Here is a 72,089-nt window from a genome sequence, read left to right on the forward strand (position 1 = left end):
TCCATTTCAATTTAAAAAAAAATAATGGGCACTACAGAAAACCTGCCAAGAGAGGGCCGTCCATCAAAACTAACGAACCAGGCAAGGATTGACATTATCAAACAACAAAGAGACCAAAGATACCCCGAAGGAGCTGCAAAGCTCCACAGCGGAGATTGAGTATCTGTCCATAGGACCACTTTATGCCATACACCACAGAGCTGGCTTTAAGGAAGAGTGTCCAGAAAAAATCATGCTTAAAACCTCTTGAGAATACAGGGGGTGCTGTTTTCGCATTAGCATAATTTGCTCTACAGATTAAACTGCCTCTTATTCAATTATTGCTCTTACTATATGCATATAATTAATACCATTGATAGAGAAACAACCTCTAGTTCTAAAACCGTTTCAATTTTGTCTCTGAGTGATACACAAGTCATTTGACAGCACTTTCCCTGACCAAGAAAGTAGAATGCAAGAAGTCTATGCTCGCTTCAACGCTCTGCCTATTATGGTCATGACCCCTATGACCAAGAAACACACTTCATTCGCCTTCCTCTGGGTGTCAAGAGGACGTCAGAGGAGAAATTCTTTGTTTATCTGGTACGACGTGAAATAAGACCTATTTCTTTGGGTGACCGACAACTTCCTGTTTCTTGATTCGCACGAGTTGGAGCTGCGATGTTTGTACTGTTTTGCTGCGTTATGGATTAAAACTATCTCCGTGTCGAATTTGTTTGATACCTGTGACCATATCATCGTAAGTATGTTTTTCCAATATAGTTTAATCAGATTATTTTTAATTTTTTCGGGATTCGCGTTCCGTTGTCTGATTTTATCTACGTTTAGAGATCCGTGCCACTCACCAGTACCTGTGCTAAATGGAGTGGGAAAGGAACAATTCTAACGGAACCAACGACTCATCTTGACAAAGGACACTTTGATCACATTCTGATGAAAGATCAGCCATAGTAAGACCCAATTTACGATGTTTATATCATATCTGTTGTGCATGTGAACTGGCCGTGGGCGCCCAGCCGAATTGCCTGTATACTATGCTAATTTAGCGCTACATTTTGTTTTCGTTATTAAAACATTAATAAATCTGAATATGTTTGGATTCACCAGATGTTGGGCTTTCAATATCTGTACGCTGTTTATTTTTTCTAAATGTTTTAAGATGAGTAATTAGTTATATGACGTTGGTCTCTGTAATTGTTCTGGCTGGGTAAGCACTATTTCAGATTGCAGCTGCAATGTTAGAACTGTGATTATACCTGAAAATGCAAATTTTTCAAAAAAAAACTATGCTATACCATAAAATAATTGTTATCAGAAACTGTCATCTTATAGAAGATTGTTTCTTGGTTAGTGCTATATATATTTTTATTTAGTCGAATTAGTGATAGCTACTGACGCAGGAAAAAAACTGTTGGGAGTAAAAAAATCTTGTCCTTTGCTAACGTGGTTAGCTAAATAGATTTACATATTGTTGTCTTCCCTGTAAAACATTTTAAAAATCTGAAATGGTGGCTTTATTCACAAGACTGTATCTTTCATCTGGTGTCTTGGACTTGTGATTTAATGATATTTAATGCTACAAGTTACTTGTGACGCTATGCTAGCTATGCTACTCAGTGGGGGGGGGGGTGCTTACGGATCAGGTTGTGACCGTGAGAATTAATGAAAAAAATTAAACAAACATGTTTGGTGTTCGCCAAAGGCATGTGGGAGACTCCCCAAACATATGGAAGAAGGTACTCTGGTCAGATGAGACTAAAATTAAGCTTTTTGGCCACCAAGGAAAACGCTATGTCTGACACAAACCCAACACCTCTCATCACCCCGAGCACCCCATCCCCACAGTGAAGCATGGTGGTGGCAGCATCATGCTGTGGGGATGTTTTTCATTGTCAGGGACTGGGAAACTAGTCAGAATTGAAGGAATGATGGATGCCGCTAAATACAGGGAAATTATTGAGGGAAACCGATTTCAGTCTTCCAGAGATTTGAGACTGGGACGGAGGTTCACCTTCTAGCAGGACAATGATCCTAGGCATACTGCTAAAGCAACACACGAGTGGTTAAGGGGAAACATTGAAATGTCTTGGAATGGCCTAGTCAAAGCCCAGACCTCAATCCAATTGAGAATCTGTGGTATGACTTAAAATTGCTGTACACCAGCGGAACCCATCCAACTTGAATGAGCTGGAACAGTTTTGCCTTGAAGAATGGGTAAAATCCCAGTGGCTAGATGTGCCAAGCTTATAGAGACATATCCCAAAAGACTTGCAGCTATAATTGCTGCAAAAGGTGGCTCTACAACGTATTGACTTTGGGGGGTTGAATAGTTATGCATGCTCAAGTTCTGTTTTTTTGTCTTATTGCTTGTTTGTTTCACAATAAAACATATTTAGCATCTTCAAAGTGCTAGGCATGTTGTGTAAATCAAATTAAACAAACCCCCATMAAATCTATTTTAATTCCAGGTTGTAAGACATCAAAATAGGAAAAATGCAAAGGGGGTGAATACTTTCGCAATCCACTGTATATGGCAGATCATTCTGAACTCCTCTCTCGGCATGTCCAGCCAACTCATTATCTAATTTTGAGTTTTTTTTAAAGTTCACGTTCAAATGGCTCTCCTGTGGAGTAGTGACCCGCGACATACGCCTTGTTTCCTGAAAAAAAGTCATAAATGTCTTGAGTCAATAAGTATGAAACCCCTCTGTCATTGCAAGCCTAAATAAATTCAGGAGTAAAAACTCTCTTAAAACCTCTACGGACCCCCCGTCCCGGATCCGGGATCATCCTCATCAGAAAAGCTGACTAGCATAGCCTAGCGCCACAGGGATATCATATAATATAATTTCATGAAATCACAAGTCCAATACAGCAAATGAAAGATAAACATCTTGTGAATCCAGCCAACATTTCAGATTTTTAAAATGTTTTACAGCGAAAACACAATATATATTTATGTTAGCGCACCACAATAGCCAAACACACAACGCCATTTTTTCACTGCAAAGATAGCTTTCACAAAACCCACAAATAGAGATAAAATTAATCACTAACCTTTGAACAACTTAACCAGATGACAGTCTTATGACATCATGTTATACAATACATTTATGTTTTGTTCGAAAATGTGCATATTTATAGCTACAAATCTGGGTTTTACAACGCAGCCATCGTCACAAATAGCACCAAAATGTCCGGAGAAATTTTGGAGAGTCACGTAATCTAACAGAAAAACTCATCATAAACTTTGCTGAAAAATACATGTTGGACAAATAATTAAAGATACACTGGTTCTTAATGCAACCGCTGTGTTAGATTAAAAAAAATAACTTTAGTAAAAAGCACAGCATACAATAGTCTGAGACAGCGCTCAGCCATTCTCCGTCATGTTGGAGTCCACATATTCAACAAAAATATGAAATAACATCATAAATATTCTCTTACCTTTGATGAACTATCATCAGAATGCAGTGCCAGGAGTCCTAGTTCCACAATAAATCGTTGTTTTGTTTTAGAATGTCCATTTCTTCTGTCGAATTAGAAACTTTGGCTAGCATAATGGTGCTCACGTGTCCATGAACGTTTGGCGCAGGGAACGAAAAATTCCAAAAGTCATAATAAAAGTCGAATAAACTGGTCAAACTCAGTTGAAAATCCATCTTTATGATGTTTTTCTCATATGTATCCAATAACGTCCCAGACGGAGCATTTCTTCGTGTCTACCTAACGCATTGCAGAAAATGATATGGTGCTCCCAGGTGCGCAGCAAAATACTGCCAATATGGCTGACCTGTCACTCCAAAAGCTCTCATTCGGTCCCACATCAGGCCAGACACCTCATTCAACATTCTACTGCCTGTTGACATCTAGTGGAAGGCGTATGAAGTGCATACATATCCATAAATACAAGGCAATTGAATAGGCGAGGCCTGTCAGAGAGACCCATTTCAGAATTTTCGCTTCCTGTTTGGAACTTTGCCTGCCAAATGAGTTCTGTTTTACTCACAGATATGATTCAAACAGTTTTACAAACTTCAGAGTGTTTTCTATCCAATAGTAATAATAATATGCATATCATATGATCTAGAACAGAGTATGAGGCCATTTAATTTGGGCACTATTTTTTCCCAAAGTGGAAATGGAGCCCCCTATTTCCAAGAGGTTTTAACAACCCACATAATACATTTCATGGACCACAGATTCAACCACAAAGAACAGGGAGGTTTTCCAATGCCTCACAAAGAAGGGCACTAATTGGTAGATGTGTAAAAAAAGCAGACATTGAATATCCCATGACGTTATTAGTTACACTTTGGATGGTGTATCAATACACCCAGTCATTACGAAGATACAGGCATCCTTCTTAACTTCTTGCGACTACAGGGGGTGCTGTTCCGAATTAGCATTTTGTCGTCTCCAAATTAAACTGCCTAGTACTCAATTCTTGCTCGTACAATATGCATATTATTAATTCTATTGGATAGAAAAAACTTTCTAGTTTCATACAAKGTTGYAATMATGTCTGTGGGTGACCCAGAACTCTTTCTACAGCGAAATCCATGACAGACAGTGAAAGGTCTGAGAGCGAAGCTCTGGTTTCAGATCAGTTTTTAAGGTCTCTGTCTATCCTATGGAACGACACGAACTGCACCCGCCTTCCCCTGGATGTCAGTAACCAATGAGAAGTGGAATGGGCCTTCTAGGTAGCTCTCAGAGGTTATAAAAGACCAAGGAGTGAGAGTAGCCCCCCTTTCGACGCTCGCCCTTACGCAGGAAGGGACCTCCGGACGCCATTTTCACAGGCTCGGTTATCAACTTGAATGTATCCGTCTGTAATTAATTCGATATAGGACTTAGAAACATCATAAGGTAGTTAATTTAAACCGTTTTAATAGCAATTTATATCCGTTTAGTGCGATTTTGAGGAATTTCTTTGTTGTGCACTCTGAAACTTTGGACACGTTTCGTGGTCCCGTTGATCGTTAGTGGATATTTCGAAAGGACAGAGACATCTATCGACCAAAAGAAGATTCGACCCAAGAAAGGATTCTTTGCCCAAGATTCTGATGGAAGAACAGCTCAAAGTAAGCAATATTTAATATGATAAATCGTGTTTCTGTCGAAATATTTTAAACGCATATTTCGCCATTTTGTTTGGTATAGCTTCACTTGGCCAACCCTGTATTGAAAAGTAAGGATAATTTTAAAAATGTAAATCAGCGGTTGCATTAGAACTAATTTGTCTTTCGATTGCTGTCAACCCTGTATTTTTTAGTCAAGTATATGATTAGCTTTCAATTAAACTAGATCACTCTGATAGATGACGTCAGACATATTGAGGCTTGATTTCCTAGTATTTTTATTGTGTAACCACGGTTTTGTATGGCTAAATATGCACCTTTTCGAACAAACTGTATATGTATATTGTAAAATGATGTTACAGGATGTCATCGGAAGAATTCTGAGAAGGTTAGTGAAAAAATTAATATATTTTGGCGGTGATTACGTTATAGGCTCTTTGGCTGGAATCGATGCTTTTGTAACGTTTTCACATGTCGTATGCTAACTTATCGATTTATTGTGTTTTCGCTGTAAAACGCTTAGAAAATCTGAAATATGGTCTGAAATCACAAGAACTGGGTCTTTCATTGCTTGCTTGTCTATTCTTGAAATGTTTTCAGATGAGTAAATTGGTCTATACACGTTGCTCTATTCTAGTAATCTAGTCAATTTGTGATGGTCGGTGCAATTGTAAACTGTGATTTCTACCTGAAATATGCACTTTTTTCTAACAAAAACTATCCTATACCATGAATATGTTATCAGACTGTCATCTGATGGGTTTTTTTATAGGTTATTGGCTATCAATATCTTAGTTGAGCCGAATTGGTGATAGCACCTGAAGGAGTAAGAAACTGATGGAGTTAGAAATAGTGGTGTATTTTGCTAACGTGGTTAGCTAATAGATTTACATATTGTCTTCCCTGTAAAACATTTTAAAAATCTGAAATGGTGGCTTTATTCACAAGATTTGTATCTTTCATTAGGTGTCTTGGACTTGTGATTTAATGATATTTAGATGCTACTATCTACTTGTGAAGCTATGCTAGCTATGCTAATCAGTGTGTGGGGGGTGGGGGGTGCTCCCGGATCCGGGATTGATACTCGTGAAAGGTTAACTCAGTTGCCGCAGACGAAGGAAACCACTCAGTGATTTCACCATGAGGCCAATGGTGACTTTAAAACCGTTAAAGAGTTTAATGGCTGTGAAACAAGATAACTGAGGATGGATCAACAACATTGTAGTTTTCCACATTACTAACCTAATTGACAGAGTGAAAAGAAGGAAGCCTGTACAGAATAAAAATATTCCAAAACATGCATCCTGATTGCAACAAGGCACTAAAGTAAAACTGCAAGAAATGTGGCAAAGGAATTAACTTTTTTTGTCCTGAATACAAAGTGTTGTTTGTGGCAAATCCAATACAACACATTACTGAGTACCCCTCTCCATATTTTCAAGAATAGTGGTGGCTGCATCATGTTTTGAGTATGCTTGTAATCGTTAAGGACTGTGGAGTTTTTCAGGATAAAAAAGAAACGGCATGGAGCGAAGCACATGCATAATCCTAGAGGAAAATCTGGTTCAGTCTGCTTTCCACCAGACACTGGGAGGTGAGTTCACCTTTTCAGCAGGACAATAACGAAAACACAAAGCCACATCTACACTGGAGTTGCTTACCAAGAAGACAGTGAATGTTCCGGAGTGGCTGAATTAGTTTTGACTTAAATTTACTTGAAAATCTAAGGCAAGATCTGAAAATGGTTGTCTAGCAATGATCAACAACAAATTTGACAGAGCTTGAAGAAATTTGAAAAGAATAATGGGCAACTGTTACACAATCCAGTTGTGGAAAACTCTTACAGACTCACAGCTGTAATCGCTGCCAATGGTGCTTCTGCAAAGTATTGACTCAGGAGTGTGAATACTTATGTAAATGAGATATTTCTGTATTTCATTTTCAATACATTTGCAAACATTTCTATAAACATGTTTCCACTTTGTCATTATGGGGTGTGCAGGCATTGTTCAGGTTGTAAAACAACAACATGTGGAATAAGTCAAGGTGTATGAATGCTTTCTGAAAGCACTGTAAATCTGCTGCCCAGATTACACGTGACGCATGAGTGATCTATTTTAGAGCTTTGTCATATCCACTGTTACTGAGATATGGTGAGGGAATGTAGAGTCAGTACATGGGAGGTGAGTTTCTTTGTTTTGATATGTTTGTGTTTATTTGTGTCCATAGGAAGTAGCAGAGGTGGGACCAAGTCATTGTTTTACAAGTCACAAGTAAGTCTCAGCACCCAATTCAAGTCCCAAGTCAAGACAGGTAAGTCCGAGTCAAGTCAAGACCGTCAAGTATCAAGTCAAGTCTCAAGTCCTAAACTTTGAGTTTCGAGTCCTAAACAAGTAATAATGTGCTCTTCACCAAATGTAATATGTCACGGCCCCTCTGCATTGCAGGGGCGGTTCCTCCTGCAGGCAGAGGAGGGTCGTTAGTGATTGGAGCCACCTGGGCTCAGGGTATAAACTGTTTCACTAATCACTTCTCTCTCTCTCTCTGCTCCTCCAGGTATGATCCTGTTTTGTTTGTTCCTTAGGTACAAGTAAAACTACAAGTTTTACATAGTTTTCACTCAGTCATATTCACACACACAGATTCACACATCCCTGCACTTTACATACACCCTACATTATGATACTTCCACACCTCATTCCTTTTTCTTTGTTTAAAGTTAATAGTTTTGGTTTAGAATAAAGAACCTTTTTGATTGGCCTATACCTGTTGTTCGTGTCCCCTCATTTGTGTCACAGGCTATGAGCCGGCCTGTGACAAGTGGGGGCTCATCCGTAAGTTAAAGTTAACTTTAGTCTTACTTTAGTATTTTAGTTTACCCTAACATTTTGTCATAGTTGGTTAAGGTTTTGTCGAGATTGTCTTTGTCTTATTATCGATATGTTTGTTTATTTGTAATTTGGCTTATTTGATTATTGTTTTGTAGTTAACTTGGGTTAGTTTAGTTCAGATTGCCCCCCAAAAAATTGTTTGAGGGGATGTTTTGGTTGGGCCAATATTGTTGAAGAGAGCGTTGAGAGCCATGTGTTCTTTTGGTTCAGTTAGCTTGGTAGCTAAGCAATTCACTCTGTGTTTTTCTGTGTTTTGTTCAGGTGGGAGTCCTCTCCTGTTCAGGCTTATCAGCGAGTGTCAATAGGAGGCTTGTGTTTTTTTTGTTTTAGCTGGCAGTGAACGTGGGTAGAGCATCCCTTTCCCTTTTCCCCTACATCGGCTCGGGAGCACCTCCGTTGTTATGGGGGGACCGCCAGTTTCTGGTTGTCTTTTCCACTCCACTGGTTTTGTGTGCATAAACCCCCACCACATGTGACTGCACGAAGACCAGGGCCAGTTAGTTAGTTGTTTTTGGAGGATAGTGGGGTGTTGCTCCTGTCCTTGAACCCAGACTGACAGCAGGTGAGTTGGGTGTTTTTTGGAGCATTTGTAATAGTTGTATTGGTTGAGGAAAATGTTTTCCATTTTGAGTAGTTTTGTTCAAGATCGTTCACAGGTAGCCTTAGAGTTTTGTACTAAGGAGCAGTTAATTGAAATTGCTGAACATTATCAGATTGAGATTGTTGAATTTTTTTTTTAAGAGACTGTTAAAACTAGATTAAAGCAGGGTCTTAGGGAAATGGGTGTTTTTGGGGGTCAGTCTGCTAGTAGTGAGGGTGCAAGTTTTCAGTCTAGCCCTTCATTAACTTTTGAGCAGCAGAGGGAGCTGTTGCAAATGCAGTTAGAGAGAGCGCAATTGAGAAATGCTAATAGACCAGAAGGACTACCACAGTTTGATGTTTCACAGAATCTTAGTTTGTTGCCTAAATTTGATGAGTCAGATCCAGACACATACTTCACTTTATTTGAGCGTATTGCGGAAGCTAGAGCTTGGTCAGATTTGGACATGACTATGTTGTTGCAACGTGTACTTACAGGTAAAGCACGTGAGGCTTTTGCAGCACTGAGTGTAGCTGACAGTAAAGTTTTTGCTAAAGTTAAATCAGCAGTTCTGAAGGTCTACGAGCTTGTGCCAGAGGCATATCGTCAACGTTTTCGTTACAGGAAAAAGTTAGATCCACAAACCTATTCTGAGTTTGTTCGTGATTTGACTTCTGCATTTAATCGTTGGTGTACAGCTTCTGAAGTTAGTACTTTTGAGTGTCTGTCTAATTTGATTGTGTTAGAACAGTTAAAAAATTCTGTGTCTGACCAGGTTGCAACATACATGAATGAACGTAAAGTTAAGTCTCCAAGTGATGCAGCAATCCTTGCAGATGAGTACAGGCTAACACATAAAATCCATTTTGAGTCAAACAGTGACATGTACCATAAAAATACTCCTAGGAATAGTAGGTCACCTTTTTTTGGAGCTTCTTTCCAAAGGCCTCAGCAGAAGTTTGGGTCTGGAGGACTTAAAGCGCCGGTTAATGCTAATACCTGTCGCTACTGTTTAGTTGAAGGACATTGGAAGAAAGATTGTCCTCTGCTTAAATCAAAAAAGTCAGGTCAAGTTAAACCTGCTATGATGGCAGCTCCTGTTACAGCCTCTGACCACCAGGGTGAGCTGTTTCAGCCACTAGTTGAGTTTGATTCTCAGTCTTCCCGCTGTGATTTTTCAGCCTTTATTTCAGATGGTGTAGTGTCCCTGGTAGATGACAACCAAAATGTTTCAATCAAGATCTTAATAGACACTGGAGCTTTAGATTATTTTATTCTGGAATCTGTTTTGCCGTTCTCTAAAGAGTCTGATACTGGCAGTTATGTAATGGTATGTGGTATGGGTTTAGTTCCATTCTCTTGTCCTTTACATTAAGTTAAATGTGGTCTGGTAGAGGGTGATGTAGATGTTGGGGTTAGAACCCGGTTGCCAGTAGAGGGAGTCCACATGATTTTGGGGAATGACTTGGCAGGTAGTAAGGCGTGGGCAGATGGCAAACTAAACATCTGTAAGAAGCAACCTTCAGTGTCCCCTGCAAGGGAATTTCCGGATCAAAACTGTGTCTCCTGAGGTATTTCCAGTTTGTGCGGTTACCCGCGCGGCCTCTCGTAAGGAGATTGAGAGTAAGCCAGAAAGTCTTGAGTTGCCAGTCAAACTCCAGACAGAACAGTTGACTAGTTCTAGAGATTCATTGATGGCTGAGCAAAAGGCCCATACTACTTTGGCTGATCTCTTTGATAAAGTTGTTCCTGATTCAGTGGTGAGGAATAGTGCTCAGTGTTATTTTCTTCTTGATGGGCTGTTGGTCAGGAAATGGGTTCCACACTATGATCAGAGTCTAGGAGAACCAGTCTTTCAAATAGTTGTACCTACTACTTTGCGAAATAAAGTGTTGCAAACTTCACATGGTGATGTGGCAGGTCATATGGGTGTTCGTAAAACTTATGATCGCATACTTCGTTATTTTTTCTGGCCACGTTTAAAGCGGGATGTATCTCAGTTTATTAAAACTTGTCATACGTGTCAGCGCACAAGTAAGCCAAACCAGGTCTTACAAGGTCAGTTGAAAAACTCCCAGACTTTGCAAAACCTTGGGGTTTTGGTAGATCATTTAGACTCTGAGAAACGTGATGAATTGGTAGCTCTTATTAGAAACTACCCTGACTTGTTTTCTGACACTCCATCGCAAACCCACTTAATTGAGCATGATATAGACATCGGAGATGCTAAGCCTATCAAACAGAGATTTTATCGTGTATCTGAGGAGAAGAGACTGCAATTGGAAAGAGGTGCAGTATATGTTGGACAATGGTATTGCGAAGCCATGTTGTTCAAATTGGGCTTCACCCTGTCTTTTGGTCAAAAAGTCTGATTCCACTTTCAGACCTTGCACTGATTATAGAAAAGTTAACATTTCATATTTTTAACGAGTAATAGTTAGAATATAAAATTTACGCAAATCATGAATGATTTAAAAAATATCTCTATTTATTACTTTCCAAATAAACGTTATATTTCCATGGAAATACATGGGTAGCCATGAAAAAGACCCCCCCAATAGTGATCGACTATTGAGGATCGCTATGGGGCGCAATCGGGCGATGTAGGCTTGTACACAATCACCCAACATTACACACACACACACACACACACACACACTCAATCTCTGTGTGGTTACAGTAGGCTAATGTATGTCAATGGTTTTAGGAACAGCAGTAACATCAGGCAGGATTTAGGCTACCAACTGCCTAGCCAGTTGTAGCTCAATCTTGGGTGCAATGATCACATTCCCACACTGACTGACTGTGTGGAGGCTCATTGATTTAACGTTACATTAGCCTACATGCTACAATAGTAAAGTTATAAATTATATAGCTGTCGGCTATGTTAGCCACAACTTACCGTTCTTTGTGCAGCTTCAAATGTCAAACAAAGTTAGAAATTGTTGCGCCTCTGTCTGTAATTTTCTTCCCGCATGTTTTGCAAGTTGCAGTCCATTTTTTGTTGATACAGCGTTGTCTTTATATATGAAAATAATACTTTTGGGTATCATCTTTCCAAGGGCTCCATCTGAATTCACTCGCCGACGTTCCTCTTCACTGCCACGCACAACTTTTTATCAGCTGGCACAATTTGATTGGCTGCTGTCCGATTCAAACTGTAATCCATTAAATGAAGAGTTGATGTGCTGCACACTTTTTTTAATAGCATCAGTTTTTATATTTGGGCTTGTGGAGGGTATCAAGTCAGGTCGAGTCAAAGGGCTCAAGTCCAAGTCAAGTCACGAGTCATTGGTGTTAAAGTCAAAGTCGAGTTGCAAGTCATCATATTTGTGACTCGAGTCCACACCTCTGGGAAGTAGTGTTCTGTAAGAAGTCTACGTCTTGAGTGAATCTTTGCTGATCAAAATGTAAAACACCATAAGTATGAAGAAGTTATCCAAATCATCCAAAACATGAATCTTTGAATCTGAGGAAAGTGAAACCTAACAGCCCTGCTTTACATTATATCATGCATTGACCTCTAAGAGGGCTCAAAGTACAGTTAACCGTTCTTTTCTCTTTCTGTCCTACTGCCATTTGACCATCATCCACATTAACATTCCCCAGTCCTTCATCTGCCTTTTAAAGGCAAATAAGACGATTATAAATTATATTTGACTGGATTAATAGGGAACTCATTATCTCCAGCATCAATTAAATACTTATTTTCTTATCCTCAAGTCAGCCTTGTCCAACTGAAAGGTTTGTCTGTTCTTTCTTCCTTTCAGACTTAAATGTCTCTCTAGTGCTCTTTTTCAACATCCATTTTCTGAAGCCCATGTCCGTGGCCACTTCTTAGACAACCTTCAATTATACTGTATAGCCAGACTTTGATCATAAAAAGAAAGTAGCACTAACCTGAAATTTGAGTTACATCTAAAAGTATTCTTCATTTAGCTATCTGTATGTTAATGGTTGGGATCTGTAACCTGTTCTCTCACATTCACTTCTACTGAACACAACCCAGCATGTCCTTAGAAATACGAAGGAAAAGGAGCGTAACCAAAACCTTGGATGTAAACAGGTTGTTATGAACGGTGTTGTGGCAGGCGTCTCCTCTCCCTCCGCTGAGCTTGTCGAGGTGTGGGTCATTAGTTTGTGAAACATATGCCGTTCAACATGCAAGGTCTGGTACCCAATTAAAAGATTGAACTACTCGTCTGTAGCCAAGCATGGAGAACCAGCAAAACATACGCAACCATACAGTACAGACTACTTTGTCTTATACAGTGCCTTCAGAAAGTATTCAGACCCCTTGACTTTTTCCACATTTTGTTAGGTTACAGCCTTTTTTCCTTCATCAATCTACAAACAATACACAACAATGACAAAGCAAAAACAGGTTTGTAGACTTTTTTTTTTTTCATTGCATAAATATCACATTTACGTACGTTTTATACATTTATTTAACCTTTATTTAACCAGGAAGGCGAGTTGAGAACAAGTTCTCATTTAAAACTGCGACCTGGCCAAGATAAAGCAAAGCAGTGCGACATAAACAACAACACAGAGTTACACATGGAATAAACAAACGTACAGTCAATAACACAATAGAAAAATCTATATACAGTGTGTGCAAATGTAGTAAGATTAGAGAGGTAAGGCAATAAATAGGCCATAGTGGTGAAATAATTACAATTTAGTATTAACTCTGGAGTGATAGATGTGCAGATGATGATGTGCAAGTAGAGATACCGGGGTGCAAAACAATAACAATGTGGGGATGAGGTAGTTGGGTGGGCTATTTACAGATGGGCTGTGTACAGGTGCAGTGATCGGTAAGCTGCTCTGACAGCTGATGCTTATAGTTAGTGAGGGAGATATAAGTCTCCAGCTTCAGTGACTTTTGCAATTCGTTCCAGTCAATGGCAGCAGAGAACTGGAAGGAAAGGTGGCCAAAGCAGGTGTTGGCTTTGGGGATGACCAGTATTCAGACGCTTTACTACGTACTTTGTTGATGCAACTTTGGCAGAGATTATTGCCTCTAATATTTTTGGATATGATGCTACAAGCTTGACACACCTGTATTTGGGGAGTTTCTCCCATTCTTCTTTGCAGATCCTCTCAAGCACTGTTGGGCTGGTTGGGGAGCGTTGCTGCACAGCAATTTTCAGGTCTCTTCAGAGATGGTGAACCTTTGCCCAAGTCTGAGGTCCTGAGCGCTCTGGAGCAGGTTTTAATCAAGGATCTCTGTGTACTTTGCTCTGTTCATCTTTCCCTCGATCCTGACTAAAGCCAACATCAACTGGCAGGTGTCTTCATTTTCAACATGTCCCTGATTAAGTCTGTAATACCAACATGTTTCAAGCAGACCACCATAGTCCCTGTGCCCAAGAACACAAAGGCAACCTGCCTAAATGACTACAGACCGGTGCACTCACGTCCGTAGCCATGAAGTGCTTTGAAAGGTTGGAAATGGCTCACATCAACACCATTATCCCAGAAACCCTAGACCCACTCCAATTTGCATACCGCCCAAACAGATCCAAAGATGATGCCATCTCTATTGCACCCCACCTTGCCCTTATCCACCTGGACAAAAGGAACACTTATGTGAGAATGCTATTCATTGACTACAGGTCAGCGTTCAACACCATAGTACCCTCAAAACTCATCACTAAGCTAAGGATCATGGGACTAAACCACTCCCTCTGCAACTGGATCCTGGACTTCCTGATGGGCCACCCCCAGGTGGTGAGGGTAGGTAGCAACACATCTGCCACGCTGATCCTCAACACTGGAGCTCCCCAGGGGTGCGTGCTCAGTCCCCTCCTGTACTCCCTGTTCACCCACGACTGCATGGCCAGGCATGACTCCAACAACATAATTAAGTTTGCAGACGACACAAGAGTGGTAGGCCTGATCCCAGACAATGACAATACAGCTTATAGGGAGGAAGTCATAGACCTGGCCGGGTGGTGCCAGAATAATAACCTCTCCCTCAGCGTAACCAAGACTAAGGAGATTATTGTGGACTACAGGAAAAGGAGGACCGAGCACGCCCCCATTCTCATCGACGGGGCTGTAGTGGAGCAGGTTGAGCGCTTCAAGTTCCTTGGTGTCCACATCACCAACAAACTAGAAGGTTCCAAACACACCAAGACAGTCGTGAAGAGGGCACGACAAAGCATATTCCCCAGCAGGAAATTAAAAAGATTTGGAATGGGTCCTGAGATCCTCAAAAGGTTCTACAGCTGCAACATCGAGAGCATCCTGACTGGTTCCATCACTGCCTGGTACGGCAATTGCTCGGCCTCCGACCGCAAGGCACTACAGAGGGTAGTGCGTACAACCCAGTACATCACTGGGGCTAAGCTGCCTGCCATCCAGGACCTCTACACCAGGCGGTGTCAGAGGATAGCCCTAAAAATTGTCAAAGACCCCAGCCACCCCAGTCATAGACTGTTCTCTCTACTACCGCATGGCAAGGGGTACCAGAGTGCCAAGTCTAGGACAAAAAGGCTTCTCAACAGTTTTTACCCCAAGCCATAAAGACTCCTGAACAGGTAATCAAATGGCTACCCGGACTGTTTGCATTGTGTACCCCCCAACCCCTCTTTTTACGCTGCTGCTACTCTCTGTTTATCATACATGCATAGTCACTTTAACTATACATTTATGTACATGCTACCTCAATTGGCCAGACCAGCCAGTGCAACCCGCACATTGGCTAACCAGGCTATCTGCATTGTGTCCCACCCACCACCCACCAACCCCTCTTTAAGCTACTGCTACTCTGTTCATCATATATATTTATATTCACTTTAACCATACCTACATGTACATACTACCTCAATCAGCCTGACTAACCGGTGTCTGTATGCTGCCTCGCTACTTTTATAGCCTCGCTACTGTATTAAAGCATGTCTTTTTATTGTTGCTTTATTTCTTTACCAACCTATTGTTCACCTAATACCTTTTTTGCCCTATTGGTTAGAGCCTGTAAGTAAGCATTTCACTGTAAGGTCTACACCTGCTGTATTCAGCGCACTTGACAAATAAACTTTGATTTGATTTAACTAGTCTTCCAGTCCTTGACGCTGATAAACCTCCCCAAAACATGATGCTGCCACCACCATGCATCACCCCGATTGCTCAGTTTGGCCGGGCGAAAAACCTGTATTCAGTTTGTCATTATGGGGTATTGTGTGTAGATGGCTGAGGTTTTTTATTATTATTTCATCCATTTTAGAATAAGGCTGTAACGCAAGAAAATGTGACCGACCGCCTTGATTCGGTCTTATGTAGCAAAATTTGAAATGGTGTTTTTTTTTACGATGGATAAGATCAGAGACACAGAGCCACAAAATGGTATATCATATACTGCATTTGAGGAACAATGGGAAAGCAATTCTGCTTTGAAAGTTGATAAACTTCTTACCTCACTTTGAGAAAATGGCTTTTGAATATTTTGGTACCTACTGGAGAGCTTTTCTTTGTCTACACTCATTCAGAATCGTTCACAGCCTCTTAAAACCTCTTATGGCTCAAATATCAGCAGTGAGTATCAGCAGTGGAAAGAGGTGGCCATTTCAAACGGCCTCGTACTCAATTATTGTTCTTACAATATGCATATTATTATTAKTTTTGGATAGAAAACACTGTCTAGTTTCTAAAACAGGTMTAATTATTTCTCTAAGTGAAACATAACTCTTTTTACAGSCCATTTTCTGTAAAAAGTGAKATTTCCAAGAAGCTATGTCTCTCTTCAAGATACTCTCTATAAAAGGCCTTGGCACTTATGACTGTAGAAACACGTCACACGCCTTCCCCTGGATGTCATGCGGAAGTGAGAGAAGAAATGGCTTGATTATCTCTGTCAGGGACTGAAAYCAACATCTTGGAGTGATAAGTGCGCACTTAATTTTTTTTTCTGGGCGCGAAGTAGGAACTGGACTGCGCTCCTGGAAAACACTCGTTATAGGTGAATATGACCTCCGGCTTCGATTTTTTTTGATACATGTCACAATATCATCCTAAAGTATGTTTTTTCAATATACTTTAATTATATTATTGAAATTTATTCTGGACTTTAGACGTGATGCGACGCAAGAATTTTGTCAAGACGGAGAGGTTAGCACGGCATGGCCAGTGTGCCATGCTAATTCAACAGGGACATCGTTCGTTCTAGGTCCAAATGAACACGGTTCTGAACAAAGGACCCTTTGGAGAACATTCTGATGGAAAATCAACAAAGATAAGGACCCAATTTGGGATGCTTTTTATAATCTGTCGAACTGTGCTATCGCTAGCGTTTGACTAGAATCAATGCTGCTGTGTGTTAGCTATTGTAGTAAGCTAATATAACGATATATTGTTTTCGCTGTAAAACACTTCAGAAATCGGAAATATTGTCTGTATTCACAAGATCTTTCTCTTTCATTAGCTATCCACCATATATTTTTCTGAAATCTTTTCTGATGTGAAATTAGTAGTTGACGTGGTGTCTGTTTTCTCTGGCTACTGCCGTGCGATTTCTGACTGTAGCTATGATGGTGGGCTAAGATGGTAGCAGTAATGTAAAACTGATTTATAGCTAAAATATTCAACTTTTTCGAACAAAACATAGATTTATTGTGTAACATGTTAAGGACTGTCATCTGAGGTAGTTTTTTTAGTTATTTAGGTTGGTTCTAGGTTATTTAGGTTGGTTCTAGGTTAGTTTGGTTAGCTTTGTGCATGCTAATTGCATGCTACCGTTGCTGTGAAAAATGTCTGTCTGTCTTTTGTATTTGGTGGTGAGCTAACATAAATATATGTGGTGTTTTCGCTGTAAAACACTTCAGAAATCGGAAATATTGTCTGTATTCACAAGATCTTTGTCTTTCATTAGCTATCCACCATATATTTCTCTGAAATGTTTTTCTGATGTGTAATAAGGTAGTTGACGTTGGTGTCTGTATTTTCTCTGGCTACTCCCGTGCGATTTCTTACTGTAGCTATGATGGTAGCAGTAATGTAAAACTGATTTATAGCTAAATATGCATTTTTTTTGAACAAAACATAGATTTATTGTGTAACATGTTATAGGACTGTCATCTGAGGTAGTTTTTTCTGGTTATTTAGGTTGGTTTTAGGTTAGTTAGGTTGGCTTGTGCATGCTACTTCATCCTACTTGTGCTGTGAAAAATGTCTGTCCTCTTTTTTATTTGGTGGTGAGCTAACATAAATATATGTGGTGTTTTCTCTGTAAAACATTTAAAAAATCGGACATGTTGGCTGGATTGACAAGATGTTTATCTTTCAAATGCTGTATTGGACTTGTTAATGTGTGAAAGTTAAATATTTAAAAAAAATAGATTTTGAATTTCGCGCCCTGCACTTGAAGTGGCTGTTGTCATATTGTGTCCGGTGCCGGGCTTGCAGCCTGAAGAAGTTAAGCTTTAGCCCCACTCATCTGTTTTAACCTCTCTTGGGTACATGAGACGTTAGCGTCCCACCTCTTCAACAGCCAGTGAAACTGCTGGGCGCCATATTCAAATACAGAAATTTAATTTTGGCTGGTTACTGTTTGTAATGATTTGTCTGCTGGGCTATGTTCTCAAATAATCGTAAGGTATGCTTTTGCCGTAAAGCATTTTTTAAATCTGACACCGTGGTTGGATTCACAAGAAGTTAATCTTTAAACCTATGTAAAATATGTTTAGTTTTCTGAATTTTTATAATGAGAATTTCTGTATTTGAATTTGGCGCCCAGCAGTTTCACTGGCTGTTGAAGAGGTGGGACGCTAACGTCTCACGTACCCAAGAGAGGTTAACAGTTGAGCTAACTCTCAGTTTAGCTATTATTTTATTCATTTTTTATCAAGGGAGGCCAAACGCTCACTGGCTTCCCATACCCTTCCCTTACTCTTTGACCAGACAGCATAAAATAGATGGGCTACGCATACAGAGATATTGGGACGCTGTTTCGCTCGCTCGGATGCTTTTTCCGGTGAGATACATTCAGCCCCTTGTGAATTGAAGGAAGATTATGAAACACAGAGAGACGAAAGTTACATTATGTATATATTTTTGCTTGGTACATTTTTGGGCGAAGCCTGGCTTCCCTTGGCAACCATCAAAACACACCACTGTCCAAAAGTTGTTCCTGATTACAATTTTGTACAGGTGACTAGTAACTGTAACAGATTACATTTAGAAAGTAACATACACAACCCTGCATGCACACACACACATCAGTCACTCACACATAATCCATGTCTCTCCATGCATGCCTCATGAATCTTTAAAGTCCCGTCAAGACCAGCCGATAATCCTTCACAAAAGGAAATATACTGCCTCTCTGAGATGCAAAAATAAAATAAAATCCTATTGATCTCAAAAATCCTATTGATTTACTCTCCTTTCGCCCACCCTCATATTCCCGTATGTTTCATCTTTTTTTTTATGGTTGATGATATCGAAGATCTCAGGATGCGTCACTTTGTTTTATTTGCTGTCAGAAGTAGTGATGGACTGAGAGGAGTGGAGAGGGTGAGAATACACACTGCTGTCCCATGAATCTCAGGCTATCCCACTTTGTTGTATTTAGATACATACTATGTTGTTCTACTTCAACTAATACACTATGACACCAAGTGGAGTACATGCTGTAGATCATGATGAAGTTTATCTGAAGGTAAAAGTGATTGATAGAGTAAAAGAGCATGGGTGGAAGAAAACCCCCAGAACCATGCTGTGGGGGACAGTTAGGAGAAGAAAAACGTTGTTCTCTCTCAGAGAAAGGTACATGGACACTACCATTGACCCGTTGCTATTAAATCCACTCAATTAAAACAGTCCATCCTTGTACACCTTTAGTGTCTCAAGGTGAACACAAACAGTAACAAAACAAACTCAAAACAAAAAGAAGCTTTGCCGCCGTCGAGCCTCAGTTCACTTGACAAGACAATGACCTCGCCGACGCCAAGGACTGCGGTGGCCCGTCCACACTATGACCAGATGGATTCCGCCGCCTGGAATGGCTCCCAGGATTATCTCTGCAGCGCAGGAGCCGGAAGAAAGGAAGCAGCCGACCAGACGGCCATCTCCTGGCCCGATGAAAAATGAGGGAGCAAGATACTATTTATCCTTTAATTCACAAGGGGTGGTCTGGCTCAGTCCGCGATAAGACGCAAGTGATCAACATTCTTTTGAGTTGGCTGCAACTCGTGGCTTGCCTCTACACTCCCTCCTTCCCCCCTCCATCCTCTTCCTCTCGGATATTTAGGACATATTTTTGCTTTTCGAAGGGGTACAAGGTGGCGACAGAAAGGGAGAATAGACAGTGAGGGATGGGGAGGAGGATGAGAGGATTCTGCTCTAAGCTGTAGACACACATATGGTGGCGGATCTGGATTTATGAATACCAGCTGCTGGAAGTGCTCAATAGGGCCCTGGGGCCTCATTTATAAACATATTTATAAAATATGCCCCAAAACATGTGTGCGCCAGTTTCCATGCAAAAGGCATTTATGAAAACTGAACTTGACGTGAAAATATGCATTTCCTACCACAAACTTTAGACCATGGGTACGCACAGTTTCTAGTGGGTGAAGTATTGCATTGCAAGGCAAAAGTAGCCTAGTAATAGCTTCCTATTCTGACCCTTTTATTCATAACAAAAAAAACAGGGAACTAAATATAATAACAAGATTCAATCAATTGACGTTAGTGAGAGGAGCGAAAATATATTTATTTTATATTTTCATTCTAAAATAATTAGAACTAGACATCTACTTCCTATTATTTCATTTCCATGATCATTGCAGAATAAATTCATCACCTTTTCTGACAGTGATGGGTTCATACTCACTAAATAGCCTGGAGGCCAACAGCAAGTTAGGATAGGCTACCATTTGTCCCATCTCTCATTTAATTGGACCCACTTGAAGTATTTTGCTCTATGCGATCCGATCCAAAGCGCAGATTAACGGTACAACAGATGGTTCAACTTCCTCATTGACGTTTTGTAGGCTACGTCTGAATACTGTAATGTCATACAGTATTTTGCTTATAAACATTATACACAATACATATATCATAAACATTGCAGAATACATTCCTTTTCTGTCCATGATGAGTTCATAATCCCAAAGTAGTCAATCAACAAATGATCTCGTATATTAGATAAGCTATTATCATTTCAAGTATTTGCTCTATGCATCTGAAATGGGGCGCAGTTTATAAAATACAGTAGAACAGACAGTTGATATTTTGCATTGAAGTGAGTAGGCTACCACTGTAAGTAGACAATGTTTCAGAATTCGTGGGCAGTACACCATATTTAGGATCGGTAAAAAGTATATTCAAAACAATATTTAATTCAAACTATCTGTTTCCAGGTCCACAACAATTCGGAAACGGTCAGATACAGCAACTGTGACTGCAAAAGAAAACTCTCAGCCAACACCTCCAAAGACATTTATCAAGTTTGACATTGCTATTTCCTTTAGATAATTTATTGGCCTATTTCCAATAATTCCAAAGTATACATCAAATAATAGCGTTATTGTCACCATAAAAGGTGAATGATGGGAGTTTTTCAGGCGGAGTTATAATCTGTTATTGACCCCCAGAGAGCAGAAAACATGTTCCACTTTTATCATGTTGAAAATGCTCTCAGCGATGATGTAACTGCAACGCTAAAACAAATACCTACTGTACTGTTTCTTTCAATTCCTCTTTTATATATTGCCACAGTTAAAACTTGTGGAGCTTTTAGCATAGTCAGGCTTTAAAGGCTAGAGGATAGTGAGAAAGGGAAACATGGTTGGTAACCATTTTCCACAAGCCAAATTGTGTGGAAAACAAAACAATTAACAAATAAATGTTGTTTACTTATCAGAAGCCTCCTATCTATCACGTTTAGGTAATACCCAAATGCAGACAGCGTAGAAGTTACAAGAGTTTATTGCAAACGACAGGTCAAGGGTGGGTGTAAAGGGTCCAGAACGGCAGGCAGTCTCAGGGTCAGGGCAGGCAGAATGGTCCAAACCGGGAAGGACTAGAAAACAGGAGCAAGAAACAGGCAGGAGCAGAGAAACAAACACTGGTAGGTTCTATGAACAAAACAAACTGGCAACAGAGAACACAGGTATATATACACAGGGAATAATGGGAAAGATGGGCGACACCTGGAGGGTGATGGAGACAAGCACAAAGACAGGTGAAACAGATCAGGGTGTGACACTATCTCCCAGGTGATACATGCTGTAGTGGAAGTTCCTCCAATCCCTGTCCTCCATTTCTCCTGAAACCTGGCTGGGGCCTGTCATTATCTCACCTTGGTTAGGACAAACGTGAGTGATTGCCATCTGGGCTATTTCAGGCTCCGACAGATGAGAGGAAGTGCTTTGTAACTCGGCACCCAAACCTCCATCGCTACCCTTCAATCCCTTCCAAGCCCCTCCCAACTCCTAGTACCCAGTACCCATAGTTGTCATGTCACGACTTCTGCCGAAGTCGTTGCCTCTCCTTGTTCGGGCGGTGTTCGGCGGTCGACGTCACTGGCCTTCTAGCCATCATCGATCCATTTTTCATTTTCCATTGGTTTTGTCTTGTCTTCCCACACACCTGTTTTCAATCCCCTTCATTACCTATTGTGTATTTAACCCTCTGTTTCCCCTCATGTGTTTGTCAGAGATTGTTTTATGTCAAGTATTGTTTTCTTGTTGTATAGGTGTGCGACGGGTCCTCGTACCCATGTTTATTTGATATATGTATATTTTCGTGCTTGGAGCATATCGAGTGGACATTTAGTAAAAGTCTACATTTACACTCCGTCTAACTCTCCTGCGTCTGACTTCCATGCCACCTATACACACTACTATGACAGAAAACAATCTCTGACAAACACATGAGGGGAAACAGAGGGTTAAATACACAATAGGTAATGAATGGGATTGAAAACAGGTGTGTGGGAAGACAAGACAAAACCAATGGAAAATGAAAAATGGATCGATGATGGCTAGAAGGCCGGTGACGTCGACCGCCGAACACCGCCCGAACAAGGAGAGGCAACGATTTCGGCAGAAGTCGTGACATGTCACAACCAATGAGACACAGTGGCCGTGGCCGAAATCTGGCTTAAACGGTATACTGTGTACTAATCGTACTACGTACTATTTAGCACTAACTGTTTAGTAAAAGTAGTACACCACGGTAGCAAGGTACGACTTTTGGTGCATTCAAGACAACTGGGAACTAGGTAAAATCGTGATGTCGGAGCTCTAGGATGGTGCCCGAGTTACTGACTTGTAATTCCGAGTTGGATGCCCATTGAAAAATATTTTTCAGAGTCTGATCATGTTTTTTTAAGAGTTCCCTGTTGTTTTGAACACACCATACGTTACGGCTTCACATCAGTTACGGCTTCCCACCCAGTGATCTTTCACTACAGTGGAGTGCTTGAGTTTGATGTTTTGGGCTAACGTTAGCTAAGTAACTAGCATTTGGAACGACATATTTGGAGTAAACTTGATTTAACCGTACGCTTAAGCATGTATCATTTAAAAAGTCAGCTGAAGTGTTACGTTCCCCAGTTTCTGTGTTGTAGCTTTTGTATTTGAGTGTGTGTTTCAGGACATTGCTTCCTGAGTTCTCCCCAACCAGCTGATTGGTCGACCCCAGGCTAATTGATGATTGGAGCTGACCCCGCCCCCTCGTCAAGATACAGCTGTTTCTAATCACCATTGCCACCTGAAGCTATAAAAGCCAGTGTTCTGTTTAAGAGAAAGAGAAATCATTAGAGAGAGAGAAGGATTAGAGATCAGAGAGAGATCAGAGAGAGATCAGAGAGAGATCATTGTAGGCTAGAGATTGAATATTTTGGAGAGATCATTGAAGGCTGAGGAATGCAGAGAGTTTGATTGAAAGAGAGAAGATTGAATGTTTTGGAGAGATCATTAGAGAGGATAGGCAGGGTGAGATCATTGAAGGCTGAGGAATGCAGAGAGTTTGATGGTGAGAGAGATATTTGCTGAGAGAGGAGGCTGATGGCTTTGGGGTAATTTACTGTGTTAGTTGTTGCTGGGAGCAGTTGGTATATTCTGTGAGTTTGTTGCTCAGTCAGACAGAGCCTCATTGATGTCCTGTGTTTCTGAGTGTTTGTGAAATTGTTAATAATCATTCTGTTTCATTTGTTCCCAGGGGGGAAGGAGAAGGCACTTTGGGAGTGCTTAGGCAAGAGGCCCGCGGGCATACATATACCCGTAGTACATTCAATGTCTAGGCACACTAGGTAAGACCTGGGCGGACCACCCCCTGTATTTTGGTTAGGGCACCAGGTGGTGTTAAGTTAGGTAAGTTAAGTGGGTAGGCAGGTTAGATAGGAGAGGGGGAACTTTGATATTTACTTTCTTTGCTTTGGTTCCGTCCAGCCCCTTTTCCCCATATTACCGTGTAGGAAATAAATCCTAGTAAACGGTAAATTCTGCCTTTGTCGTCCTTTCTCCCACCTACAGTTCATACCTCTTGCACTTCACAGAGAGTTGAGTTGCAGCAGGGTGTTGCGTTCCCTCTTCACAGAGGCGTGCGTAACATGAAGCTTGAGAGGAATAGAAGATGCATTGGAGGATTACAGTACTGAGGCTTAGGGCTCGTCATGAGGACAACTGGCTAGCTACTACTCTGAACTGTGTGGTGAGCTTTCTGGTGACCAGAGCCGATGAGGCATCAGCCAAGTGGGTGCCATACATTGATAAGGAGAAGTTCAGTAGCTACATGACTCAGTCTGGTTTCCAGAGTAGCTAGCCCTCAAAAAGATGAAGATTATCACCAGACTCCATCTTCATCAACCATCTCCCTGACCACCTTCTTCCGATCAAGCCATGAACTGTCCCGCTCCATCTTTGGAGAATGCATGAGCTCAAAGACTTGGCCTCTATTTGTTGACCTAGCCAATTATAGCTAGGCTACTCATGATGTACTGCTTGTCTGTTTGCTTTGAGATAGTTTTGAGAAGTGCAATAGAAATGAAATAGATTATTCTTGTTATACTCGAGATGGTTTATTTTGTCTAGTAGAGCAAAAAGCTCTGATAAAGGCCGAAAGGCGGACACGTAAGCTTCAACAAAAAAGTGATAATAGCAAGAGCAGTATACGGGTTTCTTCAACTTATCTAATTGTTAGCATGCACCTGCATCAAGATAGCTCAGATGTGCAAGTGCATTTTTTACGTTGAAATGTTGAAAGTTAAACAAACCAACCGTAGATGCTCCAGTATGATTTAAAAAAATTACAAACAAAAAAACACATTTCAATGAGAACAGAAATCCACTTTGGGTTAAAAAAATTACTAAATGAATAGCTATAAATAAAATACATACAAAATACTACTTCTTAGTCATGGACATAAGGCGTGCATCCCTGGCAGTCACATCCTTCTCCTGGTCCTTCTCCAGCGTCCACATCGGGACCCTTCAGGGAGGTAGAGGAGCCCACAGCTGCACCTAGGGAGGATGAGGAGATGATGACCGGTGGGTTGATGGAGTGGCAGCGCTCGAGGGCCTCATCCATTACCGCATACCACTTCCAGGATGAGACAGTGGCCTTCACTCCCTTCGTGCTGACTCTGGTGGGGGGAGCTTTCAACTCCTGAAAAATATGGAAAATGATAGCTTTCAGCATCAAACATACTATATGTAAAGCCCTGTAAAAGGTACTATGCCAATTGCAGTACATTTCTCTGGAATACTTGCAGCTTTTTAACTTCTTAGCCCACGGTCTATTTTCCTGAATTTCTGCCTGTCTGAGGTGCCCAAAGTAAACTGCCTGTTACTCAGGCCCAGAAGCTAGAATATGCATATAATTGGTAGAATTTGATAAAAAAACACACTGAAGTTTCTAAAACTATTAAAATAATGTCTGTGAGTATAACAGAACTGATATGGCAGGTGAAAACCTGAGGACAATCCATCCCCAAGGAATTAGTTTGGAGGTCAAAGTCCTTTTCAATGGATGCCTATGGGATATACAAATAAATAGCCCCCAGATAGCAGTACCTAAGGCTTTCAATAGATGTCAACAGTCTTTACACAAGGTTTCAGGCTTGTTTCTTGAAAAACTAACAAGTAGTTGTAGTTTATCCAAGGTGTCCCCCATTAGGAAATTAGTCTTGTTGCGCGCGTGAATGAGGTGCGTGCTCTTCGTTATTTATCTTCCCTATTGAACATACTAATCTCTGTATTAAATATTAGAATACCTGAGGATTAATTAGAAACATCATTTGACTTGTTTGGACGAACTTTACCGGTAACTTTTTGGATTCCTTTGTCTACATGTTGAACGAGTGGATTACTGAAATCAATGGCGCCAAATAAGCAGACTTGTTTGGATATAAAGAAGGACGACCAAAACGACCATTCATTGTGTAGCTGGGACCCTTGGGATTGCAAACAGAGGAAGATCTTCAAAGGTAAGTGATTTATTTTAGCGCTATTTGTTGTTTTGTGACACCTGTGCTGGTTTGAAAAATATGTTGATGTGGGGCGCTGTCCTCAGATAATCGAATGCTATGCTTTCGCCGTAAAGCCTTTTTGAAATCTGACAACGCAGTTTGATTACCAAGAGTCAAAGCGTTTGAATGATGCAAGACACTTGTATTTCCATGAATGTTTACTATTACAATTTTTTATTTTGAATTTGGCGCTCTGTAATTTCACCTGATGTTGTCGAATTTGATCTCACTAGCGGGATCCGTGCACTAAGAGTCACACCATGATCTGTTTCACCTGTCCTTGTGATTGTCTCCACCCCCTCCAGGTGTCGCTTATTTTCCCTGGTGTATTTATCCCTGTGTCTTTCAAGTCAACCAGCGTGTTTTCCCGTACTCCTGCTTCAATTCTCTTTTTGCTAGTCCTCCCGGTTTTAACCCTTGCCTGTTTTCTGGACTCTGTATCCGCCTGCCTGACCATTCTGCCCATCCTGACCTCGAGCCTGCCTGCCACTCTGTACCTCCTGGACTCTGAACTGGTTTTGACCTTTTGCCTGTCCATGACCATTCTCTTGCCTACCCCTTTTGGAATGATTAATAAATATCAAAGACCCAAACCATCTGCCTCCCGTGTCTGTATCGGGATCTCGCCTTGTGCCCTTATAGTTATGTGCAATGAAACTAGCTAGACCCATTCTGGCTGTAACTATTCAAGTAAAAACTAATATTGCATAGCATGACCATTGCAATCAGTTCAACACAGATAAACTGGCGTGACAAATCAGGATAACTAGAATAAAAGAGAAGGGTTGGGACTAGCAATGCTGTGGTAAATATGAAAGTAGGCTACTGCATTACTAATGTTAGCAATAGCAAGTGGCAGTGCATAGTGCAGTAGCAAGAGAGCTAGCTATGGCCACATGATGTACTCAACCTTTTTGTTGCCACATTTCTCCTGCCATGTTCGCCACTGAATGAAATGCCTGGTATTGTCATCATACCCTGCAACAGTTTGAACACTACCACTGGTATTTACAACCAATAGCTAGCTAACTGGTCTAATGTTAAAAATTAAGTTGTTGTTTAACAGCAAACAAGTAACCATGTAGCTATCGTTACTATTTGAACAGTTAAAACTTCTAGTCCTAGTAAAGCACATAGCTAGCTAAAGGCATGGCAGGCAGCAGATCTAATTTCAAAGATGTAACGTTATGATGAAATAGTCGTCTTCATTTTAAGAAGAACAAAAACTACATAAATTTCAACACCACTGCAGAAGCTTCACTTTGTCATCTTCCATGTGGTTTTGTTGTTTACTTGAAGAGATATAGCTATTAAAACTCGCAGCCCCCACCTTCCAATACATTGTGGCTGTGAAATTCCTAAATGTTCAGAGAATTCTACTAGCATTTAAAAGTATACTTGATTTCCGAAAAGTCACATACTATAAAACATTTCCATTTCGCATACTGAGAATGTGTGATGCACGACTGCATTCTTTTCCGCTATTCATTGATTTCGGTAGGACATTCCCATATCGAATTGATCAGCTGTTGTCAAAGCCGAAATTAGTATAACATCCTGGCATTTAAAGTATACTTGGTTTTCAACATGTCACATACTATAAAACTAATTTTTTTCGCATACACAAACGGTGTACTATTTAGGATACAAGTATGGGTGTTCAGACACGGCCAGTCTCTCAAAACCACACACCTGTAATTAAATCTCCACCTCTGACAAGATGGCGCCGATAGACATGGCCGCTCAGTTTCTGGCTCCTAAGCAACTTTGCATAATTTTTGTGTGTGTTATTTGACACATTATTAGCCCAGAACGTTTTTTGCATTATTACATAGACAGAAATAACTTTCAGATATCAGAGCGACGGTAACTCACAAGCTTTTCAACCTGAAAAATACGACTTTCCTGAATTGGATCCTTTGTTCGTAACCCCCAAGGCGATTGAACTTATCCCAGAGGCTGCTCCAAGATTCCGCCGGGAAAGAAGAAGTATATGGAGTGGACTTTTAGTCCGACTCAGGAGGCGTGCACACCATCCACCATTTCGGAGCATATTACTCACTAATATTCAGTCCCTGGAAAATAATGTAGATGAGCTCAGGGTAAGAATCTTCTTCCAGAGAAACATTTGGGACTGTAACATACTCTGCTTCATGGAATCATGGCTCTCTTCGGATATACTGTCCCCATCCATACAGCCAGCTGGGTTCTCAGTACATCGCAAAGATAGGAATAAAGAACTCTCCTGGAAAAAGAAAGGTGGATGTGTATGTTTCATAATTAATTACTCATGGTTTGATTGTGGTAATGTATAGGAATTAAAGTCCTTTTGCTCACCCGACCTAGAATACCTCACAATCAAATGCTGACTGCATTACTGGTGCTCTGGCACCCCAATGGTGGAACAAACTCCCTCACGACGCCAGGTCAGCGGAGTCAATCACCACCTTCCGGAGACACCTGAAACCCCACCTCTTTAAGGAATACCTAGGATAGGATAAAGTAATCCTTCTAACCCCCCCCCCCCCTTAAAAGAGTTAGATGCACTATTGTAAAGTGGTTGTTCCACTGGATATCATAAGGTGAATGCACCAATTTGTAAGTCGCTCTGGATAAGAGCGTCTGCTAAATGACTTAAATGTAAATGTAATTACCTCCCGAGATAATTATTTTCAGTCATCATCACAGCTGTGTATATTCCCCCTCAAGCCGATACCACAATGGCTCTCAAGGAACTACACTGGACTTTAACAATGTCTACTGTATACGTTTTATTTTTAATGTCGTAAATGACTATTGTAGCTGGAAACAGCTGATTTTTTTTATGGAATATCTACATAGGCATACAGAGGGCCATTATCAGCAACCATCACTCTTGTGTTCCAATGGCACGTTGTGCTAGCTAATCCAAGTTTATCATTTTAAAAGGCTAATTGATCATTAGAAAGCCCTTCTGCAATTATGTTAGCACAGCTGAAAACTGTTGTCCTGATTTAAAGAGGCCTTCTTTAGACTAGTATCTGGAGCATCAGCATTTGTGGGTTCGATTACAGGCTCAAAATGGCCAGAAACAAAGACTTTCTTCTGAATCTCGTCAGTCTATTCTTGTTCTGAGAAATTAAGGCTATTCCATACGAGAAATTGAATATCTCGTACAACGCTGTGTACTACTCCCTTCACAGAACAGTGCAAACTGGCTCTAACCAGAATAGAAAGAGGAGTGGGAGGCCCTGGTGCACAACTGAGCAAGAGGACAAGTACATTAGAGTGTCTAGTTTGAGAAACAGACATATCACAAGTCCTCAAAGGGCAGCTTCATTAAATAGTAACCGCAAAACACCTGTCACGACTTCTCCCGAAGTCGGTTCCTCTCCTTGTTCGGCGGTCGACATCACCGGTCTTCTAGCCATCATCGATCTTTTTTTCATGTTCCATTTGTTTTGTCTGGTTGTCGCACTCACCCGGTTTCAATTCCATAATTACATGTTGTATATGTTCCCTGTTTCCCCCATGTCCTTGTCGGGAATTGTTTATTGTAAGTACGTGTGCTTTATGTGACTGGTGCGATACGGGTTTTGTGCCCATGTGTTTTGTTATTTTTGTATGCCGGTAGTTATGTACATGAAACGGCTCCGGCTATTTACCAAGTTCTGCTCTCTTGCATTTGACTTCCATGTTTTTAGCATTTTTGGATACAATAGTAGCACTAGCTAGCAAAGAAACTGATAGCTAGCCCCTTTTGTCTGTGCTACTAATTTGAAAAGTCATTCCACACCTCATGCTATTGGTAGCAGTAACACACCATTTTCTCTGGCACCATTTGACATCCTCTCTCATCCCGTATGTCTCACAGCATCTGTGGTGTGAGAAGGTATCTGCTGGAGCCAGACCCTATTGGCAGGATGTGGACTGTGAACCCCACATTCTAAATTACTTTAGTTTCTTAAAGCTCACACCTATCCATTGTGCCACAATGTTTTGATGGATGCAGTTAAAACAAGGTCAATATAAACATCAAAAGTGCATATATTTTTTCCAGTGCAGCAGATGTGCTTAATGTTAAAAGCTTAGAGTATTGAAAGATTTTTCGGCACAATTTGGTGAAAACCCCAGAGTCTTCAAAAGGTCTCGGATTCCCCTCACTATACATTTCAACAATGCTATTAAAGGCATAAGACGCTTGCAGATTGATGGAGATTGCTAAAGTACAGAATGCGGAATCAAACATGGGCTGCAGTCTAAACACTTAATGGCGCTATGTACATAGGGCAGCAGTCTCTAAGGTGCAGGGTAGAGTACCAGGTTGTGGCAGGCTAGAACACTGACTAAGGTTCAGGGCAGGGTACTGGGCCAGCTAGTGGTAACTGTTGAACAATCTGATGGCCTAAAGATAGAAACTTTTTCTCAGTCTCTCTGTCACAGCATTGATGCATCTGTACTGTCTCCGCCTTCAAGATGGTCGCTGGGTGAACCAGCCTGATCTCATAGACTAGACGTAACATAGTAAATGTAAATCTGGGACACTCAAATTAGTATGATATGTTACGCTTGGTATGGTTTCATGAGACATGATTGCTTAAGGCAAAAACGAAGGTCGGGGTGGGTGCAGAATAGGAATGTCAAGCCAAATTCATTACATATTGTACCTTTTGCAAATTCGTAACATAACAGGAATTGTAATTTGTAACATATCATACGAAATGGGTGATGGGCATCCACAAATTAATACATACCACAACATATCATACTACATGGAGTTTATTGGTATGACGTACAGAATAATACAAAAGGCTCTGAGACCAGGTTGGACAAACAGGCAGTAGCTCTGGTGGCAGAGGTCTTTCAGGGAATTATTATTTTCAAGATGACGAGGTACTTTTTCCACTCAAAGGCAGACTCTGAGAGTTCCCTGCTGAGAAAGAAGGCTGATTGTTTGGGCTTATTTCACTCTTTTCTACTCAGGCAACATTAAGGCGGACAGAGTAATTTGCATGCTTTAAAGTCATTTAATAGTGACCTTTAAAATGGAGGCAAAGTGTGCCGAACAAATAGGAGGACCAGAATGTCAGGATGATAATGGCAGCTAGATCTGCAGTGGAATGGGGGATCTTTCAAATGAATCATCCGCTTCATTATTGAGTTTTCTTCAATATGATTTTTAAAAGGCTTGATCGTGACATTTGGCGATGGGATTGGCTGGACGGGGTCCTCGAAAGGTCAAATGTCAAACTATTTTCAATGAGGAAATCGCATTGGTGATGTTATCCACAGTTATCCAGTGCCATTAATCATGCTGCAAGTGTCTTGAGAACCTGGGAATAGCATTACTGTCGTAATGAGTATTAATCCCCCTGCTGGTGGTTTTCTATTAGCAGTTTCGTCCTTTCTCATCTAGACCTCACCTGTCATGTGACCTCAGTAAACAGAAAGTTTGTTTCTTTAACTTCTACTTGGTACTCATCCCGGATCCGGGAGCACCCTCATCAGTAAAAAAGCTGACTAGCATAGCCTAGCATAGCGCCACAAGTAAATACTAGCATCTAAATATCATGAAATCACAAGTCCAAGACACCAGATGAAAGATACACATCTTGTGAATCCAGCCATCATTTCTGATTTTTAAAATGTTTTACAGGGAAGACACAATATGTATTTCTATTAGCTAACCACGATAGCAAAAGACAACTTTTTTTTCTCCACCATTTTTTTACTGCATAGGTAGCTATCACAAATTCGACCAAATAAAGATATAAATAGTCACTAACCAAGAAACAAATTCATCAGATGACAGTCTGATAACATATTTATTGTATAGCATATGTTTTGTTAGAAAAATGTGCATATTTCAGGTATAAATCATAGTTTACCATTGCAGCCACCATCACAACTCTCACCAAAGCAACTAGAATAACTACAGAGACCAACGTGAATTACCCAAATACTCATCATAAAACATTTATGAAAAATACACAGCGTACAGCAAATGAAAGACAAAGATCTTGTGAATCCAGCCAATATTTCAGATTTTTTAAGTGTTTTACAGCGAAAACACAATATAGCATTATATTAGCTTACTACAATAGCGAACCACACAACAGCATTGATTCAAGCCAATAATAGCGATAACGAATAAACCAGCAAAAGATATAAATTTTTTCACTAACCTTCTCAAACTTCTTCAGATGACAGTCCTATAACATCATATTACACAATACATATAGAGTTTGTTCGAAAATGTGCATATTTAGCGGCACAAATCGTGGTTATACAATGAGAAAAGTAGCCAAGCTGCCAACAATATGTCAGAAGAAATCTTGGGAGAGGCACCTAATCTAATCAGTAACTAATCATAAACTTGACTAAAAAATACAGGTTGGACAGCAAATGAAAGATACATTAGTTCTTAATGCAACCGCTGTGTTAGATTTTTAAAATTAACGTTACTACGACATACAGCGTGCGTTAAAGCCAGACCGCATCGAAATCAATGGCGGAATAGGAGTTTTACATTTTTCAACAGAACAACGAATTAACATCATAAATAGTTAAACCATTAAAAAATGGTGGAAAAAAAAAAGTTGTGTCTTTTGCTATCGTGGTTAGCTAATAGATTTATATATTGTGTCTTCCCTGTAAAACATTTAAAAAATCAGAAATGATGGCTGGATTCACAAGATGTGTATCTTTCATCTGGTGTCTTGGACTTGTGATTTAATGATATTTAGATGCTAGTATTTACTTGTGAAGCTATGCTAGGCTATGCTAGTCAGCTTTTTTACTGATGGGGGTGCTCCCGGATCCGGGATTGTGTGCAACTAGAAGTTAATTCAAATGTTTGAATATTAAATTATTTGTGAAGAGATTAAATGTAATTTTAGATTCCAAATGAGAGATTTGGGTTTTCACAAGTTTAGGGCTCTGCTCAACCAGTGGCCCGCCCCTGTGAAGAGACATGGGTTATAAACTTTTCAGACACACCCTTCTCCCTCCACTATATAAGCCATTGCCGAAAATTTTACTTCCTGTTCCGAGGATGTGAGGACGACGGTCCTATGTCAGAATTTTTCAGATAACATGTCAACTACAGAACTAAGCCAACCTCAGCATGCGCTTTGGTTGCGAATGGTATGAACTTTGAACTCTTATTCACTATAGAAGTGATACGTCCTAGACGTTGTTAGCAACAGCAGCTGCAAACGTAAATTAGGACATACAGAGTATCCCGTCTACGCCTCAGCAGCAGCAGCAGAGACATTCTTCAAAGGACAAAGGACCCGGTTGGGCAACACGGCCTTCCATCTACCACCAACCTACTGAAGCGCAGCTCAGAGTAAATATGTATTGCATTTTCCTTTTCCAAATGGGCGGTAATTTAGAATGCATAAGACATTGTATTTACGATAGCACAGCTTCGCCCTTTGTTCCTCAGTCTTACCGCTCTTTCACTCAAACCCAGCCCCTTTTCTTTTGTGTAACAAGCTGTCATATCTGTTCCGCCCGCTAGGGACGTTTACCTTTATGAAGTAATTTGGAATCAAGGTATGATTCTTTCCGTGTATAAATAATTAAACCAAATTTTGTATTGCTGATTCAACTTGTTAGCCAGGGTTCGTGAAGATAACCAGGAATTTACAACTTTCAGATGAGGCAACGATTAATATTGACTGCTATTGTAAAATATTGCTAGGTCTTTAAGAGATTATTCGGAAGATAACAGCTCTATAAATATTATTTTGTGGTGCCCCTCTAGTTAATTACATTTAAATGATTAGCTCATTCAGGTAATATTAATTACGGAGAAAGTATTTTATAGAATAGCATGTCATAACACTTAATCCGGCATAGACAAAGACACGACAGTGGGCATCCAGCCAGGTCGGAGGGTGCCGGCTCAGCGCATCTGGCCGCCAATACGTCTCTACGGCCCAGGATATCCTGCGCCGGCTCTGCGCACTGTGTCTCCGGTGCGTCTGCACAGCCCAGTGCGTCCTGTGCCAGCGCCTCGCATTTGCAGGACGAAAATAACCATCCAGCCAGGACGGGTTGTGCAGGCTCTACGCTCAAGACCTCCAGTGTGCCACCACGGCCCAGTGTATCCTGTGCCTGTCCCCAGAAGGACAGGGCCTCCTGTATGGTGAGTTCTGTGCCTGTGCCTAGAACTAATCCTCCTGTATGTCTCTCCAGCCTGGTGAGCCCTGTGGCAGCTCAACGTACCAGACTGCCCATACGTCTCCTCCCTCCAGTGATGATCCATGGCACGAAGCCTCCAGTGAGGAGTCATGGCAAGACGGTCACCAGTCCGGAGCCTCCAGCGACGGTCCCCAGTCTGGAGCCTAAAGCGACGTTCTCCAATCCGGAGCCTCCAGCGACATTCTCCAGTCCGGAGCCTCCAGCGACATTCTCCAGTCCGGAGCCTCCAGCGACATTCTCCAGTCCGGAGCCGCCAGCGACGGCCTCCAGCGACGGCCTCCAGTCCGGAGCCGCCAGCGACGGCCTCCAGTCCGGAGCCGCCAGCGACGGCCTCCACTCCGGAGCCGCCAGCGACGGCCTCCAGTCTGTGGCCCGCAATTAGGGTCCCCAGTCCGGGGTCGACGACGAGGGTCCCCGCACCAGAGATGCCACCAAAGTGGGGTGAGCCAGTGGTGGAGCGGGGTCTGCGTCCCGCACCTGAGCCGCCACCGTGGATAGATGCCCACCCAGACCCTCCCCTATAGGTTTAGGTTTTGCGGTCAGAGTCCACACCTTTGGGGGGGGGGGGGGGGGTGTTATGTCACGCCCTGACCTTAGATATCCTTTTTATGTCTCTATTTTGGTTTGGTCAGGGCGTGAGTTGGGGTGGGTATTCTATGTTCTATTATTTGTATTTCTATGTTTTGGCTGGGTAGGGTTCTCAATCAGGGACATCTGTCTATCGTTGTCTCTGATTGAGAACCGTTCTTAGGTAGCCCTTTTTCCCACCTGTCTTGGTGGGAAGTTGACTTTGTTTAGGGCACATAGCCTTTAGCTTCACGGTTTGTTTTTGGAGTGTTTGTTTATTGTTTTGTACACTTACCACGCTGCACCTTGGTCCTCTTCCTTCAACAGCCGTGACATCCCCCTTGGTGTTTTTCCTATTTTGTTGCGTTACTGCCTGTAATTTAAAATTATTTTTATTTGGATTTCATTTAACGGACATACACAAAATAGTCTAAATTGGTTAAGTGAAATGAAAAAAACAACTTGTTTTAAAGAATTCGAAACAATTAAAAATGGAAAAGTGTTGCGTGCATGGTATGTATTCACCCCATTTTCTATGAAGTCCCTAAATATGATCTGGTGCAACCAATTACCTTCAGAATTCACACAATTAGTTAGATTGCACACAGGTGGACTTTCCTTAAGTGTCACATGATCTGTCACATGATCTCAGTATGTATGCACTTGCAACACCACTAAGCAAGGGTCACCACCAAGCAAGCGGCACCATGAAGACCAAGGAGCTCTCCAAACAGGTCAGGGACAAAGTTGTGGAGAAGTACAGATCAGGGTTGGGTTATAAAAAAATATCCAAAACTTTTTACATCCCACGGATCACCATTAAATCCATTATTAAAAAATGAATAGAATATGGCACCACAACAAATCTGTCAAGAGAGGGCCGCCCACCAAAACTCACTAACCAGGCAAGGAGGGCATCAATCAGAGAGGCAACAAAGAGACCAAAGATAACCCCGAAGGAGCTGCAAAGCTCACCAGCGGAGATTGGAGTATCTGTCCATAGGACCACTTTAAGCCGTACACCACAGAGCTGGGCAGAAAAAAGCCATTGTTTAAAGAAAGAAATAAGCAAACACGTTTAGAGTTCGCAAAAAAGGCATGTGAGAGACTCCCCAAACGTACTCTGGTCAGATGAGACTAAAATTGAGCTTTTTGGCCATAAAAGAAAACGCTATATCTGGTGCAAACCCAACACCTCTCATCACCCCGAGAAAACCATCCGTTTTTCATTGGCAGGGACTGGCAAACTGGTCAGAATTGAAGGAATGATGGATGGCGCTAAATACAGGGACATTTTTGAGGGAAACCTGTTTCAGTCTTCCAGAGACTTGAGACTGGGACGTGGTTCACCTTCCAGCAGGACAATGACCCGAAGCATACTGCTAAAGCAACACTTGAGTGGTTTAAGGGGAAACATTTAAATGTCTTGGAATGGCCTAGTCAAGCACAGACCTCAATCCAATTGAGAATATGTGGTATGACTTAAAGATTGCTGTACACAAAAAGGTGCAATCTTGAACCTTAAAAGGTTATTTGGCTGTCCCCATAGAACACTTTGAGGATCCCTTTTTGATTCCAGGTACATATATAACCCTTTTGGATCCAGGTAGAACTCTGTTGGGTTCCATGTAGAACCCTTTCCACAGAGGGTTCTATATGAAACCCAAAAGGGTTCTACCTAGAACCAAAAAGGGTTATCCTATGGGGACAGCCAAAGAACCTTTTCGGAACCCTTTTTTTCTAAAAGTGTACACACACACACAAGGTTAAAACGGTCCTATAAATAGTTAATTTGTTTGTCCTCAAAATAAATGGTTTATGCTATGAGGGAGCAAGGCATATGTAATACAAGAGACAAAAAATAAAGAAATGTTTCTGTAAATTGTATATTTGTTCTCTTGTGCTGGGATGGAGTGCAGAACATAGTCTTACAGACAGTTTTTTTCTTAGTATTTTTGGAAAGAAAAAGGAAAAATGGATAGGCTGAATTGTTTGTTTGTCGGTGTATTTTCTAACGATCTGTCCCTCGACAAACATGTGCGGCCGGCGAAAGATGAAGAAAGATTATTAGTTAATTTTGATTGCACAATGTTGTGGCAGAAGTGTCAGGAGAAGAAAAGTTTTACTCTTCTCGGAAGTGAAACAATATATGGTGCAATCAAATACCTTTCTGTGTCTGAAAATAATGCCGGCAGCAGTAGCCGGCCATGCAGGGCTCTATGCTGACCTTTTGTACAAGGAGTACATGTGCGCCTACGTTGAAAAATGTAAGCGCACACAAATAAATTTAGGAGCACAATGAAAAATGAAGTGTTAAATCTAGAATCCAATACATTTTTCTAGGCACACTGGTGCGCCTAACTTAAAATTCGCATAGCAAAAAATGTAGGCACATATGTGAGTAAAATGGTCACACTGTGGTGCCCTGCCGTGTATTATTATTTAGTCTATTTCATTGATGATTGAATAGGACTAAGTAAATCATATGCATTTTCAGCTGTTGTGATTGTTTCTTACCTTTGAACAATGTGTGAATGAGTAGGAACATACCGTCCTAATATTTACCCTCAAATAAAAGGCAACATGTACTTTCACATCATATTCATCATCTAATCTCAAAACCACGATGCTGGAGTATAGAGCCAAAGCTCTACTGTTCAAATACATATAGTGATCCCTAGTAAGCTGCACGGGTGTGCAGCTCCCACACAGAATAAATATCAGCCCACGAAGAAAAGTGTGAGATTGAACTTCACTCAACTTTCTAGAGTTTCCCCTGTCAGTTAACACTATCAACGTTTTCCTTTACTCTAGCAATTGTGATTGAATCAACGCAATATTAGTCACTTTCAATGCAACATACTGAAACAAACGAGCTACGCAAGAGATTTTGTTATAGGCAGAACGCATTGGAGTAGGATTCTATGGCATTGACACGCAGGATTCAGCCAGGTACTCTACACCAGTATAGCGCCATAACCAATCAAAGCTGCAGTAGATTACATACACATAGACCATTGCCATATATGAATATGTGCCATTTACTTTTAACTGAACTGTTCTCATGAGTAGATGGGCTCGTTTAGAGATCAAAGCGAGAGCTGCATGTAGTGTGCACATCTTTTGCTAGTTAGTGAGTTATTTGCCCAGTTATAGATCATTTGTAGTCCACAATGTGGGAATAATTTCTTCCTACAAGAGCACAAAACATGCACATTTCTTTGAAAAGCCAGTCAGGTAAAGTGCTTTTTTTGTCTTCAAGGAGCAGTGTTGTATTTTGACACAGGCTTGAATAAGCTAAGTAGCCAATAAGCAGAGGGTTCTCTGTGATAATGATATGGGAATCATTGTATTTTGTTAAGTGGTTTGTTGCATCAACAACTCAACAACATTTTCAGTCACCACCTTGTCTGAAGGACAAGTGGATAAACAGGTTAATGTTTTTTTCAAAAGTATCATTGAATATACAGTCGTGGCCAAAAGTTTTGAGAATGACACAAATAGAAGTTTGCTGCTTCAGTGTCTTTAGATATACTTGTCAGATGTTACTATGGAATACTGAAGTATAATTACAAGCATTTCATAAGTATCAAAGGCTTTTATTGACGCAAAGAGTCAATATTTGCAGTGTTGACCCTTGTTTTCAAGACCTCTGCAATCTGCACTTGCATGTTGTCAATTAACTTCTGGGCCACATCCTGACTGATGGCAGCCCATTCTTGCATAACCAATGCTTGGAGTCTGTCAGAATTTGTGGGGTTTTGTTTGTCCATCCGCCTCTTGAGGATTGACCACAAGTTCTCAGTGGGATTAAGGTCTGGGGAGTTTCCTGGCCATGGACCCAAAATATCGATGTTTTGTTCCCCGAGCCACTTAGATATCACTTTTGCCTTATGGCAAGGTGCTCCATCATGCTGGAAAAGGCATTGTTCGTCACCAAACTGTTCCTGGATGGTTGGGAGAAGTTGCTCTCTGAGGATGTGTCGGTAACATTCTTTATTCATGGCTGTATTTTTAGGCAAAATTGTGAGTGAGCCCACTCCCTTGGCTGAGAAACAACCCCACACATTAATGGTCTCAGGATGCTTTACTGTTGGCATGACACAGGACTGATAATCCAGGATGGCACATCAATGCGAGCTGTGGCAAGAAGGTTTGCTGTGTCTGTCAGCGTAGTGTCCAGAGCATGGAGGCGCTACCAGGAGACAGGCCAGTACATCAGGAGACGTGGAGGAGGCCGTAGGAGGGCAACAACCCAGCAGCAGGACCGCTACCTCCGCCTTTGTGCAAGGAGGAGCACTGCCAGAGCCCTGCAAAATGACCTCCAGCAGGCCACAATGTGGCATCCTGGATGAGCTGCACTACCTGAGCCACTTGTGTGGGTTGTAGACTCCGTCTCATGCTACCACTAGAGTGAAAGCACCGCCAGCATTCAAAAGTGACCAAAACATCAGCCAGGAAGCATCCTTTATTGGGGGTGTCTTGCTAATTGCCTATAATTTCCACCTGTTGTCTATTCCATTTGCACAACAGCATGTGACATTTATTGTCAATCGGTGTTGCTTCCTAAGTGGAAAGTTTGATTTCACAGAAGTGTGATTGACTTGGAGTTACATTGTGTTGTTTAAGTATTCCCTTTATTTTTTTGAGCAGTGTAGAATACCAGGAGTCGGCCTCTGCAACCTTGGAGCTGATACGGTGTAAGCATTGAACATTCATTGATCCAACACTTAAATGTAGCATCTGTTAGTTACATTGCAATGATATTTGTTATTGTTATTTTTTCAATGCCTCAACTGGTTCCATATATTCTCTGTTGGGTTGTGCAGGTTCCTGGTTTGAATAAACCCTGAAGGAACCAAATGCACAGGGAAAGAAGGAGTGAGCAGCAAGACCGGAAAGTTCGTTCAGAGGAAGTCATTGCCAATTAACCCACATGTTGCACGCTTCCTCGCAGACCTAAAGTGGAAAAACTCCAACATGTAAGAACACAAACACACACACCTGATGAACACATTAACTTTGTTTATCAATTGTCATCTGCCTTTTTACCCAGCGAGTAATAGCAATCTCTCTCTGTCAGGTTTGTCGTAATAATTATCGGACCAAGGCGCAGCGGATGTTGAGTTCCACATAATTTAATGAATAAAGTGAAACTTAGCAAAGACAAAAACAAATTAACAACGAACCGTGACTACAGAGAAACACATGTGGGAAAAACAGCTACTTATTTAAATATGATCCCCAATTAGAGATAATGATTACCAGCTGCCTCTAATTGGGAATCATACAAATCACCAACATAGAAAATAAACTAGAACACCACATATAAATAAATAATAAACTAGACTAACCACCCAGTCACGCCCTGATAAGGACTCTCTCCTCGCCAACTACATTCTCCGGTATCCCTCCTCGCACTGTTCCATTGACTCCCAGGCGGGCTCTGGAACTCTCCCTGGGTCGACCGACCACCTCTCTACCTCCTCCCATGTTGTCACTGCCGACCACCCCGTGTGCCCCCTCCCCCCAAAAACATTTGGGCTGTCTTTTGGGCTTCCCTTGTGGCCGCGAACCCCAGCGGCGTCGCTGTTCTCCCTTCTCTCCTTGCGTCTGCTGTGACTCCTGCCAAGGAAGGATCTCCTGTCCTTCCATTATTTCCTCCCAGGTCCAACTTATTTTCCCCATTTGTAGCACGCTGCTTGGTCCTGGTGTGGTGGGATATTCTGTCACATTCGTCTTAATAATTATCGGACCAAGGCGCAGTGGATGTTGAGTTCCACATAATTTAATGAATAAAGTGAAACTTAGCAAAGACAAAAACAAATAAACAATTAACAAACAACGAACCGTGACTACAGAGGTGCAACGTGCACTAACTCAAAACAATATCCCACAAACACAGGTGGGAAAAACAGCTACTTAAATATGATCCCCAATTAGAGACAACGATTACCAGCTGCCTCTAATTGGGAATCATACAAATCACCAACATAAAAAAGAAACTAGAACACCACATAGAAATAAATAGTAAACTAGTCTAACCCCCCAGTCACGCCCTGACCTACTCCACCATAGAAAATAAGGACTCTCTATGGTCAGGACGTGAGACTCTCTTTCTATTTTTTCTATTTCCATGTTTGTCCTAGTTGACGTATCAAATCTAAGGAGGATCAGATCAGGTGATAATCTGCACGTCACCAAGATGTATTCGAGACTTGTTGGCATCTCTCATTCTCTCAGAAATCCTGCTTGTTTGGGTCAGCAGATAATCTACTAGCGCTGTCTCGGAGCCTGTGTTGGCTTGCGGTAGTGTGCCTCTCTGGATCTAGTCCAGCACTGCTCGCTCCTCTCTATCATCCCTCTCTCTCAGCCCCTCACTCTCTCGATCTCTCTCGTTTCTCTCTCAAAGACAGGCAGGCAAGCAGTTCTTGTTAACATTTCTCCCTGTTCGACAGTTGTTTTCCTATATTTATTGATCTGTTTTGATGTTTTTTTTTCTTACATAGTCCAGTATTTTCAAGAATGAATGATGTCTTGGTTTGTGTATGGTGAAGTACATTATTGGCCAGTATTTGTCAACGTTGTTTGTGGTTAAAGTGCAATTAATGTGAAATTCATGTTATGAATATATATATATATATATATATATATATACACTGCTCAATACAACACAATGTAACTCCAAGTCAATCACACTTCTGTGAAATCAAACTGTCCACTTAGGAAGCAACACTGATTGACAATAAATGTCACATGCTGTTGTGCAAATGGAATAGACAACAGGTGGAAATTATAGGCAATTAGCAAGACACCCCCAATAAAGGAGTGGTTCTGCAGGTGGTGACCACAGACCACTTCTCAGTTCCTATGCTTCCTGGCTGATGTTTTGGTCACTTTTGAATGCTGGCGGTGCTTTCACGAGACGGAGTCTACAACCCACACAAGTGGCTCAGGTAGTGCAGCTCATCCAGGATGGCACATCAATGCGAGCTGTGGAAGAAGGTTTGCTGTGTCTGTCAGCGTAGTGTCCAGAGCATGGAGGCGCTACCAGGAGACAGGCCAGTACATCAGGAGACGTGGAGGAGGCCGTAGGAGGGCACAACCCAGCAGCAGGACCGCTACCTCCGCCTTTGTGCAAGGAGGAGCACTGCCAGAGCCCTGCAAAATGACCTCCAGCAGGCCAAATGTGCATGTGTCTGCTCAAACGGTCAGAAACAGACTCCATGAGGGTGGTATGAGGGCCCGACATCCCACAGCTGGGGTTGCGCTTACAGCCCACACGTGCAGGACGTTCGGCATTTGCCAGAGAACACCAAGATTGGCAAATTCGCCACTGGCGCCTGTGCTCTTCACAGATGAAAGCAGGTTCACGCACATGTGACAGACGTGACAGAGTCTGGAGACGCCGTGGAGAACGTTCTGTTGCCTGCAACATCCTCCAGCATGACCGGTTTTGCGGTGGGTCAGTCATGGTGTGGGGTGGCATTTCTTTGGGGGCCGCACAGCCCTCCATGTGCTCGCCAGAGGTAGCCTGACTGCCATTAGGTACGAGATGAGATCCTCGACCCCTTGTGAGACCATATGCTGATGCGGTTGGCCCTGGGTTCCTCCTAATGCAAGACAATGCTAGACCTCATGTGCTGGAGTGTCAGCAGTTCCTGCAAGAGGAAGGCATTGATGCTATGGACTGGCCCGCCCGTTCCCCAGACCTGAATCCAATTGAGCACATCTGGGACATCATGTCTCGCTCCCATCCACCAACGCCACGTTGCACAACAGACTGTCCAGGAGTTGGCGGATGCTTTAGTCCAGGTCTGGGAGGATATCCCTCAGGAGACCATCCGTCACCTCATCAGGAGCATGCCCAGGCGTTGTAGGGAGGTCATACAGGCACGTGGAGGCCACACACACTACTGAGCCTCATTTTGACTTGTTTTAAGGACATTACATCAAAGTTGGATCAGCCTGTAGTGTGGTTTTCCACTTTAATTTTGAGTATGACTCCAAATCCAGACCTCCATGGGTTGATAAATTTGATTTCCATTGATAATTGTTTTGTGATTTTGTTGTCAGCACATTCAACTATGTAAAGAAAAAAGTATTTAATAAGAATATTTCATTCATTCAGATCTAGGATGTGTTATTTTAGTGTTCCCTTAATTTTTTTGAGCAGTGTATATTAAGTTATATATATATATATATGTTTACAGCAGGGATGCTGTAATATGTTTTACAGTAAGGAAAATAGTACTGCAAACTATATTACAGCTTCACTGCTTTAAAGCAAAATTACAGCATTAAACTGGCCACTGTAGTGCCAATATAATGCTGTAAATTTACAGGGAAAAGTTTTACAGTGTGGTGCATATTTAGCTTATAGCCTGTTTTAGAAAAATGTCATAATTGAATATTGTAAGAGCTTTCAATGTCTCCTTATATTTATCCTACGGTTCTGACATGGTATACAGGGAGAATGCTGTGAGAATGAACTATGATCTGAATTCTGTTGCCGTACATTTCAGGGTGTATCACAACCCGGCGTGATTGAGAGTCCTATAGGGCGGCACACAATTGGCCCAGCATCGTCCGGGTTTTGCCGGTGTAGGCCGTCATTGTAAATAAGAATTTGTTCTTAACTGACTTGCCTAGTTTAAACCTCTACGGGATTGGTCCCCCCCCCCACAGGACGGTTGAGCTAACATAGGCTAATGTGATTAGCATGAACGAGGTTGTAAGTAACAATAATATTTCCCAGGACATATCTGATACGGGCAGAAAGTTTTAACTATTGTTAATCTAACTGCACTGTCCAATTTACAGTTGCTATTACAGTGAAATAATACCATGCTATTGTTTGAGGAGAGTGCACAGTTATGAACTTGAAAATGTATTAATAAACCAATTAGGCACATTTGGACAGTATTGTACAACATTTTGAACATTAATGCAATGGTTCATTGGATCAGTCTAGAACGTTGCACAAACACTGCTGCCATCTAGTGGCCAAAATCTAAATGCCACCTAGATTCCTAAGTCATATGTTGACCTTTGTCTTGCATTTCAAAGATGCAAGAGAACATTACCAGATCAAATGTGTTATATTATCCGACAATAATTTCACATTTCCACAAACTTCAAAGTGTTTCCTTACATATGGTATCAAGAATATGCATATCCTTGCTTCATGTCCTGAGCTACAGGCAGTTAGATTTGGGTATGTCACTTTTGGCAAAAATTGAAAAAAGTGTCTGATCCTTATTCAATAATGGTCTTTTCTTTTTTTTTTCTTTTTTTTTTTAGTGCTGAACAAATAATTTAATTGACTAATTCCGTCCTAGCTCGCTCATTAACTTCACTAGGGTAGGGGGCACAATTTTCACTTCCGGATGAAAAGCGTGCCCAAAGTAAATTGACTGCTACTCAGGCACAGAAGCTAGGAAATGCATATAATAGAATATACTCTAAAGTTTCCAAAACTGTTAAAATAATGTCTGTGAGTATAACAGAACCGATTTGGCAGGCAAAAACCTGAGGAAAATCCATCCAGGAAGTGGGATTTTTTTATGTTTGTAGTTTTCTATTTAATGCTATTACAGTATCCATTGACTTAAGACTCAAATTGCACTTCCTATGGCTTCCACTAGATTTCAACAGTCTTTAGAAATTGTTTCAGGCTTGTATTCTTAAAAATGAGAGAGTAAGACCACTCTGAATGAGTGGATCCTACAGTGTCCCAGAGATCGTTCATGTGCACGACCGAGAGCGCGCCTTTCTTGTTTATCTTTTATATTGACGACGTTATTGTCCGGTTGAAATATTATCGATTTTTTTCAGGCTAAAAACAACCTGAGGATTGATTATAAACATCGTTTGGCATGTTTCTACGAACTATACGGATACTATTTGGATTTTTCGTCTGCCTGTTGTGACTGTGTTTGAGCCTGTGGATTACTGAACAAAACGCGCGAACAAAACTGAGGTTTTTGGATATAAACAGGGACTTTATCGAACAAAACAAACATTTATTGAGTAAATGGGAGTCTTGTGAGTGCAACCATATGAAGTTCATCAAAGGTATTGCTATTTCTGACTTGTGTAACTCCTCTACTTGGTTGGCTGGTTACTGTTTGTAATGATTTGTCTTCTGGGCGCTGTTCTCAGATAATCGCGTGGTAGGCTTTCGCCGTAAAGCCTTTTTGAAATCTGACTTTTTATAATGAGTATTTCTGTTTTTGAATTTGGCGCTCTGCAATTTCACTGGATGTTGGACAGCTAGCGTCCCACGTACCCTAGAGAGGTTTTAATGTCTTCATCGAAATTACGGATTTCCTATTATCCGCTTGTTGTCCCCTTATGCCATAGTTTGTACATCTCAATTGTCAGTAGAAACCACATTTGTTTAATTCTTATGGCTGGGGGCAGTATTGAGTAGCTTGGATGAATAAGGTGCCCAGAGTAAACTGCCTGCTACTCATTCCCAGAAGCTAAGATATGCATATTATTAGTAGATATTTGGATAGAAAACACTCTGTTTCTAAAACTGTTTGAATGATGTCTGGGAGTATAACAGAACTCATATGGCAGGCAAAAACCTGAGAAAAAATTCAACCAGGAAGTGGGAAATCTGAGGTTTGTAGTTTTTCAACTCTTTTCCTATCGAATACACAGTGTCTATGGGATCATATTACACTTCCTACGGCTTCCACTAGATGTCAACAGTCTTTAGAACCTGTTTGATGCTTCTACTGTAAAGGAGGAGGGAATGAGAGGGGATTGAGTCAGAGGTCTGGCAGAGTGCCATTAGCTGACCATGCGCGTTCACGTGAAAGTTAGCTTGCTTTCCATTGCATTTCTACAGACAAAGGAATTCTCCGGTTGGAACATTATTGAAGATTTATGATAAAAACATCCTAAAGATTGATTCTATACATCATTTGACATGTTTCTACGGACTGTAACGGAACTTTTTGACTTTTCATCTGCTCGCGCGTCATGAATATTTGGACATAAATTATGAACTTTATCGAACAAATCAAACATTTATTGTTGACCTGGGATTTCTGGGAGTGCATTCTGATGAAGATCATCAAAGGTAAGTGAATATTTATAATGCTATTTCTGACTTCTGTTGACTACACAACATGGCGGATATCTGTTTGGCTTGTTTTGGTCTCTGAGCGCTGTACACAGATTATTGCATGGTGTGCGTTTTCGGTAAAGCTTTTTTGAAATCTGACACAGCAGTTGCATTAAGGAGAAGTTTATCTAAAGTTCCATGTATAACACTTGTATTTTCATCAACATTTATGATGAGTATTTAGGTAAATTGATGTGTCTCTCTGCAAAATCACTGGATGTTTCTGGAACTACTGAACATAACGCGCCAATGTATACTGAGATTTGTTTTATATAAATATGAACTTTATCAAACAAAACATACATGTATTGTGTAACATGAAGTCTTATAAGTGTCATCTGATGAAGATCATCAAAGGTTAGTGATTAATTTATCTCTATTTCTGCTTTTTGTGACTCCTCTATTTGGCTGGAAAAATGGCTGTGTTTTTCTGTGACTAGGCACTCACCTAACATAGGCGTTTGGTTTGCTTTCGTCGTAAAGCCTATTTGAAATCGGACACTGTGGTGGGATTAACAAGAAGTGTATCTTTAAAATGGTGTAAAATACTTGTATGTTTGAGGAATTTTAAGTATGAGATTTCTGTTGTTTGAATTTGGCGCCCTGCACTTTCTCAGCCATAAGAAGTTTTAAGCAAGTCAGCCATATCAGCTATGTTTTTTAAAGGCAGTAAATGAGGCTGATTGAACTGTTTCGCTGCCAGACAAGGCTCCGCTGATAGCCAGGTGTAGCAGTGGTAAGCTGTTGGGACAGCTTTAGTTAGGCCCTAACAGTTTGTCTGCACCATTTGTCACCGTTATAGTGCAATTAATGGATTGTTTAATGTTGTGTAGCGTTTTGCTGGCATGCATCTAACAAAATGCTGGGAAGTTTGCCCCACAAAGATTTACATGTTAAAATCGCCACTGAGTAACCCTTTAGTTATGTCGAGCTGGGCCTACAGTGGGAATGGGGAGCACATTTCTGGATCCAAAGTACCTGTCATTGTTTCATATAATTCACACACATCCATCCATTTAGTAATATGCCCCAGTCGGTAGTCAGTGTCTATTTGCATATTTCATTGAAGATGGATGGATACCTAATCTTAGCTCCAAAATGTGACGTTTTGTCACCAATCTATTTTACAATCAGGCAGTCTATCTACTCCATTTCTTTCTCCCTCGCTCCGACTCTTTTCAGCTCCCTCCAACTCTGTCACCCATCTCTCTCTCTCTTGCTCTTGCTCTCTCTCTCTCTTCTCCTATTTTTTTCTCCAGGATGTATCTGTATTAGTCGAGCAGTTGAAAAGCCAAGCATAACTCTAAGGTTAAATAAAGTCTCGTACATCACGATATTTTGCTTTATTAACCAATTATACAGATAGATAGAATGTGGGGCTACATACATCTGATGTACTGTATTAAGTACGACTGCTGTTCACAGTCAGACTGGAGGGGACATATTCTTAGTTCGAATTAGAATCCAATTTGTACTCTCTACGCATTCATCAACATCGGATCAGAGCAGCGGGATCAAAGGTTCTCCTGGTAATTATGCATTAGAACAAGCTTATCCTAAAGATTAGATCTGTGCATTATGTTTCGTTTATCTACGGTTTGCCATAGATCAAAAAACAGATTTGGCAAACACAGAGTTGCAATCTCCTGTGTGAAGACAGAAAACAATGATTTACCATGAGACTAATACAAATGATGTTATATTTAATGGGCTTGTCCTCCTACACATCACTGCAGAGGCTTTCTGCCAAATTGGCTTTTACAGAAAAGAGATGCTTTTCGGGGATTTCAAAATGCTAACTTCATCAATACTAATATGATTCCTCTCAGTCAATATTCTTCGTACCGATATGATTCTAGTATAACGTTAAAATGTCACTCTTTTATATTCCGAAACCGATGAATGTAATTTCGCTGCTTGCTATGGTATTATATTACATCCGAATCGAGATAAAACGCACCGGAGCAATTAGAGACTTGACACTTTCATTACGATGTGCACTCACTTTTTGCCAGTCGTTTTATGTGTTGATATTTGTGAGAGAGAACGTCACTGTGAGAGAGAGTTATGACTCATTCATCAAAAATAACTTATTCAAGTCCCTGTCATAGTCATCTCATTTCTCTCCATTTTTCACTTCATTCTTTCTTCTTTAATTTGAGCCAGATTGCTACAGCAGGTGTCACGCCCTGGCCTTAGTATTCTTTGTTTTCTTTATTGTTTTAGTTAGGTCAGGGTGTGACATGGGGTATGTTTGTGTTTTTGTCTTGTCTTGGGTGGTTGTAGTGTCTAGGGGGATTTTGTTAGAGTGTATGGGTTTGTGTTGAGTGAATGTTTCTAGGGAAGTCTATGGTTGAGTGAATGTGTCTAGCTATGTCTATGGTTGCCTGAGTGGTTCTCAATCAGAGACAGATGTTTTTCATTGTCTCTGATTGGGAGCCATATTTAAGGTGGCCATAGGCATCATGTATTTGTGGGTAATTGTCTATGTCTGAACGTTTGTAGCCTGTGTATGTGCACTACGTTTATTAGCTTCACGGTCGTTTATTGTTTTGGTTAGTTTGTAAGTGTTTTTGTTTCGTTTTGCCTTCTTCATTAATAAAAGGAAGATGGCTTATTTTCCAAATGCTGCGTTTTGGTCCGTCTCTCCTCCACACGATCGTGACAGCAGGAAAAAAATCCTGCAGCAACAGGAAATGTGGATTACAATGAATGGACAGTGTTGTAGGGGTTGATACATTTTTTGTTAAGGCAAATAAAGTCTGACATTTCAACATGGAAATTACTAATTTTAGAAGCCTTTTTAAACTCAAATACACCACAAATTTGCATTTCTTAATCTGCATGAAAACTCTCAGCAACAAATGACTGATTCAATTAAGATCCTACATTTCAGATGATGTGGGATATTAACTTGCGATGATGACCAAAAAATATAAACTGATATGACTGAACTGGGCAATTGCGTGGAGGAGGCCGAAACCGGCTTGGCCCTTGGGAATATCGCACAAGAAAATCTCCAGAAAACTGTGGCTAAATAAAAGACGTCCTTACAGGGTTTACTGAAAGATTAAACGGGATGAAGGACTTCAATCGTCATTAACCTCTCTGAACCACCATCCCGGATCCGGGATGATTGTCATCAGAAACGCTGACTAGCATAGCCTAGCATAGCGCCACAGGTAAATAATATAATATCATGAAATCATAAGTCCAATACAGCAAATGAAAGATAAACATCTTGTGAATCCAGCCAACATGTCCAATTTTTTAAATGTTTTACAGCGAAAACACAACATATATTTATGTTAGCTCACCACCATATCCAAAAAAACACAGCCATTTTTTTCCACAGCAAAGAAAGCTTTCACAAAACCCACAAATAGAGATAAAATTAATCACTAAACTTTGAACATCTTCATCAGATGACAGTCATATGACATCATGTTATACAATACATTTATGTTTTGTTCGATAATGTGCATATTTATAGCTACAAATCGTGGTTTTACATTGGTACCATGTTCAGAAATGGCTCCAAAATAGCCAGAATAATTACAGAGAGCAACGTGAAATACAGAAATACTCATCATAAAACTTTGATGAAAGATACATGTTGTACATACAATTAAAGATACACTGGTTCTTAATGCAACCGCTGTGTTAGATTTAAAAAGCATCCCATGCAATAATCTGAGACGGCGCTCAGCCATTCTCCGCCATGTTGGAGTCAACAGAAATACGAAATTACATCATAAATATTCCCTTACCTTTGATGATCTTTCATCAGAATGCAGCGCCAGGAATCCTAGTTCCACAATAAATCGTTGTTTTGTTTTATAATGTCCATTACTTCTGTCGAATTAGCAACTTTGGCTAGCATGTGTAGTACACGTGTCCATACAAATTTACGCTAATGAACGAAAACMTKAAAAAGTGATATTACAAATCGAATAAACTMGTCAAACTCAGTTGAGAATCAATCTTCAGGATGTTTTTCTCATATATATCCAATAACGTCCCAAACGGAGCATTTCTTCATGTCTATATAACTCAGGACAGACAAGGACATCACATGCCCAGCGTGCGTGGCCAAGAACTGGCAATCTGCCTGACCAGTCACTCCAAAAGCACTCGTTCGGCCCCACATCATGCTAGACGCTTCATTCCACGTTCTACTGCCTGGTGACATCTAGTGGAAGGCGTATGAAGTGCATACAGATCCATAAATATAGGAGAATTGAATAGGCGATGACTTTCACAGCGACCCATTTCAGAATTTTCACTTCCTGTTTGGAAGTTTGCCTGCCATATGAGTTCTGTTTTGCTCACAGATATAATTCAAACAGTTTTAGAAACTTCAGAGTGTTTTCTATCCAATAGTAATAATAATATGCATATCATATGATCTAGGACAGAGTACGAGGCCGTTCAATTTGGGCAACAATTTATCCAAAAGTGAAAATGTCGCCCCCTATCCTAGAGAAGTTAAAATCTTAATTCGGACAAATAGAATGGTGGAAATGGCAATGTTTGATCTATAGAGACTAGGTCAACCTCTCAACAGATGATATACGACAGATGGCGCACTAGACTATTGAACTGGTTAGGTGAACAATGGACTATTACACCCCACCACATCAAAGATACAAAAGAGAAAGGTATAGTGCCTTCAGAAGTATTCAGACTCCTTGACTTTTCCACATTTTATTATGTTACAGCCTTATTTTAAAATCTATTTTTTACTCAGCAATCTTTACACAATATCCAATAATGACAAAGCGAAAACAGGTTTTTAGAAATTTTTGCAAATGTATGTAGAAACAACTGAGATACCTTATTTACTTCGACCCTTTCCTATGAGACTCGAAATTGAGCTCAGGTACATCCTGTTTCCATTGATCATCCTTGAGATGTTTCTACAACTTCATTGGAGTCCACTTGTGGTAAATTCAATTGATTGGACATGATTCGGAGAGGCATACACCTGTCTATATAATGTCCCACAGTTGACAGTGCAGGTCAGGGCAAAAACCAAGCCATGAGGTCGAAGGAATTGTCCGTAGAATTCTGAGACAGGATTGTGTCGAGTCACAGATCTGGGGAAGGGTACCGAAGCATTTATGCAGTATTGAAGGTCCCCAAGAACACAGTGGCCTCCATCATTCTTAACTGGAAAAAGTTTGGAACCACCAAGAATCTTCCAAGAGCTGGCCGCCCGGGCAAACTGAGCAATCGGGGGAGAAGGGCCTTGGTCAGGGAGGTGCCCGAGAACCTGATGGTCCCTCTGCTCTATAGTTCCTCTGTGGAGATGGGAGAACCTTGCAGAAGGACAACCATCTCTGCAGCACTCCACCAATCAGACCTTTATGGTAGAGTGGCCAGCTGGAAGCCACTCCTCAGTAAAAACCACATGACAGCCCACTTGCAGTTTGTCAAAAGGCACCTAAAGGACTCTCAGACCATGAAAAACAAGATTCTCTGGTTTCGATGAAACCAAGATTGAACTCTTCGGCCTGAATGCCAAGCGTCACGTCAGAAGGAAGCCAGGCACCACTCATCACCTGGCCAAAACTATCCCTACGGTGAAGCATGGTGGTGGCAGCATCATGCTGTGGCAATGTTTTTCAGCGGCATGGGACTGGGAGACTAGTCGGGATCAAGGGAAAGATGAACAGAGCAAAGTACAGAGAGATCCATGAAAACCTGCTCCAGTGCGCTCAGGACTTCAGACTGGGGTGAAGGATCACATTACAACAGGACAACAACCTTAACACTTTTCCAGGATAGGTGTCACTTCCACGGGAAAGTTGAGCTAACATGGCTAATGCGATTAGCCTGAGGTGGTAAGTAACAAGAAATTTCCCAGGATATAGACATATCTGATATTGGCAGAAAGCTTAAATTCTTGTTAATCTAACTGCACTGTCCAATTTACAGTAGCTATTACAGTGAAAGAATACCATGCTATTGTTTGACGAGAGTGCACAGTTTTGAACATAAAAAGTTGTTAATAAACAAATTAGGCACATTTGGGCAGTCTTGATACAACATTTTTAACATTAATATGATGGTTCATTGGATCAGTATAAAACTTTGCAAATACACTGATGCCATCTAGTGGCCAAAATATAAATGGCACGTGTGCTGGAATAATACATTCAGGCCTTTCTCTTGCATTTCAAAGATGATGGTACAAAAAAATACAAAAGAGCGGTTTGTTTTTTTCTTTGTATTATCTTTACCAGATCTATTTTGTTATATTCTCCTACATTCCTTCCACATTTCCACAAACTTCAAAGTCTTTCCTTTCAAATCCTTTCAAGAATATGCATATCCTTGCTTCAGGGCCTGAGCTACAGGCAGTTAAGATTTGGGTATGTCATTTTAGGCGAAAAATGAAAAATATGGGGCGGATCCTTAATTAAGTACACAGTCAAGACTAAATTTCCCAGCCAGATCCCGGACTTGAACCCGATCGAACATCTCTGTAGAGACTTGAAAAGAGACTTGTGAAGAGAGACTTGTGAAGCAACGCTCCCCATCCAACCTGATAGAGCTTGAGAGGATCTTAAAAGGATGGGAAAAACTCCCCAAATACACGTGTCCCAAGCTTGTAGCTTCATACCCAAGAAGACTCGAGGCTGTAAATCCTGCCAAAGGTTCTTCAAAGAAGTACTGAGTAAAGAGTCTGAATACTTAGGTTTATGTGATATTTCATTTATTTTATATATACATTTCCAACAATTTTTATTAACCTGTTTTAGCTTGGTCATTATAGGGTATTTTGTGTAGATTGATGAGGGGGGGAAATAAATGTAATCAATTCTATAATAAGGCTGTAACTTAACAAAATGTGGGAAAAGGGAAGGGGTCAGAATACTTTCCGAATGCACTGTTTAACCCCTAAATTTAGTTCAGTCTTCGCCAATGACAACCAATAGGAGCCTAGTTTAATCATTCATGACTGGGAAAGGCCTGAACTCTAGGCCGTGGAAAATCCTACATCCATCTTATTAGATCAGAACATTGTGTTGATTCAACAGAGACTCAAATGAATGGTTTTCATCCTAAAAAAAGGATAGTTTGGTGTTTGCTGCTTAACACACATTATTAGTTTACCCATATGATGTGGATCATTGTCAGGTTATTTGACATATAAGCTTCAGTAACAAAAGAACATCACAGTTGTAATAACAGGTAGTTTGTAAATGTGTCGAATGTGTTTGTTTTGGGTCCACACTGGTAAGTTAACTTATGTAAATTAGACAGTCACGGAGTATTTTCTTCGGAATAACTGGTCCGGGCATAACACTTTCCATTCAGCTTCAGGCAACTTTGATGTAAGGCTTGATGTAAGGCTTCTATCCCTCATGCCCATTTGTTGCTTATCCATTGTCCACTAGATATATCAATGTAATTACACCCAACACAATGTTGAAAAACAGAATGCTTCCCACCAGTAGATCACATAACTAGACGTGAGCTGAACATGATCCCAACGCTGCCACCAGTGTAGCGGAAGAAAGTGAAAGCTGCAACTGGGACTCTAACCAGGGCTCATACGTGGCAAAGTGAGCTCTAATGGCCGTTGCCATGAAAGCCAAGTAGTTCCCTGGGCCGAGGCAGTAGTTCTACGATGCTAGCATATGCCTTTTTGCAATAGCCTAAGTATATAAGATGATTGACACAACCATAATAATCTTAATGAAATGGCCTTGGGAGTGCCATAAGTGTAAGCCAACATTAATCATTATATTACATGAACTTGCTTAATTGATCATAGTACAGACTCGTTATAGTTGCAAATACCATGCAGGTGCACCAGGGGAATTTAAACCAAATAGATTTTTTGTCAGGCCTCCCCACATTTATTGATGAATTCATTTCCCATCATGAAAATGTATCCCCATTTCCCAATAAAAAAACTTTAATCGAAAGCAAAAAAATACAGACAAGTACAGATTTTTACCCTCATAAAAACCCGAAATAGCACCAGTATCCCAAAATATTAAGCAAAAACAAGCATAAAAAACAGCATTGGCATTAATAAAAACAAAAACGTAAGGCTACATTGGTTAACAATATTGGGTTATTAACATTTTTTTTAATAAATGTGTGACACAAAAAAAGGCAATCTAGAACACAATTGCCCAAAATGTATGGCTGCAATACCTTTCAAAAGATTGTCCTGAAGTTTGACCACAAAAATGGGGGGAAAATGGTGTATATTCACATGAATTAAACCACACAAAAACGCACGACATCTGCTGAAATGCTTTTTGTACATATTTGCACAAATTGAGTGTGAGATTGTGTTGATTGAAAAGACAATCACAGCACCACTCAGGCGATCTGTCTTAATGAGTAACACTTTAATGAGTATTGGCTATGCAGCTGAAATGACAACCCATTCTCTGGTAGGCTGTAGCCATGATCTATTTGTTTATGTGACAAACTGACAAGTGAATAGGACAACAAGATGATTGCTATGATCTGGACAATTATTTTCTAATGCTCCCCAGCTGACAGGCTATAAAGGCCTGAGTAGGTGGGATGAATTGAAATAGCCCATATGTGAAAAAAGACTGCGAGAGATAAAATGCTATACAGTCAAAGATGTTGAAATTGTAAGCACACAGTTCTTTAATTTCCATTGCTCTCACTCCCTTCTTTTTTCTTATTATATTTACTTCAGCCCGATTTAAGGCATGACAACAGTAAAATGTATTTACTGTGGGAATTGAAAAATGTGATGTCGGTCTTAAGTAGCAAAATTTGAAATTGTGTTTTTTGCATTTGGATAAAAGTAGACTCAGAGGTAGAACATAGTATATCATACACTACAGTTGAGGAATAATCCTGTAGAGGTTAAGGCACATGAAAGTTAACAAAATGCATTTTGATAAAAAAAAGATTCAAGTGGCTCTCCTGTGAAGTAGTGACGCGCGACAAACGCCAAGCTTCCTGAAACAAGTCACAAATATGTGTTACCAATGTGGACAACACGGTATCATCATGTGTCGATTATCTTTTATTTTTGTATGTCTATGTTGGCCTGATATGGTTCCCAATCAGAGACAGCTGTTTATCATTGTCTCTGATTGGGGATCATATTTAGGCAGCCATTTTCCTCATTTGTGTTGTGGGATCTTGTTTTTTTGTATAGTTGCTTTGTGCTCTGCAATACTGCACGTTTGTTAAATTCTTTGTTGTTTCACTATTGAAGAATGTGGAACTCTACGGCCGCTGCGCCTTGGTCCGATCCTTTCAATGAACGTGACAACCGCATTGCACACACTTACCTGCATCTAGCATATCTAGGATGTAATCATTAGTCCAACAGTTGCAAACGAGAGTTTCTATCGGACAAATTCAGGTGTTTTTATCCCAATTTCGTTTGCTTCTGTTTCAGAAAAGTTTTTTTCAACAGGATCGGCGGAATGAATACACCACTATTCACACGTAAAAACAGCTCACTTTCGTAGCGGCCTTGTTATATTCATTCTGGACTCTATGCACTCTCCTCCTCTCACCTTTTGACTTCATTTGTGGACTTCAATGAATAAAACATCAGCTGTATGTGACCAGGCGAAAAAACTTTTCCAAGCACAAACCATGTTATAACCGCGACACACAGCGTACATTGTTATCCCCATATCAGCTAAAGTAACATCCTAGTCAACATATCAAATAGAACTAATGCGTTAGTAAGCCCGCTACAATCATGCAGTAATGTTACAGTGTATTGTCAGCAAGCGGTTACACCGGTGGGTCCGGGGGAAATAAATTAATACAACTAAAAGCTTACCTTGACTTGGAAGAGTTCCAGTGTTGTGTTGGATAGTCATAACCAGCTAGCTAACATAGCATCCCTCTGCTCGAGCAGTGTAATTGAGTAACTAAACTAGCCAGCTGCATTTGCTAGCTAAGTAATTGAAACAAAAAGAATGACTCTCTCTCTTGCTTCTCATTTTTTGAAAACTGTTCAATTATTGTCTTTCTCTTTGAGTCAACTACTCACAATGTTATGCACTGCAGTACTATCTAGCTGAAGCTTATGCTTTCAGTACTAGATTCATTCTCTGATTGGATGGACATGTCAGTTCATGCTGCAAGAGCTCTGATAGCTTAGAGGACGTCCTCCGGAAGTTGTCATAATTACTGTGTATGTCTATGGAAGGGGGAAAGAACCAAGAGCCTCCTAGGTTTTGTACTGAAGTCAATGTACCAAGAGGAGAACGGAAGTTAGCTGTCCTCCGGCTACACCATGGTGCTACCCTACAGAGTGCTGTTGAGGCTACTGTAGACCTTCATTGCAAAACAGTGTGTTTTAATCAACTATTTGGTGACGTGAATATATTTAGTATAGTTTTATCTAAAAAGGATAACCATATGGCTGCACATAGCATTGACACACAGTAATGACGTTCACTCCGCAGCAGTTGCGAATGGGTATGGAAGCTGAACTTGCAGCAACCCAGACCATTCTACTGTCGGGAATTACAAATACTGACAAAAAAACTAAAATAAACAGATGTATTTTTTAAATGAATGTCTCATTTAGTCCTGATTGGGCAATATATATTGGATTTAGTATTATTGTAGCTACACAATATTTTTTTCTGTTTTATATGTATAAACATCTCCTTCATAACACATCTTATTTAACTTCACTAGGGTAGGTGGCAGCATTCAGAATTTTGGATGAAAAGTGTGCCCAAATTAAACTGCCTGCTACTCAGGCCCAGAAGATAGGATATGCATATAATTAGTAGATTGGATAGAAAACACTCTAAAGGTTCCCGAAACTGTTAAAATAATGTCTGTGAGTATAACAGAACTGATATGGTAGGTGAAAACCCAAGGAAAATCCAACCAGGAAGTACTGTTCTTTTGAAAGGCTGTTTTTCCATTGAAAGCCTATCCACCATACAAAGACTTAGGACCCAGTTCACGAGCTCTGTGGCTTCCTCTACACGTCGCCAGTCTTTAGGCATTGTTTCAGGCTTTTACTCTGAAAAATGAGGGAGATACAGCACTTTCAATCAGTGGCCAGTGGAAATTTCCATTCATCAGCCATGCGCCTGATCGGGAACGCGCCTTTCTTGTTTCTCCTTTCCTATTGACGAAGCTTTTTTCCGGTTGAAATATTATTGATTATTTATGACAAAAACAACCGGAGGATTGATTTTAAACATCGTTTGGCATGTTCTACTAACTTTTATTGTACTTTTTAAAAACTTTTCGTCTGGAATTAGTGCATGCGCCTTAAGCATTCGGATTACTGGACAAAACGCGCGAACAAAAAGGAGGTATTTGGTCATAAAGAGGGACACTATCGAACAAAACAAACATTTATTGTCTAACATGGAGACCTGGGAGTGCCACCAGATGAAGATCATCAAAGGTAAGTGATTTATTTTAATGCTATTTCTGACTTTTGTGACACTCTCCTTGGCTGGAAATGGATGTATGGGTGTTTGTGGCTAGGTGCTGACCTAACATAATCGCAAAGTGTGCTTTCTCCGTAAAGCCTTTTTGAAATCTAACACAGCGGTTGTATTAATAACAAACTTGTATTCCATCTGTAAATATGAATAAACTGTTAATAGCTTATTTCTAGGACCTGCCCTCTGAAAGGTCTGTGCATGGCCCTGCACAGAAACTCTTACAATCATGCAGGCACACACAAACATTGACACACACACATCAGGCTGAAATACCCGCTGCTCAAAAGAACATTAAACTTAATTTTAAGAGTAATGGATCTCATCAGTCAGTGAACCTAAAGCATTATACTTCTACATGCATGGCTGCACTGTCATTAATCCATTAATTGTGATACCTTCTCCGAAGCACTAACCTGCCATATCAGTTCTGTTATACTCACAGACATTATTTTAAATTATCAGCCTAGTTGTTTTAGCCAAAGAAAAAGTCAGCAACCTTCCCACTAGCCATGATTGGTTGAGATAATGAGTGGGCTGGACATGCCAAGAGATGAGTTGTCATTAACGTTGTTGTACGAATCGGACCAAAATGCAGCAATGTTTGGGTTCATCATCTTCATTACGTGAACCGGCAAAAAACAATAAAGAACAAAACGAACGTGAAGCTATGCAGTGCTCAAGGCAACTATACACAAACAAGATCCCACAAAAACCCAGTGGGAAAAGGCTGCCTAAATATGATCCCCAATCAGAGACAACGGTAGACAGCTGCCTCTGATTGGGAACCATACCAGGCCAACATAGAAATAACAAAACTAGAGTACCCACCCTTGTCACCCCCCGACCTAACCCAATTTGAGAATAAAAGGCTCTCTACGGTCAGGGCGTGACATGAGTTTGGATTGGTCTGCCATATAGCACACTTCTGTCTATTTGAGCTTGTCATGTCTAACGCAGCTTTTTTTATGTATCGTGTAGTACAACTGCATATGTGTTGCTCTCCACTTTCTGGAGGACTGAGTTTTGAAATCAGTGGAAATCGAGAAGGATAACTAAGGAGATGAAGAAAACACCTGTCTCCAGATTACATCTTAAAACTAAGAGCAACCTACGATCTATGATGTATACGGACGGGTAAGATAGTCTAGCTAGCTACATTTTCAGATATTAAACATTTCTAATTTTGACAAAGTATTTTCATTTCCAGTTAAAGTGTACTGTTAGCTAGCTAGCATTAGAAATAAGAAGATGGCGCCGACAGAGAAGGCAGCATTGCAACTAGCTCTTAGAAAACTTTGCAGTATTTTTTTTTTTTTTATGTACTATTTTTTACAATATTAGCTCAGGAAATGTTTTCTGTCATTACATACAGCCGGGAAGAACTATTGGATTTTAGAGCGGCGGTAACTCACCAGAACTACCAGCATTATGACCAGCAATACGACTTCCCTGGAGCAGATCCTTTGTTCACTCTCCCCATAATAATCAAATTTATTCCAGAGGCCGACTCAAAACATAATCTGCGGAGGAGAGGTACTCGAGGCGGCCTGCTGATTCGACTTTGGAGGCACACACACCACCCACCACTTCCAAGTATATTACTGGTTAATGTTCAGTCTTTGGATAACAAAGTTGATGAGCTTCGAGCAAGGATTTCTTTCCAGAGAGACATCGGGGCCTGTAACATTGTCACGCCCTGACCTTAGTTATCTTTGTTTTCTATATTATTTTGGTTAGGTCAGGGTGTGACGAGGGTGGTATGAGTGTTTTAGCCTTGTCTAGGGGTTTTTGTATATCTATGGCGTTTTGGAATTTTCTAGGTAAATGTAGGTCTATGGTGGCCTGAATTGGTTCCCAATCAGAGACAGCTGTTTATCGTTGTCTCTGATTGGGGATCCTATTTAGGTTGTGGGTTATTGTCTATTTGTAGTTGCATGTCAGCACTCGTGTTTATAGCGTCACGTTCGTTTTGTTATTTTTGTTAGTTAGTTTGGTGTTCTTCGTTTAAATAAAGAAGAATGTATTCATCTCACGCTGCGCCTTGGTCTCCTCGTTATGACGAACGTGACAAACATACTTTGTTTCACGGAAATATGGCTCTCTCGGGATACTTTATCAGAGTCAGTAAAGCAGGCAGGACTCTCAGTACATTGCGCAGACAGGAATAAATATCTCTCCGGGAAGCAGAAGGGGGGAGGGCTGTGTTTCTTGATTAACGGCTCATGGTGTAATTCTAGGAACATACAGGAACTCAAGTCATTTTGCTCACCCGATCTAGAATACCTCACAATTAAATGCCAACCATATTATCTCCCAAGATAATTCTCTTCCGTCATCGCCACGGTCGTTTACATCCCACCTCAAGTCGAAACCTCAACGGCCCTCAAAAAACTTCACTGGACTTTATGCAACCTGGAAACCACATATCCTGTAGCTGCATTTATTGTAGCTGGGGAATTTTAACAAAGACAATCTGAGGACTAGGCTGCCAAAATTCTTTCAACATATTGACTGTCCTACTCGCCCTACTAAGACTCTCGACCATTGCTATTCAAACTTCCGAAACGCTTACAAGGCCCTCCCCTGCCCTCCTTTCAGCTAAATCTGACCACGAGTCCATCTTGCAATTCCGATTGGTCAGACCAGCGTTGAATCGTAAGAAGCACGGGCACCTCCTGTTTGAGTTTCTGCCTATAGGACAGGAGGTGCCCGTGCTTCTTACGATTCAACGCTGGTCTGACCAATCGGAATCCACGCTTCAGGATTGTTTTGATCACGTGGACAGGGATATGTTCCGTGTAGCGTGGAAAATAATCTAGACGCATACATGAATACGGTGGCTGATTTAATAAGGAAGTGTGTAGGATATGTAGTACCCAAGACTGGAGTCGCAATTCAACGGCTCAGACACAAGACGTATGTGGCAGGGTCTTCAGACAACCACGGACTACAAAAGGAAAACCAGCCGCGTCGCCAAGACCGACGTATCGCTTCTGGACAAGCTAAACACATTCTGCTCACGCTTTGAGGATAACACTGTGCCACCTACACGGCCCACTACCAAGGACTGGGGTCTCTCCTTCGCCGTGTCCGACGTGAGTAAAACATTTAAATGTGTTAACCTGTCTGGGCCAGGAGTTCCGCTCCTCTCACATTCCACTGAAAAGGAAGAGCGGCAAATTCAAAAAAAATAAATTGAAATATTTAACTTTCACACATTAACAAGTCCAATACAGCATTTGAAAGATAAACATCTTGTGAATTCAGCCAACATGTCCGATTTTTAAAATGTTTTACAGAGAAAACACCACATATATTTATGTTAGCTCACCACCAAATACAAAAGACAGACAGACAGTTTTTCACAGCAACGGTAGCATGCAGGTAGCATGCACAAGCCAACCTAACTAACCTAGAACCAACCTAAATAACCTAGAAAAAACTACCTCAGATGACAGTCCTTTAACATGTTACACAATAAATCTATGTTTTGTTCGAAAAATGTGCATATTTTAGCTATAAATCAGTTTTACATTACTGCTACCATCATAGCTACCATCATAGCTACAGTCAGAAATCGCATTGGAGTAGCCAGAGTAAATACAGCACAAACGTCAACTACCTAATTACTCATCATAAAACATTTCAGAAAATATATAGGGGATAGCTAATGAAAGACCAAGATCTTGTGAATACAGCCAATATTTCCGATTTTTGAAGTGTTTTACAGCGAAAACACAATATATCGTTATATTAGCTTACTACAATAGCTAACACACAGCAGCATTGATTCTAGTCAAACGCTAGCGATAGCACAGTTCGACAGATATATGAAATAGTATCCCAAATTGGGTCCTTATCTTTGTTGATCTTCCATCAGAATGTTCTCCAAGGGGTCCTTTGTTCAGAACCGTCTTTATTGAACCAGAACGAACGATTTCCCTCTTGAATTAGCAAGCACACTGGCCGTGCTGTGCTAACCTCCCCGTCTTGACAAAATTCTTGCGTCGCATCACGTCTAAAGTCCAGAATACATTTCAATAATATAATTAAACTATATTGAAAAAACATACTTTAGGATGATATTGTGACATGTATCAAATAAAATCGAAGCCAGAGATCATATTCACCTATAACGACGGTTTTCCAGGAGGCGACTCCAGATCCAACTTCGCGCCTTCCAAAAAAAATAAAGTGCGCACTTCTCACTCCAAGAGGTTGTATACAATCCCTGAACGATATAATCAAGTCATTTCTGCTCTCACTTCCGCATGACACCCAGGGGAAGGTGTATGACGTGTTTCTACAGTCATAAGTGACATGCCCTTTTATAGACAAGCTCTTGAAGAGAGACTTCGCTTTTGGAAATCTCACTTCCGGATAGGAAATGGTCTGTAAAAAGAGTTCTGTTTCACTTAGAGAAATAATTCAAACGGTTTTAGAAACTAGAGTGTGTTTTCTATCCAATAGTAATAATAATATGCATATTGTAAGAGCAAGAATTGATTACGAGGCCGTTTAAATATCATACGATTTTCCCCAAAAGTGAAAATAGCACCCCCTGTCCTCATCAGGTTAACCCTCGCAAGGCTGCAGGTTCAGACGACATCCCTAGCCGTGTCCTCAGAGCATGCGCAGACCAGCTGGCTGTTGTGTTTACAGACATATTCAATCTCACCCTATCCCAGTCTGCTGTCCCCACATGCTTCAAGAGGCCACCGTTGTTCCTGTACCCAAGAATGCAAAAGTTACTGAACTTAATGACTATCGCCCCGTAGCACTCACCTCTGTTATCATGAAGTGCTTTGAGAGACTAGTCAAGGATCATATCACCTCTACCTTACCTGCCATCCTAAACCCACTTCAATTTGCTTACCACCCCAATAGATCCACAGATGATGCAATCGCCATCACTCTGCACACTGCCCTATCCCATCTGGACAAGAAGAGTACCTATGTAATAATGCTGTTTATTGACTATAGCTCAGCATTCACACCATAGTACCCTCCAAACTCATCATTAAGCTCGAGGCCCTGGGTCTGAACCCCACCCTATACAACTGAGTCCTGGATTTCCTGACGGGCCGCCCCCAGGTGGTAAAGGTAGGAAACATCACCTCCACTCTGCTGATCTTTAACATTGGGTCTCACAAGAGTGCGTGCTCATCCTCCTCCTGTACTCCCTGTTCACCCATAACTGCATGGCCAAGCACGCCTCCAACTCAATCATCAAGTTTGCAGACGACACAACAGTAGTAGGCTTGATTTACAACAATGATGAGACAGCCTACAGGGAGGGGGTGAGGGCTCTGGGAGTGTGGTGCCTGGTAAACAACATCTCACTCAATGTCAGTAAAACAAAGGAGATGATTGTGGACTTCAGGAAACAGCAGAGGGTGCACCCCCATATCTACATCGACTGGACTGCAGTGGAGAAAGTGGAAAGCTTCAAGTTCCTTGGCGTACACATCACTGACAAACTGAAATGGACCACCCACACAGACAGTGTGGTGAAGAAGCCACAACAGAGCCTCTTCAATCTCAGGAGGCTAAATAAATTTGTCTTGTCACCTAAAACCCTCACATTTTTACAGATGCACAATTGAAGGCATCCTGCCCGGTTGTATCACTGCCTGGTACGACAGCTGCACCACCTGCAACCACAAGGAGGGTGGTGTGGTCTGCCCTACGCATTACCGGGGGCAAACTACCCACTCTCCAAGACACCTACAGTACCCGATGTCACAAGAAGGCCAAAAACATCATCAAGGACATCAACTACCAGAGCCACTGCCAGTTCACACCGCTATCATCCAGAAGGCAGTCATTACAGGTACTTCAAAGCTGAGACCGAGAGACTGTAAAACATCTCACGGCCATCAGACTGTTAACCAGCCATCACTAGCACATTAGAGGCTGCTGCCTATAGGCATAGACTATGAATCACTGGCCACTTTAAGGAATGGAACACTAGTCACTTTAATAATGTTTACATATCTTGCATTACTGTATTCTATGGTATCTTAGTCACTTAATAATGTTTACATATCTTGCATTACTCTTCTCATGTGTGGATACTGTTTTCTATACTATTCTACGGTATCCCATTCACCTAATAATGCTTACATATCTTGCATTACTCATCTCATACCTATATACTGTTTTCTATACTATTCTACTGTATCTCATTCCGTTCCGCTCTGACATCATTCATCTATATGTATATAGTCTAATTCATTCCTACTTAGATTTTTGTGTATTGGATATGTTGTGTAATTTGTTAGATTTTACTGCACGGTCAGAGCTAGAAGCACAAGCATTTTGCTACACCCACAATAACATCTGCTAATCACGTGTATGTGATCAATACAATTTTATTTTATTTGGCTCGCTATTTGCTTAGTTATAGCCTAATGTTAGCTAGCTACAATTGAACCTGGTTGGTTAGCTACCTGCAGATCCATGCCGGGTTGTAACGTCATGAGTAGGCATTAGGGTTCACTGTTTTTATGTCTTAACAAGCAACCATTTCGGGTGCATTCGTAAATTCAGTCTGGCCATCTACTCCATTTTCAGAGCACTCTCGTCTGAGTGTGCCATGGCACAGAATAACTGATTAATTTAAGAATGTCCATCTACTCCATTTTCAGAGCACTCTCGTCTGAGTGTGCCAGGGCGCAGAATAACTGATGAATTTAAGAATGATCAACATCCGTTGAATATGGCCGGTGTCAGAAAATGTTGGCAAAAAAACAAAATTAAATTGTTGTCAGCAGCACAGTTACAGTCACCAACGCTCTGGATAACATGAAAACAGCCTAACCAGCTCTGCTAGGGTGAGTAAAATTGTCAGAGTTTGGGTGGGGGGCTAAAGCTTAAGAGGGTGTGAACGAATCTGAATGGGTATAGACAAAGAGCTCTTAAGTAGGTACCAAAACATTCAAAGGCCATTTTCTCAAAAGTGAGGATACAAGTTTATCAACTTTCAAACTTGGCCATTTTTCCTCAAATGCAGTGTATGATATACCATTTCACAGCTCTGTGTCTCTGCTTTTATCCAATGTAAAAAAAAAAAACTATTTCAAATGTTGCTACATAAGACTGAATCAATGTGGTCAGTCAGATATTATGGACATATTGGAATTGACAAATATTTGGGAGCTTAAAAATACAGACCTCGTAAGATATACTTGGTGGAGGCTTAATCAAGCCAGTAACATTATTCTTTTTTGCTATCCTTTTCACAATGCCAAGAGTGAAACAAAGTATGGATTGAGGCTCCATGTAACTATGACATACTTTCCAAAGGTTGTAACGACTCTCGTTGGTGGAAGGAAGAGTGGACCAAGGCGCAGCGTGGTAGGCATACATCGTCTTTTTATTGATGACACCAAACAAAATAACAAAGTCAAAAAACGAAAGCGCACAGTTCTGTAAGGCTAAGAAACTACACAGAAAACAAGATCCCAACAAAACCCAAAAGGAAAATGACAACTTATCTATGATACCCAATCAGAGACAACGATAGACAGCTGCCTCTGATTGGAACCACACTCGGCCAAAAACAAAGAAATAGAAAACATAGACTTTCCCACCCGAGTCACACCCTGACCTAACCAAACATAGAGAATAATAAGGATCTCTAAGGTCAGGGCGTGACAAAGGTATATTGGAAATTTAACCCGGGGTATATTGACTGACCATTATTTTCGGAGAAAAAACGAAGGAATTCATAACAGACTTCTTCTTGCACAGTACAGGTTCAGCGGACCGACTTATCATATGGGATACCTTTAAGTGTGCCTTTAGAAGTCGTTCAATTGAATTTTCATCCCAAAAACAAAAACGGTATCTGTCAACGGAGAAAAGACTTAGAGCAGAAATAGAAAATCTAACATTACACATCAATGGTTTAGATACATATAATGCAGAAGCACTGAATAATCTAGTCGCAAAACAAAAGGAGTTGAAGGAACTTATTCAGGAAAGTTCAGGTTTCATTTATCCAAAAAAAACTGAGCAAATTGGACGGAGAAGGGCAAAAATTGTTTTTCCAAAAGCTTCAATACAGAAACGCGACCAAAGATTTTTAAACGTTTGCAGCAAGGCAATAAAGTAACACTACAAAAAATGTGCCGAAGCGTTATGTGTGGGGCAAATCCAATACAACACATTACATTGCTGAGTACCACTCTCCATATTTTCAAGCTTAGTGGTGGCTGCATCAGTTTATGGGTATGCTTGTAATCATTAAGGACTGGTGAGTTTTAGGATAAAAAAAATTACGGAATGGAGCTAAGCACTGGCAAAATCCCCAAGGAAAACCTGGTTCAGTCTGCTTTCCACCACACACTGGGAGATCTATCAGCAGGACAATAACCTAAAACACAAGGCCAATCTACCCCGGAGTTGCTTACAAATGAATGTTCCTGAGTGGCCAAGTTACAGTTTGACTTAAATCTACTTGACAATCGCTAGACCTGAAAATGGTTGTCTACCAATGAGCAAGAACCAATTTGACAGAGCTTGAAGAAGTTTGAAAAGAATAATGGGCAAAGGTTGCACAATCCAGGTGTGAAAAGCTCTTAGAGACTTACCCAGAAAGACTCACAGCTGTAATCGCTGCCAAAGGTGCTTCTGCAAAGTATTGACTCAGGGGTGTAAAATAGAGGGAGGTATTGCAAAAGGAAATAGCAAAATGGCATTATACTGGGAAAGATGGGTTCTTCTGTGGACATCGGATGGTTGGAGTTAAGATCAGAATGAATGGTGGATTGGCCGCTGTGGGTGAAAATCCAGCACTTGAGGAAATTAGGAATGCATGTATAATTATTTAACTACAGGTACCGTAGATATAAGCGAAAATAGCTGTACGTAGCAGTAGAAGTATTGTTGTCTGCTGGTTTACTCTAATCAGGGTAGGGATGGTAGGGGGCAGTATAAAGAAAAATCAATAATAATGAGCGGGATTGGGGATTAGAAATGATGCAAACAATGACATTGATAGATTCTATGTTCTGTCTGCAGTATTAAGGCTGATTAAATAAATACAAATAAAGATCCTACGATTTTCAGTTGTGTTTAATTTCTAAGGTTATTAATTTTGGGGAAGGGTGTTCTCTATCTTGAATAAACAACAAATGGACAATATGAACAGAAGATTAACCAAAGATAATTTAGGTTGGATGATGTTGATTAAAGCAAACTGTAATCACTGTAGTAGCTACTAACAAAAAGAGGCTATGACGAGGGCAGTAATGGATTTTTTGCGTGTAAAACAACTAAAGAAGATAGATATCCCATCTTGGCTTTAAATCTAGCCATAGAAGCAGTTGCATATAAAATCAAAAACACATTTTCACTTCTATAAATATAACTTAGTGTAAGAAAGTACATTTTGCCATCAACAAAAGCAATCAGCCTTACTGTAATGAACTTGTGGAAGAGGATCAAGGGCAGGTGCTTGTTTTAGATAAGATATTGTTTCTTCTGGAGGATTTCAAGAAGGAAAGTGAGAATTTTTCTAATCAGTCAGGTTCAGACACTTGCTCTTTATTCAGACAAGGCTTTGCTTATTCAACTCTCCAATGTTCCTCTGATGAGCTGCGTAATCCGCTTTGATTAATTATCAGTGCTTCATTTTGGGGGTGAGAGGCTTCCAAACAATAAGGCACCTCATTTTCAAACTCTGAACAATGTGACCACCAGGGTGCACGTTGATTTGACTCAAAACTTGAAAAACTATATTTACCGACATTGATGGGGCTTGAGCCTTTTGCACTGTTAAAGCGTTGACACCTTATGTTAAAGCATCCATGTCTTAACTATGTCTCAATAAAAAGCTAACATTTTACATTTTTTCTACCCCCTGATCTTAAGCCAGGGTGACAAAGTAGCAATTGAAACCGAAGTGAGGTGTGTTTTGTATGTGAGTGCATATATGTATGTGTGTGTGTGTATATAGGTGTGTGTAATTGTGTCTGTACATCTGGATTGTCAGATCCTGTTAATTGCCCCCTTCCCGCAGCGTCACATTTGTGACTTGGCTCACCACACGAATGTCACTTCACTTCCATTATTTACCCATTCAAATGAGAGAAACATTTTCCATGTCGACATGAATGACTCGCAAAAGGGAGAAGGGGAAATATAACTAAACTAATTAAGTAGACTGACTCACCCCGTCCAGTGCTAGGACACTTATTGGGATATTATGAGTCCCCCATCCTTCCTCTGCTTCTCTGTTAATTACTGTAAAAGTAAGTCTGGTACTTTTCTAAAGTTTTCGCCGTTAGGTAACAACTGCAGTGTGGTGCGGGTGAGCAGCTGTCTGGTTTCTACCTCTACGGAAAGGATGGGACCTTTTGGTGCCTCTGTCTCCACTCTACGCTGTGACTATTGAAGTTCGGGGACATCTCATGGGGAGGCTGACCAGAGTTCTCGACCTGGAATAAGGAGGACATTGAATAATAAGAGCAGTAATGCCTCCAAAGTCACTAGTTGTGGCATAGTCTCGCCTTGCTTACTGATCCTGAGACTGATCGAGGTGAAGCTATGAAGTCCAATGGATGTGTCCACACAATACTAGAAGTGAGTCATTTATGAGTAGTTTTTCTAAGTTCACTCGTTTTTAACACACTCGTTTTTCCTTCTAGGCAGAACGTTTTATGTCTTTATCTGATCTCAGGCTATCTCTTCCTTGGAGAGATTGACTGGACACGTAGTATCCCTTCACCACAGTAATAGAATCAACATGGAAGGGTCAGAACTGAGTGGACCGATGCATAAACCATAAATATTGTGGGCTTAACTCAGGCACATCTGTTTTAATGGGAGCGTGTTAAATATAAATGCTCCCGAAAGACAGATCTACGCGGTGACTTGACTGATCTCTTCTTTCAGCCGCGGTGACTCTAAACATTTTTTTTCATTCTACCCCTCCCCCCAAACACGCATGCCCATTTCTCCCCAGCAGCCCTTTTCAGAAAATTTCAAGACCAGCACTTTTCCCCCCTAAATCACATCACTTGATTTGCAAGCCTCACGCTTTTTAAAAGGCTGGCCTTTACAGAAATTAATCTTGGTGGTAAAAAAATGGACAGGGACAATTAATAGGGACACTGAGACACCTTATCCTGGCTATTGAGCCACTGGTAAATTGGCAATTAGTGTGTAATTCATTGTAGTGTGAGGCATATATACATGTAAGAGGACTTTCATCTATTGTACGACTGGCTGCCAGTTAAATATCACCTAGGGCGAGTTTGTATTTCATTAACTCATAATTAACGGGCAAAGGTATTATGTCTCTCTGTGGGGAAGAGTGACGTCGGATTTCCATTGAGAACCAAATTCTCATTATGGAACAATGGTTTGAAACCATCCCCTAATTATTTACGGTGTGTTTCTGTCACTTTTGATGAGTTGCAACATGAGTTGTAACATGAGTTGTAATATGTGTGTGTGTGTCCATATGTGTTAGAGAGAGAAATACTGCGTGTGTGTGTGTGTGTATGAGAGGTGAAATGCGATCAAATTTAGCCTAACATAGCTACTGATACGTCTCACCAAGTCACCTAATGTATAACTGGCCGCCTAAGAAACGGCATTGAATTAATATGGACTGTCAACGGAGACAGGTTTTTTTTTTCGGCACATTTACACATTCACATATTCCTGCCTTGTTGAACAAGTGAACATGTCAACACACGTGTGAACGCACTTGTGAATAAATGACAACATATTTCTGCTACACTCTTAGAAAAAAGGTTCTGGATAGAACCAAAAATGGTTCTATTTTGTGTTTTTAAGTTATCATTTCAGTTTTACTTGTTGTTATCACTGTTACACACAGACATATAGCACCCATTTAAGGTTCTATAAATAACCTCAATTGGATCCATATAGAACCCTATATGGAACCCAAGGGTTCTACTGAACAGAAATACAAACAACGTGTAAAGTGTTTGTCCCATGAGCTGAAATCAAATATTGCAGAAATGTTCCATATGCACAGGTGCACTTTGCACAGGTGCACTTTGTGCTGGGAACAATACAAGGCCACTATAAAAATGTGCGGTTTTGTCACACAACACAATGCCACAGATGTCTCAAGTTTGACGGAGCGTGCAATTGGCGTGCTGATTGCAGGAATGTCGACCAGAGCTGTTGCCAGAGAATTGAATGTTAATTTCTTTACCATAAGCTGCCTTCCACTTCATTTTAGAGAATTTGGCAGTACGTCCAACCGGCCTCACAACCGCAGACCACGTGTTACTGTGCCAGCCCAAGACCTCCACATCCGTCTTCTTCACCTGCGGGATCATCTTTGACGAGCCACTCGGACAGCTGATGAAACTGTGGGTTACATAACCAAAGAATTTCTGCACAAACTGACAGAAACTGTCTCAGGGAAGCTCAGCTGCATTCTTGTCGTCCTCACCAGGGTCTTGACTTGACTGCAGTACAACGTCATAACCGACTTCAGTGGTCAAATGCTCACCTTCGATGGAAACTGGCAGGCTGGAAAAGTGTGCTCTTCATGGATGAATCCTGGTTTCAACTGAACCGGTCAGATGGCAGACAGCATGTATGGCGACTTGTGGGTAAGCGGTTTGCTGATGTCAATGCCTTGCCCCATGGTGTCGGCGGGGTTATGGTATAGGCAGGCATAAGCTACAGACAACGAACACAATTTTATTTTACTGATGGCAATTTGAAAACTCAGAGATACCGTGATGAGATCCTGAGGCCCATTGTCGTACCATTCATCTGCCGCCATCACCTCATATTTCAGCATGATAATACACTGCCCCATATTGCAAGGAACTGGAAGCTGAAAATGTTCCAGTTCATCCATGGCCTGCATAGTCACCAGGAATCTCACCCATTGAACATGTTTGGGATGCTTTGGATCGACGTGTACGACAGCATGTTTCAGTTCCCACCAATATCCAGAAATGTTGCACAGCTATTGAAGAGGAGTGGGACAACATTCCACTGGCCACAATTGACAGCCTGATCAACTCTATGCGAAGGACATGTGTCGTGCTGCATGAGGCAAATGGTGGTCACACCAGATACTGACTATCAGTTTTCCATACATTTCTATGGGCTAATAGCAGTAAGGCCAAATTCATCAAGTAATTTTTCATGTCTTTTTTTTCTTCTCCCTAAATGGGTCTTAAAATTAAAATGCAAATAGCAAAATGATACTTGGTATGGCAATCTTAAAACAATTCCCTCACTGCTCTTGATCCGTTTCAGCTACAAATGTTGACATGTGCAGACGGACTAAACTTAGATCAAATCAAATTTGTCACGTGCGCCGAATACAACAGGTGTAGACCTTACAGTGAAATGCTTACTAACCAATAGTGCAAAACATGTATTAGGTGAACAATAAGTAGAGTAAGTAGAGAAATAAAAACAACAGTAAAAAGATAGTGAAAAATAACAGTAGCGAGGCTATATACATTAGTGAGGCTATAAAAGTAGCGAGGCTACATACAGCCACCGGTTAGTCAGGCTGATTGAGATAGTATGTGCATGTAGATATGGTTAAAGTGACTATGCATATATGATGAACAGAGAGTAGCAGTAGCATAAAAGAGGGGTTGTCGGGTGGTGGGTGGCAGGTGGCGGGACACAATGCAGATAGCTCGGTTAGCCAATGTGCGGGAGCACTGGCTGGTCTGGCCAATTGAGGTAGCATGTACATAAATGTATAGTTAAAGTGACTATGCATATATGATAAACAGAGAGTAGCAGCAGCATAAAAGAGGGGTTGGGAGGGGGCACACAATGCAAATAGTCCAGGTAGCCATTTGATTATCTGTTCAGGAGTCTTATGGCTTAGGGGTAAAAACTGTTGAGAAGCCTTTTTGTCCTAGACTTGGCACTCCGGTACCCCTTGCCATGCGGTAGTAGAGAACAGTCTATGACTGGGGTGGCTGGGGTCTTTAACCATTTTTAGGGCCGTCCTGGATGGCAGGCAGCTTAGCCCCAGTGATGTACTGGGCCGTACGCACTACCCTCTGCAGTGCTTTGCGGTCGGAGGCCGAGCATTTGCCGTACCAGGCAGTGATGCAACCCGTCAGGATGTTCTCGATGTTGCAGGTGTAGAACCTTTTGAGGATCTCAGGACCCATGCCAAATCTTTTTAGTTTCCTGAGGGGGAATACTATTTGTCGTGCCCTCTTCACGACTGTCTTGGTGTGTTTGGACCATTCTAGTTTGTTGGTGATGTGGACACCAAGGAACTTGAAGCTCTCAACCTGCTCCACTACAGCACCGTCGATGAGAAGGGGGACGTGCTCGGTCCTCCTTTTCCTGTAGTCCACAATCATCTCCTTAGTCTTGGTTACATTGAGGGATAGGTTGTTATTCTGGCACCACCCGGCCAGGTCTCTTTCCTCCTCCCTATAAGCTGTCTCGCCGTTGTCGGTGATCAGGCCTACAACTGTTGTGTCGTCTGCAAACTTAATGATGGTGTTGGATTCATGCCTGGCCATGCAGTCGTGGGTGAACAGGGAGTACAGGAGGAGACTGAGCACGCACCCCAGGGGGGCTCCGCTGTTGAGGATCAGCGTGGCAGATGTGTTGCTACCTACCCTCACCACCTGGGGGTGGCCTGTCAGGAAGTCCAGGATCCAGTTGCAGAGGGAGGTGTTTAGTCCCAGGATCCTTAGCTTAGTGATGAG

Source organism: Salvelinus sp. IW2-2015, linkage group LG37, assembly GCF_002910315.2.
Source record: "Salvelinus sp. IW2-2015 linkage group LG37, ASM291031v2, whole genome shotgun sequence".
In the NCBI taxonomy this organism is placed as follows: Eukaryota; Metazoa; Chordata; class Actinopteri; order Salmoniformes; family Salmonidae; genus Salvelinus; species Salvelinus sp. IW2-2015.